This window comes from Erpetoichthys calabaricus, chromosome 2 (assembly GCF_900747795.2).
Source record: "Erpetoichthys calabaricus chromosome 2, fErpCal1.3, whole genome shotgun sequence".
Classification (NCBI taxonomy): Eukaryota; Metazoa; Chordata; class Cladistia; order Polypteriformes; family Polypteridae; genus Erpetoichthys; species Erpetoichthys calabaricus.
This window is the reverse complement of record NC_041395.2, coordinates 298,456,285-298,528,373: the sequence shown is the minus strand read 5'-3', so window position 1 is coordinate 298,528,373 and position 72,089 is coordinate 298,456,285.

The window sequence follows — 72,089 nt, the reverse complement described above, 5'->3', positions numbered from 1 at the left end:
GAGCATGTTGTCAGCTCATCTGATCAAAAATGTCAGCTCCTTTTGGGTTTCCAATGTTTTTATCCCTGTGGAATAGGCAGAGTTTGAGGAAATTTTGACATCATGCATTTTTTGGCCACAGTTCTTCCACTCTAAGAAGGAAAATGGAAATTGAGTACCCAAATGTTCCACCTGATTATCTCAAGCCTAGATTTTTGTGGCAGCTTGCCTTAAATGTTTGCATATGACTTGGTATAATCTATATATCTTTTGGTTGCTCCCTCTAGCAGCACTAATAGCACTCAGCAGGGCTGCCTGCAAGTATAATTTCCAGGCTTCCCCAAGGGTGTCCACATGGGCGCTCCAGTAAGGGGACACTGCCTTCTAGCACCTTGGGGAGTATGTAGCCTTGTCCTTTCCACTTCGATGTCCCACCCAGGGAAGGGAACGCCAACCATCTATTTGGACCTAAGGTTCCCATCAGTGGGCGCTGAAGAAATCTAAGGGGGCATTTCTGGTCCAAGACATATTAAGGAGGCGTTGAGGACCAGCTGCCTCCCACTTGAGCAATACTCGCAAGAACGTCCTGAAAAGTTTGATTAATATTAAAAATCATTGATTATGCTTCAACCAATTATTATAAATGTCCATTAAGAAAGACCCATCCGTATTAAATACAGTAATCCCTCGCTATATCGCGCTTCGACTTTCACGGCTTCACTCTATCGCCGATTTTATATGCAAGCATATTTAAATATATATCGCAGATTTTTTGCTGGTTCGCGGATTTCTGCGGACAATGGGTCTTTTAATTTCTGGTACATGCTTCCTCAGTTGGTTTGCCCAGTTGATTTCATACAAGGGACGCTATTGGCAGATGGCTGAGAAGCTACCCAATCAGAGCATGTATTACGTATTAAATAAAACTCCTCAAATATATTGTGAGCACGGGGGCTGTTCGCACCCCTAGAAGATACAGCCACTCCTCAAAAAACACTGAAAGATTACCTTCACATTGTTCTCTTCCTTGCTGGGCTTAAATGTGGCTGTTTTGTCAAGCGATATGCTTCCTGCATGGTGCTTCGCATACTTAAAAGCTCGAACGGCACGTATTGATTTTTAATTGTTTATTTTTCTCTGTCTCTCTCTCTCACTCTCTCTGACATTATGTGCTCCTGACGGAGGGGGTGTGAGCAGAGGGGGCTGTTCGCACCACTAGACAATACGGAGGCTCCTCAAAAAAAATGCTGAAAGGCTACCTTTACATTGCTCCTTTCCTAGCAGCTGCGTTGTCCGGCGGTGCTTCGCATACTTAAAAGCCAAACAGCCCTATTGATTTCTGATTGTTTGCTTTTTTCTCTCTGTCACTCTGACATTATCTCCTCCTGACGCGCACTCCTTTGAAGAGGAAGATATGTTTGCATTCTTTTAATTGTGAGACGGAACTGTCATCTCTGTCTTGTTATGGAGCACAGTTTAAACTTTTGAAAAAGAGACAAATGTTTGTTTGCAGTGTTTCAATAAAGTTCCTGTCTCTGTACAACCTCCTGTGTTTCTGTGCAAATCTGTGACCCAAGCATGACAATATAAAAATAACCATATAAACATATGGTTTCTACTTCGCGGATTTTCACCTTTCGCGGGGGGGGGGGGTCTGGAACGCAACCCCCGCGATAGAGGAGGGATTACTGTAGTAGGTATTGGTACATTATATTTACAATTTTGTACAAGTCATGCATTCTCAGATAAAGCAAATCCTTACAAGATTAACGCACGTTCAGAGGACCAAATCTATGCATGTTTTGACAGGTTTATTGAACATTACTATAAATACGTGAGAAGTTTTTTATCAATACCAGATTGTTTCAGAATTCCTTCAGAGCAAGTGTAAACCTAAAATTACAGTGTGGTACCTACAGATCACATTCAAAGGAAAACTTACGTGGACCTACTTATTCAAAATTTGGGGGCTTTGCCCCCTGCTCATTTCGCTTGCCAACCCCCTGGCCCAGCCACTTTGCGGCTCTGCCGCTTGCGTATGTGGATTTCACTTTCACCAAACAACAGATCTCGTGGATACGCCTCTTCATTGGAAAGAAACACTACTTTTCCCTGATGGCAACACAAATTAGACGATCTACAAGTCTCCCATCATCATATTTAGCCAAAAGAGGATTTAGCATGGTCAACAATCTGTTAACAAAGAAAAGAAACAGATTGGCAATAGTGGAATGTGGCAATTTAAGATTGCTGATGACAAAAAAGGCACCAAACATCGAAAAATTAGTGTCATCACACCAAGCTCAGCCCTCTCACTAATAATATTATATTAATTTTTATAATAGTATATATTTTTATAATCATACTTTGAGAAATACACCAATATTGTTAATATCTTCTAATACAAATCTGTCCTTGTTTTTCAAAATATAGTATAGTATAGTTCACCCAAGGGGGGGAGCTATCGAATCACTCTTTAAAAAAGTGAGCTCTGACCCAACAAAGATTGGGAACCTATGATTTAGAGCAGGGGTCTCCAATCACACTCCTGAAGGGCCGCAGTGGCTGCAGGTTTTTGTTCTAACCCGGTTGCTTAATTAGAAAGCAATTCTGCCAATAATTTAATTTCATGGCTAGTTAGTGCTTTAACTCTGCTATGTCAGGTCATTCTCATATCCTAGACTTTCTTCCCCTATCTAAGGATATCATCCAAATGATTTGAAGGCTAAAATGGACGAGCAATTCTCAATCATTCACTTGTTTCTCTTTACTTTCCTTCCAAGTATTTAATTAAACCAAATAATGCAAGATAAATACATACAGGTGTAAATGGTAACAAGCCAAATGGAGAAATGCTGGTCTCTTTTGTCATTCGCATGTTATTGCTAATTAGGATCCATTAAAAACTGAATGAATACAGCTGTTTAAGATGAAAATAAGCAATAAGCATTCAAAATCTTAATGAGCGAGACAACTAAAGTGAAGCAGAAGTGTTACTTGAGCAATTAGTGCTTCTTATTAAGCAATTGGGTTGGAGCAAAAACCTGCAGCCACTGCGGCCCTCCAGGACTGTAATTGGAGACCCCTGTTTTAGAGCCTCAATTACTATACGGGCCTTCCAGCCAAGCAAGGAACTTTTTATCTGATTCAGCAAGCCATAGTATGGGTCAGTATTAAAAGTGAGAGAAACTATTGTCAAAACCAAATTGTTGAATTGAGTAGCTAAAAGGTGAACAATCAGAAGTCGGTTACAAAAGACATACCATCACAAAACCTGAAAACAAAATAGACAACTAACTTGAAATGTGAACCAACATGAGTCAAAAAATAAATCAAAAAGCATTGGAAAAAAAACTAAATGCAAAACTGTTACTGAAGTCAAGAGTCAATAGTATACACTGAAGTTGTTCAAGGGTTGCATCCTAAAAACAGAGAAGCTACAGTCAAAACCAAACTGTGAAAGTGGGATTCATGTCAAAATGAAAATGGTCATTAGTGGACAGCCATAAAGTGCTGACACCAAAATAACAGACATGAAGCCATACAATAATCAGAAGGTGTACTGCCACCAAAATCTAGACTTGACACTGTACTAACCTTAATCCTTTGAACCAGACAAAAACGATTTTTGGGACAGCCGCATAGCATCCTAATAATGATGAAAACAGCCAGAATAAAAGTGATATTATGTCTTGTTCTATAGTATCTATCTGTTGTTATCATCACATTACAATCATATACTAAAATTCTCCTTTTATAAATCAAAATTTTTGGTTTCAAAAATTGTTGAAAATGGCCTGGGGGCTAGGATTGTAGTACCAAAAATCTGAGGGAAGGCAGGGTTAAAGGGTTAAATTCACATTGCAAATGCACTTTTTCTGCAAATAGTTTGTTGATGGCAACACAAGAAGTAGCTTTTTTGAGAAAATAACAGAACAAGATTTTAGGAGATCTTGCTGTTTGGGATCATGTTTTATTTTGTTTCAGTCTTTTTTGGTTTTAAAGCAAAGTCTCCTTTTATTTTAGTTTTGACATTAGTGCGAGGACATGGGGACTGAAATCAGTAGGAGCTTCAGTGTTTATTTTTCCTTTTAATTCCTTTACTAATCCTTTTAATCCGGCTGCGTCTTGCTAAGTGTTGCTGTTCTGTTTCTTTTAAGCCTTCCATGTCGCTCTGAATAGCAACTGACTTTTTCCTATTATGTTCGCAGTATAACACTGAGCAGCAGCAATGCTGATCCTTATAAGCTGATCATGTCACACTGAGAGTCACCTTTCCTGTTCCTGTTTTCCTGGTTATGTCACACGGAGTGACAACTTGTTGTGCAACAGTCAAAGTTTCCTCCCAAGCTAAAATTTCTTTTATTTTTTGTCTTTTAAATGCAGTTTTCTGAATTCTGCTTTTCATTTAGTTTTTTTTTTGTTTATACTGTCAGTGAATACTGTTTTGTTTATTAGTTATGTTTTATTGTATTATGCTGTTTCTAGATTTATTAATTCATTTTTAAAGCATTTTATTGAATTTATTAAAATCAAACAACATTCCATACAAGCAAGTCAAATTTTACAAGACAAATCAAGTCAACCCCCACCCATGAGAAAGAGAGCTATGCCAATATAGTGAGACTTTAATAGTTTCTAATTTGGAGGTAGTGAAAGAAATGTGTTGCTGGAAGGTTAAATTTGGAGTGTAACTGTTCATAGGATGCGAAGACGTTATCTATGTACAGACCTCTAAGTGATTTAATCCCAAATGTTTTCCAGACATTAAAAACTGCATATGTTTGAGAGGGTGGAAAAAGGTGGTTATTGTGCAGAGGTGCACCAATAAAAGATTCTCTGTCTTAAAGTACTTCCTGTATTGGTTTCATATTCTGAGTGAGTGAAGCACAATTAGTTTATTAGAATATTAGCGATAACTTGTATTTACTGGGATACAAAACAAGGAATATAAAGAAGTGCTGCAGGATTTTATTTCTATTGCGAACCAAGCCTGTGTATGTTCATCCATTTGTGTCCATGTCCAGGTTTTTATAACTTGTACAGTGCATCCGGAAAGTATTCACAGCGCATCGCTTTTTCCACATTTTGTTCTGTTACAGCCTTATTCCAAAATAGATTAAATTAATTTTTTTCCTCAGAATTCTACTGCTGCTATGTGCTTCTTTTTCTGTTTTGTCTGCAGAATCACTTTTAATGTGCCTAGGCAGTGGCTCCTTGTCTCTGTGTTATCTGCACAGTAAGGCAAAATATGAAGCTGCCACTGCATTATTTCTGTCTGGTATGTGCAACCAGACCAATTTCTTATTTATTTGCTTAAAGGACCTAAGGGCCAGCTAATTTGTCTGTCCTGTCTTCCATAATGAATTGTTCTTTTTTATTTTAGCATGTCCCCTATTTTAGAGGCTCTTATGCATTGTTTATATAGTGGACTGAGAAAGTATTCACAGTCCCTTAACTTTCTGAACAATTAATTGCATTGCAGCTTGGTGGTCTTGAAAACACCAGGGTCTCTGAGGGCTTATGATGTGATCTGTTGTGCCATTATAGTGTTCATGAGGTACAACAAAGTGGGACCCAAATACTGAACATTGTCTCCAGCTTGTTCTTCCAAGTACATTGAATTAGTGGTTCACATGCACCTAAGAGCTGTAGAGACTGTCCAATTTGAACCTATGCCCTCTGCTCCACAATGGGTGGAGCCCTTGATTTAAAACTCCTGCAGATTCTGAGCGGTTACAGAAACACTTCATAATAGCTGGCTCACTGACATGAATATAGCCTTGGATGCAATGAGCCAACTGCCCTCTTGGTACTACCATTCTTCCTAATCTATTTTTTTTCTAAAATCGCATTCTCTCAATGCCAGTCATTAAACAAAGCTGCCAGTTCTTACTTTGCTCAAATGGAGTTACTCTAATGGAAATCTGGGTATTTTAATTCTCACTAGATTAAAAAAAAATCATATTTTCAATGCCTATTGCACAAAAACATGCACTCAAGCCCAAGGGCCCAGTTACTATCATCCAGAACTTATTTGAAAACTTTCAGATAGAATGGAATCTCATCTGGCATAATAATGTACTTTCTTAAACTGAAAATTTGAAACCTGAATAAGAGTGAGCTGTGAACAAATGAGCAAGAAATATAACATTCAAGATGGGCTGAAAAGCTCTGCTGTGTCATCCTGACTGCAGCATTCAATACATGTACTTCATTTTAATAGGTTTACAAAGTTGAGATTTCATAAAACTTTTCTAGTTTGGAGATATATCAAAATACACTTTTCTAATTCAGAATGGCAACACTGTGAAATATATATCTTTAATTATTTCAGATTATCCCTAATGTTTTGATATGTCAGTGAGAGTGTTTAGTGCTACTTCCTCATGGATCTAGCATCCTGGGTTCAAATCCTACACCATGTCATTGTTATCGGGATTTTTTTTTCATCTGACCTTCCTCTGGGTATATCTGCCTCCTCCCACAGCCAAACAGTACTCTCTTAATATGTTCTGGTATAAGTGAGTGTAGTCAGGAATGATCTGAAGTCCTATCCAGGAATCCTCCTTAATCCAAAATAGGGTCATACTGTCAGCCTTCAGGAAAAGGCAGGAACCCACCTTAAATGAAGCTGTAGTACATTGGAAGGCCCTCTGAATTATATTTTTTTAGTAAACCTATTTAGTTTAGCTCAGGGTTCATAGGAGATGGGGTTGGGGCACTATCAGACCACCTGTGTCATGCACCTAACACTAAAGGTACCAGATAACTTCTTAGGTTCTTTTCTTAATAGGGGATAGGAAGAAATGCCAAAACAATCTATACAGTAATCCCTCCTCCATCGCGGGGGTTGCGTTCCAGAGCCACCCGCGAAATAAGAAAATCCACAAAGTAGAAACCATATGTTTATATGGTTATTTTTATATTGTCATGCTTGGGTCACAGATTTGCGCAGAAACACAGGAGGTTGTAGAGAGACAGGAACGTTATTCAAACACTGCAAACAAACATTTGTCTCTTTTTCAAAAGTTTAAACTGTGCTCCATGACAAGACAGAGATGACAGTTCCATCTCACAATTAAATGAATGCAAACATATCTTCCTCTTCAAAGGAGTGCACATCAGGAGCACAGAATGTCACATAGATAGAGAAAAGCAAACAAATCAATAGGGCTGTTTGCTTTTAAGTATGCGAAGCACCGCGGCACAAAGCTGTTGAAGGCGGCAGCTCACACCCCCTCCGTCAGGAGCAGACAAAGAGAGAGAGAGAGACAGAGTTTGTTTTTCAATCAAAAATCAATACGTGCCCTTCGAGCTTTTAAGTATGCGAAGCACCTTGCAGCATGTCGTTTCAGGAAGCAGCTGCACAAAAGATAGCAACGTGAAGATAATCTTTCAGCATTTTTAGACGAGCGTCCGTATCGTCTAGGTGTGCGAATAGCCCCCCTGCTCACACCCCCTACGTCAGGATCACAGATAGTCAGCGCAAGAGAGAGAGAAAAGTAAGTTGGGTAGCTTCTCAGCCATCTGCCAATAGCCTCCCTTGTATGAAATCAACTGGGCAAACCAACTGAGGAAGCATGTACCAGAAATTAAAAGACCCATTGTCCGCAGAAATCCGCGAACCAGCAAAAAATCCACGATATATATTTAAATATGCTTACATATAAAATCCGCGATGGAGTGAAGCCGCGAAAGGCGAAGCGCGATATAGCGAGGGATCACTGTATAGCCATTACCTCTGACCTTTTGCCTATTTCACTGTACTTATTGTACCCTGCCTATTCAACCCTAAGGACCGCTTGTATCCTGGGTATTCAAACCTAGGGACCTCTAATGGCAGGCTGCTTGCAGACTTTACTTTCAATTCAGTTTACCACCAATAGAAGACATCACAAGAGTGCCATCTCATACACCTAAAGGGACTGCAGCTAGACAAGGAATTAATAATCCAAATTTACAGTTACACTAAATGTGATTAGAGACGTTGATTTAAACTTTCACTTAAAAATTATATTATTTGCATCAAAATTAATAGCAAGAAATATAAGCAATACAAAAAAAAATTTAAACCTGGATATTCCTTAAGTCCCAGATAACAATTTCCAGATGGCTTCTTTTCTTTAGTTGCAATTATTTATCTTCAATGAAAAAATTAAAAGGAAATGATTTCTTGCCAGAGAAAGAGCTCCTTGGAAAGTGTCCAGCAGCTAAAACAAAGTTCCATTTAAGTGTTTCTTTCATTTTTTACCAAGCAGTAGAGATAGAGAAAGGCCCTGACAAGTGTCCATTTAGCAATTTAACCAAGCTTTTTACAAAAGTGTTAGAAAAGCAACAACTAAATTCAGAGAACTCTTCTTGAAAAAAGTCTAACAAATGCAGTCACTCTCCACCTACTTTCTCACACACACAAAACTCCTGGCTTAATTGTTTATATCTCAATTAGTACAACACCATTACATTTTTCAGTTTCTTAAAACAAACAGAAAATGTTACAGAATCATTATCACTAAGTTCAAGGTTATTTTCCCATGAATTAAAAGCCTATCACTTGATCGGTCAGCTGAAAGGTTAAAATATCCTGTATACAGGGGGTTGGAACTTATGTTGAAAAAATTTGACACAAAGTAAAAAACCACCGTGGGTACACATGTGCACTCAGAGGAAAATTTAAAGTCATCCATCATGGGTGTGTCACAATGTGGGTCCTGCTCCATGCTATCACCTTACTTCTGGGAGCCTCTCAACCCAACTCCGTCATTAATGTAACCAGATGAGCTGGTCTGATGAGGACAAATGAAACTGACCAAGGGGATGGTGGAAAAAAGTAAAAGTGCTTTTATTCAATAAAAAAATCAAATAAAACAGTGTCCAACTAAAGTGCAGTGCTCAAAAAACGTCCATAAATAATCCATAAAAAGGTAAAAATCCCAAAGGTTTAAAACAAGGCTAAAACACGAGAATTAAAACCTGCAGCAGTCATTGGGGCTACACCAGCCAAGCACAGCTCCTTCCAGTCTCTCTAGCTCACCCAAGGCTTGCTCAGCTGGAGAGACTTCAGCCTCCGCGGTCCTCACACTACTGACCCCCATCTTGGCTGACTCTGCCGGGCCGCTCAGGATTGGTTGTCCTCCTGTCTTCGCTCCACATAGGACCCCTGACCACACTGACCTCTCTCTTTAAGCTGGCTTACTTGTCCACTCTCACTGCCCCAATGCTGTGCACGGGCACACATGCATGGGCACACACACACACACTCTCTCACTCTCACTCTTACTTTCACTCTCTCTCTCTCTCTCTCTAAGCCTTTCATCCCTTATTTTTCCCTCTCAATCTCCTGTACTGGCCTGTACTGTACTTTTATGGCTCTGTGGGCGCAGTGGCTCAATCACGCACTGCAGGAAGTCAATTAAGCAACTGAGAATGATCGCACCCTCATGTGCAGGTGCGACTTGCCCCAATTATCTCATCAACTCCCCACAGCTGCACGACCATGTCCACGGAGACTAACACGGTCAAATGGATTATTTAAAAACTGGCCTTTCATTCAGCACATCACAGGGTACATTAAACAACAAAGAAACAGTGATACTCAGACTGATGGGTCTTCACTAATTACAACGCTTTGAAGTTTACAAACTTTTTAAGGCATAACCTGCATGTATTAGTAATGTTGCAGGAACATTAGAAAATGTGCAAACTCCACACAAAAAAATAGCTAGAAAAGAACTTGAACCCAGGACTGTCAAGTTTTGAGGCAAACCTCTGTATCACCATGCTGCTCCTATTATTAAGTCGCTCTCATAAGACATTGGAGCACCATTAAATATAATAGAATTACTGAGTAAAAAGCTATTGTTGATTAGGTGTACAGTGTAATAAATACATTAAGACTAGGTAATATATACATTTTTTGCATATAACATTCTCAAACCTGGTGAGTCCAATTCAGGGCTGCAGGGGCATGCAGCCAATCCAAGTAGCATGGCACACAAAGTAGCAAATGACACCCAGACAGGATGCCAGTGTGTTGCTACTTTATTTGTGCTTAACTTTATAGCCACCAAAGAAGATATATTTCTGCAGTTATTATTATTATTATTATAGACACTCTGATTGAGATGTACTGTGTATTGCTTCTGAAACAATGTTTATATAAAAGTAATACATTATTAATGTTGTAAAAAACATTTGAACACAGAATTATGGAATTGCTCCTTTTTTGGATACAGTTTTGGGAGGAGATGGTTTAAAGTTTTTAACTTTTGAGACTGGTTTTTGAATATTTACATAATTACTCCTTTCATTATCTTTTCTCTGAAAAATTAGAACATAAGAAATTTAACAAACAAGAGGAGACCATTCAGTTCATTACACTAGTTTATTTAGCTAATAACTAAGCTGTCCCAATATCTCATCCAAATACTTCTTAAAGGTTGTCAGAGTTTCTGCTTCAATTACATGTTCTGTCCTTGAAGCAGCAGCATGGCAGATGTGAAGTTGGGCTGCGCCGTAAGATGGCTGCACCGACGAGAGCTCCGAGTCATCTCAGCAAAAAGTTATTATTTATTTTCTTACTACTCACTCTTTTTGTGCATTCTACTTTATCACACTTTCAGTATGACCGGCAAACACTATTGGAATTACGTTCATCAGCCAGTTCGGATTTTTCAACAGTTTTTGATATCACGGACACTGTACTGCCTGGAGCCTTTTGCTTACTCGCGCGACGCCGAAGGAAAACAAAGAGGGGGAAACGCGCCGGAGTTCTGTGCCGAACCCGACAGAGAAACAACAAGCCTCCTCTGCCTAGCATCCTGCTCGCTAATGTTCAGTCTCTGGACAACAAATCAGATGAGCTGCGCGCACGGATAAAGCACCAGAAAGACATCACGAACTGCTGCGTTTTGGCGTTCACAGAGACGTGGTTGGAGCCCAGCGTACCTGACTGCGCAGTCACACCAGACGGGTTCACAGTTTATCGGGGAGACAGAACGAAGGACTCAGGCAAGTCAAGGGGAGGGGGTGTGTGCTTTATGGTTAACTCTTCGTGGGCTACGGATGTGTGTGTCTTAAAAACACACTGCTCACCGGTTCTTGAGCTGCTGACCATTAAAGTTAGACCCTTTTACCTCCCGAGGGAGTTCAGTTCAGTTCTCCTTTCAGTTGTTTACATCCCCCCACAAGCTGATAAAGCTTCAGCTATGGATGAACTGTATGATGTTATCAGTGGACTAGAGAACGCTAACTCAGAAGCAGCATTTATTGTGTTGGGAGACTTTAACAGAGCAAACATGAAGAAAGTTCTCCCTAGATACTATCAGCACATCTCTCCCCACACAAGAGGTGATCAAACACTGGATCATTGTTACACCTTATTCAAGGACTCCTACAAATCTCTCCCTCGACCAGCTTTTGGAAAATCAGACCATTGCTCAATATTGCTGCTGCCTGCATATAAACAAAGACTTAAACAGGAAAAACCGGTTTACAGGAACATCTACAAATGGGACAGTGAAGCTGAGGGGGTCTTACAGGACTGCTTTGAAACAACTGATTGGGAGATGTTTGAGGATGCAGCTGATGGCAACATCAATGAATTCACAGACTTGGTCACAGGATATATCAGCAAGTGCATTGACGATGTTGTCACTAAAACCACCGTTTGCATATATCCTAACCATAAACCCTGGGTAAATAGGGAGATCCGGGCTAAGCTCAAGGCGCGGACCTCTGCCTTTGGCTCAGGGGACTCTGATGCATACAAAGCAGCCAGATACGACCTCCGGAGGTCCATCAAGAAGGCCAAACGGGACTACAGGGACAAAGTGGAGTCAAGCTACCACAGCTCTGACACCAAGCGCCTGTGGAATGGACTGTGCTGCATCACTGACTATAAAAAGAAAAACACATTCAGTGTTTAGCCCACTGCATGTCTTGCAGACGAGCTCAACACTTTCTATGCTCGTTTTGATGCAGCCAACAAAGAACAGGTGCTATATCCTCAAGGGGGCAGTGAGTCTGTCACTCTGATCCTTGAAACGTCTGATGTGAGAAGGTCCTTCAAAAAGGTCAATCCTCGCAAAGCTCCGGGACCAGGTGGCATCCCAGGCCGTGCCCTCAGGGCGTGTGCTGACCAGCTAGCAGGTGTGTTCACCAAAATTTTCAATCTCTCCCTGAGGCAGTCAGTGGTCCCCACTTCCTTCAAGGCATCCACCATCATTCCTGTCCCAAAGAAACCGGTGGTCTCCTGTCTGAATGACTATCGCCCGGTTGCACTGACATCGGTCATTATGAAGTGCTTCGAGCAACTAGTCAAAGGTTACATCTGCTCCTCCCTCCCTGACACGCTGGATCCTCTCCAATTTGCTTACAGAGCAAACAGATCGACAGAGGATGCCGTTGCGCTAACAATAAACATTGCCCTCACCCACCTGGAAAGAGGAAATACATATGTAAGAATGCTGTTCATAGATTACAGCTCGGCATTCAACACCATCATCCCCTCAAAACTCGTCTTGAAGCTTGACGACCTTGGGTTGGGGACGACCATCTGCAGATGGATTTTCTCTTTCCTCACAAACAGGTCCCAGGTGGTGAGAGTCGGCAAACACACATCCTCATCACTCATTTTAAACACAGGAGCGCCGCAGGGCTGTGTGCTTAGCCCCCTCTTGTATTCCTTGTTCACCCATGACTGTGTTGCAAAACACGGCACAAACACCATCATCAAGTTTGCAGACGACACAACCATCATAGGCCTTATCACTGACAATGATGAGACGGCCTACAGAGAGGAGGTGCTGGCATTGAGTAATTGGTGCCTAGATAACAACTTGTCTCTTAACGTCAGCAAAACCAAGGAGATGATTGTGGACTATCGAAAACAACAAGGCAGAGAACACCAGGCCATCTACATCAGTGGCATAGAAGTTGAAAGGGTCAACAGCTTCAAGTTCCTCGGAGTAAACATCACCAAGGATCTCTCGTGGACCCTTCACATAGACACTGTGGTCAAGAAAGCTCGCCAGCGGCTCTACTTCCTGAGGAGGCTGAGGAAGTTTGGCATGAATGCCAACATCACCTCAAACTTTTACAGGAGTGTGGTCGAGAGTCTGCTAACGGGCTGCATTACCGTCTGGTATGGGAGCTGCTCTGCCAGCAGCCGGAAATCACTACAGAGAGTGGTGAAGGCAGCAGAGCACATCACGGGCAAGAGTCTTCCTGCCATTGAAGACATTTACCTCCATCGGTGCTTGCGTAAGACAAGCAGCATCATAAAGGACCACAGCCATCCAGCACGCCAGCTGTTCTCCTTGTTACCGTCCGGCAGACGATACAGGAGTCTGGCTGCTCGGACTACAAGACTTAAGAACAGCTTTTACCACCAGGCCATTCGACTCCTCAACAGCAACACCTGAACACTTACACACACTTACATTACATCTACATTGCACTACTCACACACAAACTGTACCTGCACACGCTCTGAATACTGACTGGAACATGCATCTGCACTTTATGGAATATGCATCTGCACTTATAAAACATTATCTGTGCAATAACTGTCATTTGTACTTGCTGCTCATTCAACTCATATTGCTCTATAACTTCTTTTAAAACATACACATTTTATTTTATATGACTTGTCTATTTTTAACTTGTAATCTTTTTTTAAGCTTTATTGGATCTAGGCTGAGTGACTTGTTTTTCTCGTCATACACATTTCATTGTATGTTGACCCTGTGTTAACCTATATATGACAAATAAACCTAAACCTAATTTGTTCCAGATTTCCACAACTCTGTGTAAAGAAGTGCTTCCTGGTTTCAGTCTTACATGAACTTCGCCTTAATTTGAACTGGTGTACTTGAGTGCAAGTTAAGCTGAAGGAATTCTTGCTGGATCTATTCTATCAATGACTTTTGAGAATTTTAAAGACCTGAATTAGGTCCCCTCACAGTCTCCTTTGCGCGAGACTCAAAACGTTTATTTCTCTGGGTCTTTCATAGTACGACATGTCCTTAAGTTCTGGGAATCACCTGCTTGTTCTCCTCCGCACAACTTCAAGTGATAATATGGTGACTAGAACTGCACACAATACTGCAGATGAGGTTTCACTAATGTATTATATTTGGATAGTTTTAGCAATTACATAGTGATGTTGCTATAAAGAGGTGATTTTCACATTAATTTAAATGAATGCAAATGTTTTAACTAGTAAATGTTTCAATAAAGCTTATTTATTTATTTAAAATTCATTACAATTACTCTGTGATACACTAGTGGTTCATCACCTGTCATGGGCCCAGTGCCATGAGATCCTACAATTGGGTTCAGAAGATTCAGTAAATGGATGGTGTACAGATGAGTGGTGCTGACTCAAAGCACCAGAGATCTTTGTTCAGATCCCAGGCCTAGTCACTGTCTGCGTTGAGACAGCATGCTTGTTCAATGTTAGTATATTCTGCAAAAAACTGACTTTCTGTTATTGAATGGAAACTCCCAACTCACTTTATACTACTGCCGATGCTTTTGAAGCACTCCATTGGTTGATCATTTTGTTTTTTAAAAGCAGCTTCCTTGAAGAAACAGATCATGAATTGCCATCTAACAATCCGAAACAAGCTGTTGAAAAATGACCCATGCATTTCCAGATTTAATTTTAAAATATCTGTCTTTCATTGCAAAATGTTAAAAAATAAATATTATATATTCATAAATATCATACAGTATATTGTGGGACTGTAAAGACATCAGGGGCCAGTCAGTGGAGCTCTGACCTCATGTCCCTGGATTTTAAAATAATCAAAAGTGACCCCAAAATGCTTATGGGCTTATTTTGTAAAGATTTTTTTGGCCACAAGGCTATTGAGATTAGAGAAGACATTGGTAAGAGGTCAGCTGGTGGGAGGAAAAGATTCCACCGGTGGTAAAGTTGGTAATAGGTAGATATTTGGAGGAGTCTTTGTTACAAGATATTGTGGGCCAGATACCCTGCTTTGATGATATAACTTATAAACATTTTGAATTCACTGCATGGTGAACAGACAATAGATTGTGAGATAAGGTACAAAAGTAGCAGACAAATATTATGGTCAGGAAAACAAGATCAGGTGCCAAATGTTCAAAACAAAATCTTTTGCCAATAACCAAAAGAAGAAACCAAAAACAAAGTCAGGAATTCAAAAAGAGAGTTTCAAAACCAGAAGATCCTATCTCTAACTTGGGTATCTTGCCCCAAACTACCATTACTAAAATTAGTATATTGAGGTTAACTTAGAACGTTGGCATCACGTATCACAACGCAAATGAGCACATGGCTCGAAACAGGCTTCGTAGTTGTGAACAACATGTCAGCAACAAGGATGAAAACAAAACTGCAAAATGGTGACACGACAGTCACACTAAAACTTACAGATAAACATTAATAATAGTAATAAGATAAGAACAAAATGAAAGCTGTGATCCAAAAACAAATATCACAACAATTACATTCTTAATCCCGCTTAATCCAATTGAGAGCTGCAGAGAGCTGGACAATAATTTGTCTTAGCTGCGGAATTCGGGAATGGGGGCCTGCTTCGGAAATTAAAATTTTATCAAAGCACCAAGAAGCAGGGGCTAGAACAGGCGATAGCTCGTCTCGTAGCAGACTGCCAGCTTGATCCAACTATGAGATTTTTAACTGCAGAAACTTTAGTTTACACTATTGAACCCTTATTTGGCAGGACAGTTCGCGTTCTGTATCTTCTGTTTATGCTTTTTTTTATGTATTTTCTCTTTAATTGAAAGTGCTACTATATGCTTCTAATAACTATTTTTATGTTTATATACTGTATTTCAGTTCTGTGTAATTAGTTTTCCATATTGAAGTGTTCTGTTATATTCCTTAGGTTTTGTGGGTGGTTCCCCAAGAGGCGTGGCTACCTGTCCATCACCATCTAGGAACTCCTCCCAGTCGTATAAAATGTGCAGACAGGCAGTTCAATGGGATACATTGTTAAAGAGAGGTGTTGGTGGTGGATGCTCTCTGTGTTCCTAACCTATTTTTTATTTTGAGGTAATGGATTTTGACCTTTCAATCAGATTACATATTGGCACATAGTTTGCTTCTAGATTGTCTGTCTTTAGTCAAGTCCATTTGTGCTTTAAGTACTTTTTTGAGGTCTTGTTTGGTAAGAGCATTTTTGAACAATAACTTTGCTTATTTATATAGATTCTTTGCTTGCTTTTAATAACAAGCCAAAGGTGTACGGTCATCCTTCCACTTGTTCGGAATTATTATGGCTGTTTTGTCAAATCCGCATTGTCTTGCGGCTTGGCTGAAGTTAACGTTGTCTCTGCTGGGCAGACCAGGTAGGTTTCTGAGCTGCATGGAAGCTTCTTTTGATGACCTCTCAATATTTTGCTCTGGAGGAAACTCTAGATCTTCATAAAACAAACCAATAAAGAGCTCACCAATGCATACACCCATTTACAAACTGCCAGTTCACCTAACCATTGCATCTTTTGGGATTTGAGAAGTAAATGGTTTAGGGTGCAGAAAACCATTTTTTAAATGGTATCGGGTTTATTTAAATTGATATACTGTATTATTGCACTGATACTTTACACCAGCGTTTCTCAACCTTTAAGTATTTGCGACCCGAGTTTTCATAACAGTTTTAATCACGCCCCCCTAACGTTTTTTTAAAAGGAGCTTATTAATACCAATTTATTCTTTTTTAATTAATGATATATCATAGATGCATATTTTATCATACCTACTTAACTTTTATCAACATTTATCTAACTCTACATTTATTTTTCTAGTATCAGAATGTAGTTTAAGTTAATTTGTTTTGGTTTCAATAGATGCATTTTTCATATTTTCGATTCTTTTCTTTTTTTCACATCTTCGCGCCCCCCTAGGGGGCCCGCCCCACAGTTTGAGAACCACTGCTTTACACAGCATATTTATTTAATCTTAGTGCTGCCAAAAGAGACTGGCATTTGTGCATGTTTGGAATCCAGGCTGTCGAGGTTTTGGTGTAGAGATTATATTTTGCCCCTGCATTCTTATGGGTTTCCTCACAAAAAGACTTGCATTCAGGTTGGTTAGTGACTTTAAACTGGCTTAGCAGTGTAAAAGGATGGCAGGTTCTGCCATGGCTTGTGTTTTAATTTATGATGGGTTAAGGCAGATTAAGGACACCCTGGAGGTAGCAGCAAAAAAGAGAAAATTAAAACAAAACTGAGTGCCATTATGAACAATGCTGCACATCCTATCTTTGACATACAAACATGGAGGACTTTCAGTTAGTTAGCAGAAGTGTGTCAAGAAACACTACGCAGGCTCCTTTAAAGCAACAGCAATATGCCTGCATAATGCCTCACTGGGACTGGGACTGATAAATCAGAGGTTTTCTTCCTTTGAATTAATTCTAATGTGTGTTCAGATCACATTGAGTGTGTAAAGTATATTTATTTATTTATTTATTTATTTATTTATTTATTTATATATATATGTATTTATGTATTTTTAAAGAGCTTCTCTAAAAAGTCAAGTAACTCAGAGAACAAATAAAGTTCTATCTATCTGTCTGTCTTTTCCTGTTCTTGAAAGGATAATCTGTTGTTCCTTATTACTTTATAACAAAAAAGCAAGATTAAAATATGAATAGATGGAATAAAGGACAAATTAATAGATGAATGTGTGGTTGGCTGGACAGACAGATGAATGAATGGATGGATGGATGGATAATAACCAAAGGCTTATTTTACAAGAATCTTGAAAATAATGGCCTTTTTTCCTATTGTAATATTGCAGGGGTCCTGACTTCAGTTATATAGATCTGGAAAAGTATGGATGGATGGGCATTTTAACAACAGTTTTAGTAAAAATTTCAGGTGCGCTAGTGATGATATTTTTAACACAGAATCAATTGAAAAGGATCATGAAATGGCACTCACTTCACTTCTAGTGAACTTTCATGGTGCATTTATTGTAAAAGTGCTGCCAGATGTGGTCTAAAGCAGACAATGTTCCTTTCTGCTGTGAAAATTAATCAAATTCCTGGAACAATAGCAAGCAGTCTGTTTCCAGTGACTTGTGTATTGTTCAGTCTTTGTACTGAAGCTACAGTTTACATTTTCATCGATTGTTTCCTTTTGACGCAGTATGTTTGCCTCCCTGGATAACTGCAAGACAGTAAAATATAAAGTTAAATACATACAGTCACTAGAATAATTTATTCTCTTCTTACTGGAAAAATTTAATTTTTTAAAACATTCTTTGTACTAAAATATTTGTCAATGTGATCTTATTTCAATTAACCTAATACAATTAAAGGAAAATACAGTACTGTGTATGCATTATATATAATTACAGTATACACATTATATGACAAATAAGACTGAATGTAAGGAAGTAGTGAATAGAGTTTATAGTGTTGGATAATTCTTTCATTTTCAATTTATAGTTAATATATAGTTTTGTAAAAGCGGCACAGTGGCACAATGGGTATGCTTCCCAGGTCCTCTCTGTGTGGAGTTTACATGCTCTCCCCGTGTCTGCGTGGGTTTCCTCCCACAGTCCAAAGACATGCAGGTTAGGTGCATTGCCAATTCTACGTTGTCCCTAGTGTGTCCTGCGGTGAGCTGGTGCCCTGCCTGGGGTTTGTTTCCTGCCTTGTGCCCTGTGTTGGCTGGGAATGGCCCCCAGACCCCCATGACACTGTAGTTAGGATATAGTGGGTTGGATAATGGATGGATGGATAGTTTTGTAAAGCTTTTGGAGATTATCAGAATTGTGTTTAGTATTTTGTAATCCATTAGCCATTACAGTCAGTCCTATATACTAATCCATCCATCCTTTATCCAATCCTCTATATCCTAACTAGTAAAACTGAAAATTTATGAGGGAAAATCAAATACAGAAAACATTCTTCTTCCAGTTAGGGCCTGTGGAGTGCCAGGGCCTATTCATGACAGCTCTATATTATATTATAAAAAGAACCTAAATTCTCAGATATGTTCAATTTAATTTGAGGTGGTATGAAAGCACAGCCCAGCTCTGCAGCACTGGGTGCAAGGTAAGCACCAACCCTCTTCTGGCAGTCAGTCCATTACAAGACCCATTTATCCACACATTCACCCACACATTCGCATATGGCGATTGTAAAGCTGCCAAAAACACTTCAACGTCAGGAAAACCTGCAGAAAAGCACACAGAGACATGAGTAGAGCAAGAAAATTTCAGACGGCAGGTAGGTGTCATATTCAAACCTAGGACCCTGGCCCAGTGAGGCAGAAGAAGTAACCACTGATGTGGGCAGTAGTATGAAGATGGGAGTTGTGATGCAATAACAGAATTTGTATTAAAGTCAGCTTGTCACAAACCATTTCTGTGGAATTCTCTTTTAATCATCTTGATGCTTCCAAGATAATACCAAAATCTGAATGACTTCCACATAACTATGAGAATTGCTGTGTGATGCTCTTCTCTTGTGCATGTGGTATGCAGAGCAGCCAAGATGACCCCACCACTGGTGACAACGTTCTGAACAATCAAGGCACATTATGTTGCTACAGCATTATTGGCAGAGGTTGTGTCTAAAAATCCATTTATATATGAAAACTTTACAGATTCTTTTTGAGTTTGTTCAGTGCACTCATGTACCCAATCAAGTCTCAGATTCTTTTCTAACTGCTGTGTATTTGTTCAGGGGGGCATTGTACTGGCTTGCAGGAGACAATAAAAGAAATTATAATGGCTGCGAGATACATGTTTTTCAAAAGCTGATCTTTTGTTAGTACCAAAGACATTAGAACAGAGGGACGTTAATGCTTAGACTATGTAATGCACTAGTTAGACCGTATGTGTGCAGTACTAGCCACCACGTTACAAGATATAACAGCAATTGAATCTGTGCAGAGTCGATTGACCAAGTGCATCCCAGGACTTAACGACATGCCATACTGTGACAGGCTCAGAGAATTAAACCTGTTTATTTCCTAGCAGGGAAGAATGCATGGGGACCTAATCTAGATCATCAGAATCCTTAAAGGCAACAATAAAGTAGATCCATCAGAATTCTTACAGCTTAACCGTGAATCACATACTCAAGGACACCAGTGGAAATTAAGGGGAAGTGCATTTAGGACTAGAGCCAAGGAGCGCTTCTTTACGCAAAGAGTTGTGGGAATTTGTTGGAATTTGTAGTTGTAGCAGAAACCCTGACAACTTTTAAGAAGTGTCTGGATAGATACTGAGACAGCTTGTCTATTTAGCTAAACAGATGGGCCTGATGGACTCCTCTCATTTGTCAAATTTATTATGCTCTAACACTAGTCAAAATCAAACAACAGAGGTTGCAAAAGTTTTAGGGTTTTTCCGCAAAATTGGATAACCATTCCTATTGCTATGGGAACTGGTGATGGTAGAGGTCCAAAAACAGGAGTGCTCAAATGAAAACAAAGATGGTGTTGTGCAAACATGTTAATAAGTTGCAACTTTGTCAGCTTACCACCAATTTAAATACTAATGCTAAAATCAAATTCATTGGGTCGAAATATAAACTAAATTGATGAATAAATTAAATAAAGTATATTCATACAAGACTCACCACAAAAAATATAAAACCTAGCTGTAGATAACAGGCATAGCATACAGCCTGTAAGTGAGAAATCATGAAAATACTTTCATAATTAGATTTATGTGAAATTGTTGGTCCAGCTGCCCCATAGGCCTAGAACCTAGAATAAGGTCATCCTTCAAATAAGATGCACAAATGAACAGGAATGCTCATGTTTAGAAAAAACCCTGCAACTATGTATTATTTGCTTCACAATGCTTGGAATTACACTTACGAAAGTTAATCTCATATCTCTAAAATATTCATCCAAGATGGATGGCACAGTGTTGCAGTGAGTAGAGATGAAATGGCATGGATTCAGTGTCTAGAATGCCATACCAGGGTTCTCTTTGTATGGATTCAAGTGTGAAAAGAAGCATACAACAAAATACAGGAAAATCTATACGCCCCCCAAAAAAATCTGTTTTATAAAACCTAGCATGTACACATTTCTATGCAATTTACCTTTATAAATTACAATCACAAATGTGCCTTGAACACCCTAAAACATTCACATATGGAGCATGCTAATCAACATCATAGATATGAAATCAGTATGCTGCAGATCTTCATGGGCAAGTAGAGCAGTCTCCCACATGATGCCTCAAAACACCACCACCGACATCTATGGTGTGCCCAGACCTGCACATGTACTGACACCATTGCTGTTCCAATGAACAGTACATACCATATTAAAAACTGTGGGTTCAACAAGTTACCTTACCAACAAGTGAGCCATCATGTAGAACGCCATCACAGCTGCCAAAGCTAATTTTTCTCCAAATAAACGAATTGCAGATTGACCCAGGCCACCAAGCTATGATGTTTGTCAGTCTCTTCTTGGGATCACAGATGACTTGTGCATTAATGGAAAGTTGCTGCTTAACGTTAACAAAAGCAGAGTCCTTCTCACTAGATGCCCTTATTGCAATAGGAGTTCAGTAAAGTGTTCTGATTACATTAGAAAAGCATGGATACAGTAGATTCATGGTTAATTGATAACATTAAATTGATTAAATAAAACAGGGGTTGTACAAAGTTTTTTTGGCATACCCATGCTGCTGGGATGGATTTCAGCTTTCTGAGACTTGTTTCAAATTTCAATGACTTTAACAACAATTACATAGTCAGATGTTTTACTGTATGTTATTAAATAAGAATACAGTCCATTCACATTCCTGAACCCACTTAAGCCAATTCAGAGATACAAGGAGAAGCTGTAACCCATACCAAGTGGATTAAATGATAAACAAATACTAGTTTTGGGTCGGGTGCAAATCTATTGGAGGACATTTAGATATATGATTAAAAAATGAACATTGTGATTTATTATATAATATGAAAAAATATCACCGTTTACTATAATGGCCCTTTTCAGCGGTGGTTACTCTTCTGGCATTTTATCAGGCAATTTACACATTGAAGCCTTACACTATTGTGTTCCTGAAAGCAAATAAAATCAGGTCCAAACAGCACTTTAGCAGGACTGCATAAATGAACATAAAGTTCCAACACACTAATTATTGCAATTTTTGAGTTTCACATGAGTGGAATGCTTTTTGGTCTGTTTACTCTTGCTTATTCTAGCCTATCTTAATTTAGCAGATATGTCTGCCAAATATTTTCATAATTATTTGCTAACAAAATTAATTAAAATGTTAAAATGGACTTAAATGGTAGAATATTTTGCCAGCAAGTACATGTTCTACATATAAGAGATTTCTGTACTTATTTTTGCTTTAGTCATTAAAAACTGAAAAAATATGCATGTGCTGCTTGTATTCATTTTTAAGCAGACTATACAGTTAACGCCTTGTTGGTAATTAAAATTGTTCATGTTATCTTATTTTTTTACATTATGTCACTGGACAGTGGTGATGTGTTCTCTTTTTTTCTTGCTGACTTGAATATTTTTGTATATCTTACTGTTTTCATTGTTTCTGTAGTCTTTTCCATGGTCATTACTTATGATTACCAAATTAATTTAAGCTTCAGAACAAGTATTCATCATTTGACATGTTTTACCCTGTTAAATACAGAGCTACAATCATCAGTTATCTACAGTCAACATAACCAGCATGACTCAGCTGATATTAATCCGACAAAGAGAGAAAATAGGCGAAAGTGAGGCATGCAGGTTAGGACAAAACGCCACGGCAATAAAACAACCTTGAACATTTTCTGGCCAGTGCTCAACGACTGGATAACAAACTTGATGATATTACAGCAAGGGTGGCTGAAAAACAACAGAAACAACTGGAGATCCCGTGTCTTTTGTTACATGGAAAGCATGGGGAACTACAGAGACCCCAGATGCTACTCTATGGACCGGACTGATTGATCTGGTAAAAGCAATAGAGGTGACGTATGTATTATGGCAAACAGCACCCATTTCAAAAATATACTCTGATCTGCTGCATTTAATGATAAACTGTAGACCATTTTCTCTCCCAAGAGAGTGTTCTAGTGTTTTTCTCATTGATCATCTAGCACACTAGCACTTCACTGAGCAATCTATACAAAATTATTATAGAATTCAAAGGCTTACATCCCAAGGGTTTAGTTAGTGTTACTGGGGACTTCAACAAAGCAAGTATAAGGAATTGATGCTCTATAAATCTTCAAGTTGTCACTTGTCTCACCAGGGATTATAACTCTCTGGATTATTGCTACAACCCAATAAAAGATGCTTACCGTCTGCTAACCCTGCCCCTACCTCAGACATTCAGATTACCTCTCCTGTTTAAAACTTCCAATGCGAACATTTTCAACTTCAAGCACATACAGAAGGGAGACGAGTCAGTAAGAAAAGTGACTTAGTTGTGGCTTAAACAGGCAGAGGAAAAAACTGCAGTATTGCACAGATCGAGTAAATCTTTTAGAGATGCTTCATCAGATTAGGATGAGTATGCAGCCATGGAAACTGAAGTAATCAAAAATGTGTGGGTGATTGTGTGCAGACAAAAACAATCTACATGCTTCCTAATAAGAAACTTTGGATCACCTGTGGCATTTAAAATTTACCAAAAAGCTCAAAGCAATTTATTTATGTACTAGCTGTCCCCCGCAGCTTCAACCGTGTAGAAGTGAAACAGCACAGGGAGTAGGGCCCTGCCTGGCTCCCTACTCCTGACTTCACGCTTCCCCCTCCCCTCGGCCAGTAGCCTCTGTCTCAGATTAGTGCGAAAATATCTTTCCTGCAAGCGAACTATGATTCTTAGGTCGAAGAGAGAAGTCACAAATCAACAGGAATGTTCAAGCAAATTCTACAAAAGTCATTTACTAGCTAAATGGATGTAAGATACACCCTGAGGCTGGCGCATGAGTGAGGAGGGCCCCACCCCCCCCTCTGCTCGGCCCGCTGGCACAGTCTACAGATATGTATTAATTAGAACCTAAAGCTAATCCAGTCTCCTCCACATTTTCTTTCCTGGATGAACTCAATGCTTTCTGCACCTGACTTGACAGTAATCACATACTGCCTACCATGTAATTACCTGCAGCAACGCATGAGTAATCCTGTGTTTCTGTGAATGAATTATGGTGGATTTCTAGATAGATTTAAATTCAGAAGACATCTGGGATGATTGTAGGGCATGTTTTTAAATACCTGTTGCAACCAGTTAGCTGGCATTTTCAATGGTATTTTTAATAACACAGTAAGAAAATTGTTGGTCCCCACCTGTTTTAAAAAGACAACAATTGTCTCTGTGCCAAAGAATACAAAGTGAAATGTCTTAATGGCTACAGAGCAGTGGCACCAACTCTCATTGAGATGTTCTGAACAATATCATTTTAGGTATTGTAGCATGGAACCTGTTAGTGGATTTAAGAAGATTACAAAATTTACATAATTCTATATTGTGCAAAGCACATATCCAAAACTGCTGGCTGACCAAAACAGGCTCAATCCATTGCATTGATGATATAAGCAGTCAAAGTTCAAACAGAGGTAATGTTGTAAAAGTAAAATGACTGCCTAGGTCATATTTCCAAAATGTGTTTACCTAAGGTGCACCTCTTTGGTGTTGTTGTAAAGGATGTAGCATCACATACTATGAATTTGAAATGGTATGTGGGCACTTCCGCACCACAGGCACAATGATGCTCATTTTGAGAGAACTGCCATGGCGGATATAGCTGAGAAAAAGCCAGAGTAGAACAAGGGTTCAAGTTTTGTGCTTTTTCGGGGGAATTATCACTACTTGTTTAGTAGTTTGTTATGCTTTATTGCCCCATTTTGTACTGTAAAACATTGCAGGGCACCCCGATAATCCAGACAAGGGTTGCAGGGGGGCTGGAGCCCATCCCAGCTAGCACAGGCCGCTAGACAGGAACCCCAGTCAGGGCCCCAGCTCTTTAATAGTCATGTCATTTTCTAACCCAATTAATCCTAACCAGGATCTTGAGGGGGTGTTTTGGGGGCTACCAAAGCTAGCAGAGGGTGCAAAACAGGAACAAACCCTGGACAGGGTGCCAGTCCCTCTCAGGGCAAACACATCTAACCTGCATATCTTTGGACAATGAGAGGAAACTGGAACATCCGGAGGAAACCAACATAGACACAGGGAGAACATACAAACTCCACAAAGGGAGGACTTGGGGCACAACCCCCATGCCTCCATGCCACCCATATCCTAAATAATGGAAAACTAATCTCTAATACCTTTTACTATTGTAATCACCCACATTCCTTCAGGCTATCACACATTTCATCCATTGAAATGCAAGAAGAAATTCTAGCAGATACAACTGAAATACATGGATTGTTTAATTAAATTATTTTTAAAAGACGTTTTTTTCCTTATCTTGTCAAAAATCCTTATATTATATTGTGCCTTTTTATAGTGAACACCTCTAAGACACTTTACTAGTACAGATCAATGGCTCAATTGTTAATGTGCATTCATTTTTTTCAAACTTTTGGAGCTCAGGCAGGTTAATCAAGGGTCACAAAACAAGTCAGATGAGAGGACAGAACTGGCAACATCAAGGCTTAGAGTTGTGTGAATTAGCCACTAAACCACAGTGCTTTACTTTCATTTGTAATTAACTACAAAAGGTTTTTTTTTGCCCTTCATGACTATGAAATCCACTTGATGAACTAAGTGCCTTTAAGGCAATAAAAGAACTAAAATGTCTGAAATCACTAATCACTTTAGGGAGCGTTCACTGTTTGCTTACCCATCACACACATTCTGTACAAAAAGTATGACACATCTGCCTTAGGAAGAATAATTGAGAAGAGGATCAGGTTTTGTTCTACCTTTCATCTCGGGCTGGTATAGCTTTCTGTTACACAGCTTAAATTGAATTAATCAACTGCGGGACTATTATATGTCACTCTAAATGCATTGTCTGGTTGTCACTGGTCACTGTGTAATCTTTAGAATAAAGAGTTGACATATTTTTCATGTTCACTAATCGCAGGACATTTTTCCATATTCAGTACCCGATGAGCCTTGTGGAAATCTCCAGGCAGGCTGAATCTCACCGGCTGTGCTTTCTTCTATTGTAATGAAGCATCTCCTGTACAAACCCAAGACCCTTAACCCACAACAATGCACTTGGCAACATCTGCTCCTTTGGCCCACAGACAGACTGTACAAGGTTATGTTTTGTCAGAAATGTCAAAATTCTCTCCAAAGTAAAGTTTGGGAACTGCTGCAAGCTACTGTGAATTAAACATCGTACATTAGTTCCCAACAAAAACGATCTCTGTTGGCAGAGTTTCAGTCATTAAGACTGAAATAAAAAACTATTTGTCTTCATTCTGTGCACTTAAAAATGATCTATTAAAAACACTGCCGTTGGTTTTAGTTCTTTCTTAAAAAATAAAGTAAAAAAATGATCCTTGTAAATTTGAGGTTTCCAAGTCTCCAGTTGTTCTGTATGAGAAATGTGAGCAATGTAGCAAAATTGTTTGAAAAATAAAAGGAAAAAAGAAAGCAGTATGAGAAAATCTACTTTAGGAATATGGTAGACATAGATCACAGAAATATCAGAGTGAGACCTGATATGAAATTGTGCAAAATATAAGCGCAATAATAAAAAATAATCTGATTGTATACAGTGTTTTTGTCACTACCTCATTATATTCCAATATATTAATAAAACCAAATCTGCTCTTTCTAAATCCATACTGCTGACAACTCTGTCATGCCTTAGTGGATGGAATGCTAAGAGATTTAACTGAAGTCCATGGCAAATGTTTCTTTAAAGCTCAGCATGGACAACCTGAAGGAAGTTCACAACCTATCACTGGACTTTGAAGGCTACAAAGATAAGATATCTCTACATTTGCCATGTATTCCCTCAGTCTCAGTAGCAAAAAAGTTAAAGCCTTTTCCACTAAAATAACCTGCGCAGTGTCCTTTGGTGTTGCCTTTTCTGTACAGGTCTTCAGTGACCAAAGGGTTAACTTCCACAGTCTTCCTCATCTCTATTTGGTAAAGGTAATTTCAGCACAATACAACAATACACCCAGTTCTACCCTCTGATGTGATTTGGTGGATGTTGTCAGTATAGTTTGGATTTTTAACCCTTTGGATGTTTTCTTTCTATGTTATAAAATGTTAATGTTGAATTTACTTATATTTAGACTTGTGCATTTTTTAACTTCTTTTTTTTAATGTTTTTGGGATTTAGTTATTTGGTACCTTCTGATTTCTTGGTTTGTTCTTTGCAAAACGTTAGCTTTTGACTACAGTTTTTCTCCATGTCAATTAACATTTTCTTCTCTTGTTTTTCTTTACTGGCAGAACACCATTATCTTAGTCATGAAGATGGTCAGTTGTGCAGAAGGAAAAATTCTAAATTTGATGGTAATCTTTAAAAGATGCTAAAATCTGCCCTTAAATATTAAAACAGTGTTGGATTTATTTACTGTAATAGGAGAACTGGAGCTTGTTGGACCTAATTATAATCACTGGTGAGAAATGAACTCTCTAGCTCTCTGATCTTTATCCCTATTATCATAAATATTACCATTTAGCAGGGAATTATCAACTTTCACATTACTTAATATTCGGCAGTAGGCCACACCACAGAATCATCATGAGTGTTTCATGGCTCTCTGCTACTACACTTAAACTTATTTCTTAAACAACAATTATTCATACACTACAGCTGCAAATAGCAGTGAAAAATATACACTACTGTATATATCACCTACTTTAAAATCATGAAAGGACTCAAACAACAATGAACTCATACATACTTGGCTAACTATGAAGAGAAAATCCTGTACCACTTTACCATATATACACACTAGTCTGCTCACCAATTGTTTTTAACTTCTATCTGTAAACACGACTTCAGGTAGTTTAGCTGTTACTTAGGATATGATACCATTGCAGGAGCTGAAGCCAAATTGTTATTGTTTACTGAGCCTTTACAAGATAAGCATATAAATATATATGTGATATATGAGGGCATATCACACACACACACACATCATGTGTGTATATATATATATATATATATATATATATATATATATATATATATATATATAAACATCTACACATGGAATTGTGTCTGTCTGTCTGTCTGTCTGTCTGGCCTGGAAGTGAGAGGTGGAGTCGGGATAAGGGCTCCACCTCCGAGGAAACAGAAAACTTGCTTTGCTGCAAATATTCTAGCGAGGTCAGCACATCAGGAAAACAAAACCTCACAAGAAAGACAAAGTCGCTTAGCCGCTAACATCAGCAAAACGGTATCCCTTTTATTTTTCTTCCCACCACTAATGCACAAGCGATGCAAGCACATTGGCAAAACGAAACCTCCTAGGAGAGAGATGCCCAGAGTAGTTCCTTTCAATTACTTGACATCTCTACATTTCAATTTTTTTTCTGACGATTGGAATAGTTTCTAGGACCCTGGGCTTTTTACAGCACGGGCTTACACAGCTATTGTATATATATATATATATATATATATATATATATATATATATATATATATATATGATACTGTATATGCTTTTATATATATATATATATATATATATATATATATATATATATATATATATACTGCTCAAAAAATTAAAGGAACACTTTTTAATGAGAGTATAGCATCAAGTCAATGAAACTTCTGGACTATTGATCTGGTCAATTAAGTAGCAGAGGTAGTTGTTAATCAGTTTCAACTGCTTTGGTGTTAATGAAATTAACAACAGGTGCACTAGAGGGGCAACAATGAGACAACCCCCAAAACAGGAATGGTTTAACAGCTGGAGGCCACTGACATTTTTCCTTCCTCATCTGTTTTGTCACTAGTTTTGCATTTGGCTACGGTCAGTGTCACTACTGGTAACATGAGGTGATATCTGGACCCTACAGAGGTTGCACAGGTAGTCCAGCTTCTCCAGGATGGCACATCAATATGTGCCATTGCCAGAAGGTTTGCTGTGTCTCCCAGCACAGCCTCAAGGGCATGGAGGAGATTCCAGGAGACAGGCAGTTACTCTGGGAGAGCTGAAGGTCCTTAACCCATCAGCAGGAGCGGTATCTGCTCGTCTGGGCAAGGAGGAACAGGATGAGCACTGCCAGAGCCCTAAAAAATGACCACCAGCAGGCCACTGGTGTGGATATCTCTGACCAAACAATCAGAAAGAGAGTTCATGAGGGTGGCCTGAGGGCCCGACGTCCTCTACTCAGCCCTGTGCTCACTGCCTGGCACCGTGGACCTTGAGTGGCATTTGCCATAGAATACCAGCATTGGCAGGTCCAACACTGGCGCCCTGTGCTTTTCACAGATGAGAGCAAGTTCACCCTGAGTACATGTGACAGATATGAAAGGGTTTGGAGAAGCCGTGGAGCACGTTATGCTGCCTGTAGCATTTTGGTGGTGGGTCAGTAAAGGTCTGGGGAGGCATATCCATGGAGGGACAAACAGACCTCTACAGGCTAGACAATGGCACCTTGACTGCCATTAGGTATCAGAATGAAATCCTTGAACCCATTGTCAAACCCTATGCTAGTGCAGTGGGTCCTGGGCTCCTCCTGGTGCACGACAATGCCGGCCTCATATGGCGAGAGCATGCAGGCAGTTTCTGGAGGATGAAGGAATTGATACCATTGACTGGCTCCCACGCTCACCTGACCTAAATCCAATAGAACTCCTCTGTGACATTATGTTTCAGTCCATCCGATGCCCCCAGGTTGATATTCAGACTGTCCAGGAGCTCAATGATGCCCTGGTACAGATCTGGGAGGAGATCCCCAGAAACACCATCAATCATCTCATTAGCAGCATGCTCCCCCGACGTTATCAGGCATGCATACAAGCACGTGGAGGCCATACAAACTACTGAGTACAATTCTGAGTTGCTGCAATGAAATTTCTGCAAAATGGACTAGCCTGACTCATCATTTTTTCAATTTTCGGGGTGTCTTTGAATTCAGCCCTCTGTAAGGTTGAAAATGTTTATTTCCATCAAACAATGTGGCATCCTTTCGTTCCTAACACATTACCCAGTCCATATCAGTATGGATTTTTTCCCCATTGAGATCTTATGTGTTTTCAAAGTGTTCCTTTAATTTTTTTGAGAAATTTATATATATAGTTAATATGCAAATAAGGCCATCTTCAGGGCTCATGCATGGTAAGCAATACCACCCCAAGTAGAGAGAGGGTGCTGTTGTTAACTTTTTACCCCTTCTCCACATCAGTTCAACAGGATGCCAGCTGCAAAGAGGGCTAACATTAATCAGTCCACAAAGCCCTTCCCCTACTGGAAATCACTATATAAACCTGGAAACAATCATAAGGAGGTGTTTGTTCTGGTAGGGACAGAATTCCTGACCAGAGGCATTCTCTAAACAAACAGGGCAACGACTCCTATTTGGCACCTTACTGTCTTTTGACCTTTTTGCAGTTTTTTTCTGTTTGTGTCTGCTGTGTCTTCTTCTTCCATAGCTATTCCTATTTTTATATGAGGTTGCTATGTTTTTACTAGACTTATCCAAAACTGACAGTATAGATATTAAAAAGTGCATGAAATAGTAGTTGACTACTTTTATCACGAGATGCCTGGAAATAATTCTAGCTCTCTCTCTGATATTGTAGCAAAGAATCCACATTGATGGAAACAGAATACAGACATAAGAGCAAGGATTGCACTAGTGTTAGCTATAATGAAAGCACCATGTAGAGTCAAACTAAATTACATGTGCTAAGTTTATTCACTAAGGATGACTTGGGCATGGATAATCCTAAACAGGTTATATTGATTAAACACCCACCACCCTATACTGAGGGAGCTCACACAGAGGGAGTTGTCATTTTTGTATCCCTCTACTTTGCTCTATGTGTGCGCCTGTCCTGAACCCACTGTGGTGTTTGAATTACTTATACTTTACATACATATTTTTTTTGCATTTTTGATGCTCTAATCTGGTACTGAGTTGGTAATTAATTAAGTTTGCAGACTTTGATCAATATGACTGATTAATATGATAGCATTCTGCAGACATAAGCACATATTACTCAGGTGCAGTGTTTTCTACAAGACACTGAAGCACATACAGACAGAGCAGAGCCAGCTACTTGGTTGACAGTGATTTAACTGTTCTCTTTTGCAAAGTAAAACAATAAATATGCCTGTTTGTTATAGGAGTGAAATAGTGCATTCCGTCTCCTGCTCTGCTGTATTATAATGTGTAACATATTATTGTATTATGCCTACAGCACCTACAGTGGTTTTCAAAACATTTTTTATGTTTTATCATCTGGTTGTTTATTTGTGCTGTTCTTTGGTTAACTCTCGTTTTGGGTTCCCAGTAAAATGTCTGTTTTGCCCATAGTGTCACTGCCTTTTCTTATACCCCGCGTCCACTTTTTAACACAAGGTTTTAGAAAAATCACTGTGTATACATCCTATTCCAACAACAGGCAAATGAGTGTAAATGGATAATTACTTAAAAAGCCTATAATAAAGACTTCAAGGCATATTATTTTTTCTCAAAACTATACATTTGTCATAAAAAATAACTAATCTGCCTTTTGGCAAATGGGCTCCAAGCATTAAATTGGTAGCACAATTATGTAGCCCATGAAGGAGTAATACTATTGGTTATAATTTACTACATTATTCAAGACGCCTGCAGGTTATGTTTGTTCTGATTAATGCAAGCTACATTGATCTTAATGCTTTCATGTAACACAATTCATTCCATGCAGTCATCTCCTCCTTATTACAAAATTTTACATTGGGGTTTGACAACATCATGTATATTATATTGCATTTTGGATTTTTTTTCTTCCACAGTTTATGGTCCTCAAAAAGGAATGCAGCTTCTTGTAATGAGTGTGCCACAAAGGTATTTATTTGATCTATTCACTGTTTTGAAGTGCTGGGTGTGCATGTGATGGCATCGCTACCAACCAGTCTAATAGAATTAGAAGCTGGGGTAGAGCATTTACAAAGGTTTTTTTTTGTCTTAGGGTAGATCTCTGCATTCTCAGTGAAGTTCAGGTGGTTAATAACACGTTATCTCTTGGCTGTTTGAAGTAAAAAATAAAGAGGGGGCCAAGTCTGTATTTGTGGGGCTCTACAAATCTTGTTAAAGTGCAAATCAAAATTATTCTGTGTTGCATTGAATTTTTAAGAGTGGAACTGTGGAATAATATATGGAATTTGTAAAGGAAAATTTTATATTTTTTTTCTGTTTATAAATTTTAAGACACTTTGTATCACAATTTTTTAATCTCTAAAACCGAGTGCACTGAATTCTTTTTATTTATTTATTTTTGTTGGCACAGTAAAAATTTTCTTTTTGCACATGCACTTCTGTGTGGTTACTGTTGAACTGGTTCTCAGTCCCATTACTGGATGGCTGTGTCCCTGCTCCCAGGTTTAAAAAGACGTGTCAACACATAAAGTGTCTCTATAATGATGCCAAGAACCTGTGCTGGCTAATGATGCGGACCTTTTTGTAACAATCTTATATATATAGCTTGTCATTTACAAATGTTTGCATTTCCACAGAAATATGAAACTAACATAAACTATTACTAAATATGTTTAAATATAAACTAATTCTACATAATTTATTGGTTTATGTACCCAGCTGATTTAAAAATGTTGTTTTGCTTTACATCAATAAATAGTGTGCTGCTACAACAGCCTGTGTTAATATTGTTATTTGCAAATTTTGATATATCCCCCCCCCCTTTTAATTTGATACATATTGGTATGTCCCTAGCCACCTCTTTGCTACTGGCGATGCTTTACTCTTAGCTTTGTCTCCCTCCATATTGTATTTTAGGTTAAAGAAATTATCATCTTTTTTACCTTCAAGTTGTCAATAATTATCACGTCCTAATACTTTGTATGACTTCTTGCCAGAAACCTACATTAAAGTATACAGATTCTTGGCCTTGAATTTCTTGGTGAGTAAAGCTATTTGTCCACGTTCACTGCAACCAGCGGGGCAACGCACACTCCGTACATACTGGTTCTTTAGGATAGAAGCCTCACTATCGCGGCGTTCAGGGACAGAATAAATGCTATTTAATGCTAAAGCTTTTTTTAACTAAAAACATATCCTATTTAAAGTGGAAATATATGCAAACAAGAAACTATGCGCAAAAAAAATATTTATTTTTGTTCACTCATTTTATTTATTTTTATTCACACAAGCTGTAGTAGGATATCTACAGTTTTTTGGATTGAGTTATAGAGATTCACTATCAGGATGCCAAGCTGATGCGCCATAAGTAAAAAAAAAGTTTTCAGACACCACTTGCCTGGTGGTTCTATTGATAAGTTGTGTGTTGTTAGCATATATTAAATTATTTATTTTTGTTCTCCGTTCAGACACCTACCATTCCATCCATCATACACGTTCTGCATGATTTGCTCCCATACATTGCACAATTTCGGTGATAGAATACTGTATGTTCATCCCAGATGTACCCTCTTTCTTTAGATTGTGTTTAGTTTAAATTTTGCAGTGTTATTCTTACATAAGGCTCTTATCAGTGTACTGAGATGACTTGAAGTGGCCATTTCATGCAATATTTCTCAAAGCAAGTTCCACCTTACAGAATCAAAAGCCTTAGAATAATCAATTAAACAAAGATACAATACTAAGCCAAATTCTCTAGGCCATTTTGAATGGTCTGTCTAACATAAAGCCTTTGGCTGGTACTGAAGCAGTTTGCACCTCTGAAATAAAGTGAAGCAAAAACACTTTAATAAAATCTTTGATGGTCTCGAAGACTATCTTGATATTGTGAGGTGTAAGTCCAAATGATCTGTAATTGTTGCTGCAGGAATTACATATTACCAATTTTAAATAGAATAATCATGGCTTCATTCTGTGTAATGTGGTCAATTTGTATTTTATATTTCTTCACATATAGCCCTGATCTCTTTATGCATGGTATCTGATACTGAAATATATATCAGTAATATACGAACATTCATTTTTGTGGCATTCAAGATTGGTTTAATGAGTTGTTCATAAATAGGTGAGTAGCTGTGTTGGCGTTTGGATAAACTGTTTTATTTAACACTTAAGTGCAGCATTTGATACCACTGACCATTCTATTTTACTGCACAGGCTAGAAAATGATGTTGGGCTTATAGGCACTGTGCTCGCTTGGTTAAGTTCTTATTTATCAAATTGATTCCAATATGTACAGAAATGTGCTGATAGTACTCCATCATTATACACAGAAGTTCAATATGGTGTCCCGCAGGGCTCAGTACTGGGACCTATACTATTCTCAATTTACATGCTTCCATTGGGATCTATTATTAGGAAACATAATGTTAATTTTCGGGCTGCATGGTGGCGCAGTGGTTGTGCTGCTGCCTCGCACTTAGGATTCACTTCCCAGGTCCTCCCTGCGTGGAGTTTGCATGTTCTCCCCGTGTCTGCGTGGGTTTCCTCCGGGCGCTCCAGTTTCCTCCCACAGTCCAAAGACATGCAGGTTAGGTGGATTGACGATTCTAAATTGGCCCTAGTGTGTGCATGGTGTGTGGCTGTGTTTGTGCGTGTCCTGCGGTGGGTTGGCACTGTGCCCGGGATTGGTTCCTGCCTTGTACCCTGTGTTGGCTGGGACTGGCTCCAGCAGACCCCCATGACCCTGTGTTCAGATTCAGCGGGTTGGAAAATGGATGGATGGATGGATGGATGTTAATTTTCACTCATATGCAGATGACACCCAGTTATACCTTTCATTTAGATCAAATGAAGTTTCTCCGATGTTGTCTTTAATTAGTTGTGTTAGTGAATTAAAGGAGTGGATGGATGAGAACTACTTGTCTTTAAACACCGATAAAACATAGACATTAACTGTTGGAGGGAATGACGCTCATCACAACAATATTTTGTCATCGTTTAACTCAGTTAGAATCAACATTAATTTTACTGAAGCAGCCCGCAATCTAGGAGTTATCATTTAAAGCGCATATTACAAAGTTGTCCAGATCATGTTTCTTCCATCTTAAAAATGTTGTGAAGTTAAGGTACTTTTTTAATAAACAGGATTCTGAGAAATTAATTCATGCATTTATTTCTAGTAGGATTGACTACTGCAATGCTGTGTTCACTGGATGTTCAAACTGTTCTTTATACAGCCTCCAGTTAATCCAAAATACTATTGCAAGAATTATTACAAGAACAAGAAAATATGAACACATAATTCCGGTTCTTAAATCCTTACACTGGCTCCCAGTTAAGTTTAGGGCAGATTTCAAAATCCTCCTTTTAACATATAAAGCATTATCACATATCATGACTTACAAACCAGAGCGTACATTAAGATCTCCAGATGCAGGTCTGCTTATGATTCCAAGGATTAATAAAATAACAGTGGGAGGTCGAGGTTTTAGTTACAGGGCCCCTAAACTGTGGAATGGTCTGCCTGCCACTATAAGAGATAACCAATCGGCCTCAGCTTTTAAATCCTGGCTGAAGACTCACTACTTCAGTTTAGCATATCCTGACTAGAGCTGCTGATTAACTGTGCAGACTGCATCTCTGTTGTTAGTCATTAGCACTAAAACATAAGTAACAAGATAGTTATAATTTGTTACTTAGCCTCACCGATTCTGTTTCTCTTCTTGGTACTCAAATGTGGCACTTGGTGCCACGGCCCACCTGCCAGGTTGTTTTGCCTGCCTAAGGTAAAGTCATCCCAGATGGAGGATCACAGGAATCGTGGGGTAGAGGGGTCCTTTCATCAGATTGGCTGGCCTAGAGCTGTTTCAACTGTGGAATGGCCAAATGGGGGAGGCAGCTTGATGGCTGAGGTCTCCAGGACTCTAAACAAACCCAAATTATATTATGTGATATCATCTACTGTTAAATTCTGGTCCGTACTTGTAAAATTTTTATTTTTATACTGTATTAAGGATTTGTTCTGTTCTGTGTATTGTATTGACACCAACTGCACACCCAACCTACCTGGAAAGGGGTCTCTTTTTGAATGCCTTTCCCAAGGTTTCTTCCAAAAAAGCTTTTTCTTTTTTCTTTCCTGTCAGTAAGCACTATTGCCTGGTTCACGTGGCTAACCATTACTGTTGATGCAAAAAACATTGGGGTAAAAAAAAAAAATTGTGTGGTTTCCCCTCATCTTCCTGATTTTATTCTATTGCCCTTAGTATGGCTCATCCACCTTTCTTTTCCAGGAAGAAGGAATGACCTAATGGAAAAATAAGCCATCCATTCTGTGTCAGACACCGTTTTCTGCCACCCACTCCGGGACAGATGCTAGTGGATTGCCCGTTGGTCCTGAATATTTACTGAGCTTTTCTCTATTTATCACCAACTGACACATCTTCCAGGAGTTACAGGCTAAGGACAAGGGCTATTTCTCTAGTGGAATAAACAAATCATAGACAATTGGATCAGTTCTAAATCAATTAACTGGGTGTAATATTTAAACAGGTATTGCCAATTCAATAATTACACAATTGTACTCTGAATGTAATATTTAAACAGGAGTCATTTATTTAAAAATTACATCATTGTATTGATGCCTTAAGTCTACCTTTTTATACGTGTATTACAGGTCTAAATCTGTAACTTCAATTGCTTTCCAAAACTATAATCCATATAACTTCATCTACCTCCTAAATTATTAAATTAACTGAAGAGTTTTAGTGGAAAGCTTAAAATAAATTGGCAGTTTTACACAAACAGGAGGTACTTTATTAAATGTATAAAAACCAAAAAGATTGCATACCTGGTTTTAAAATAATTATAATTGTCTTACAACATCAATAGGCTCTCAGCTGTGACAGCCTGAAAGCCTTTTAATCATACAAGGTGTTACAAAGCAGTTGCTCTAAGCTTTCTCTGTCATTAAAGAAATTATTAAAGTCATTTTTAATGAGTTAGTAGGTTAGGCTACAATTCAAAACCTAAAGTTCAGTGTCTTAGAAAGCCCTGAAAATTGTGGATTTCTAGAATGTTTTCTAAGGGAGGAATTTAAGACTCCAAAAAGTAATAACATCAGCAGCCCATGTATTTTCATTTTCAAATTGTCTAGAGGTTTCTTTTTGAATTCCACTGCTCTGCATATCCCCAGGATGGACTGTTAATTGCTGAATGACTTGTTCACTGTAGTGAATGCAGTGGTGTCAGCTGTGGAATGTATTTTCTCTGGCTTGATTTTATTTAATCATCTCTTGAAATCATGATTTTTCAGAGAAAGTCTGTTCTGTTTTTGAACTGTTGGAGTTGTAGATAGAGATACTACATGGGATATGTTACAAAAGGTCTTACATGGACCAAGAAATATCAATAATACAAAGAAAAGGAAAAATAAATCTTAATTAGCAACAGCAGTATTCTCTCTTCCTGCATGTAAGGAGTGATTTTTTTTTTCTTAATGTGTGGGTAAGTGCAGAGGAGTAAGCTGCATGGCCTGCTACAATGAAAGCAAAATGTCACATCAGCTCAGAAGCCCTGATTTAAACATGCATCACTCTGTAGAGACACACTAAAATGGCCTTTACCAGGCAACAAAGAAAACAAAGCAATAGGATCTGGCAAGCAATGTGAGAAACTGATTAATAATTACAGTAAACATTTGGATGCAGTTAAAGGTTTTGTACCTATTTATTGAATCTGATTGGGAGACTGCTATTTTATGCAGAAACCTGAATGTTTGGATGATTTTCTTTATTAAACAATCAAAAATTACTTTTTTTTTTTTTTAAATCTGTTTGTTTAGGTTTTAATTTACTAGAGTGTTAAAATAATGTAACCAATAATGCTCAGATTCAAAAGACTCAAAATAGTAAAATATAAAATGTATTATCTGGCTGGCCTTAGGTATACAGTAAGAAATGCTGTTTGCATTGGCACACATCAGGATGGATCGATAGGGAAGAAAGAACTAAAGGGCACAGATTCAGCATGTTCTCTGTTAGCATGATATTTTGAAAGCTCTAGGAGGGTTTGGAAAACATGGCCTACTTTGCCCTATAAATAGCACAGTCATAAAATAATGTAGGATAAGGCCACCAAAAGGTAACAGCAGGATATGATCTTAATCATTATTGGGCCAGTCCTGATTGTGATTCATTTGAAGCAATTGCTTATGGTGGGGGACCTTAGGCACATGGACTACATGAAGTAAAATAAAATAACATTCTTAACCCTGAAACATATGTCATGATAAGCAGAGCACAAAATAGCAAAAAGTGTGTGAGACCATTAAAAAGACACATAAATTAGATCAGGACTTTCTCTGATCTTCCAAAATATAGGCTTCGCTCTAGGCAGTCTGGCCCCAAACAACACTTTGAGGAGCAGGCTTTAAAAGTTCAAAATACCTTAAATGTCCAAACATATACAAAAATTATCCTCAAGTGAGGGGAACCATCATACCTCTGGCTTCAGAGACAAGAATTTTTGTAAATAAAAAATTTATATATTAATGAACCCAAAAAAGAAAACAACAGCAAAAAGACAGAAGGGTTTGCTAAAAAGATAACCAAATGCAAACAAGTCCTAAACCATAATTCAATAATTGAAATCCACAAAAACATAAGCAAAATAATTCATAAATCAGAAAAAAATTCAAACAATATTTACATTAGAAACCATCAGAACTCTGGTCTGAGAGACAAGTCCAAATGGGAAATCTTTATAAATAAAGAATTTTTTGATATTAAACAAAAGAAACAAAAAATAGCAAAAATGGTAAAAGGTTTGCCTCAAAAGGAAACCCACGGCAAACTATTCCTAAACCATAATCCAATAATCAAAATCCAGAAACCAAAAGAAATCCGAAGAATACTCACATAAGAAAAGAACTGCACTGTCCGACTTCAATGAACCACTGAAGGAGCTACACACCATGTCTCAACTACAAAGGCTGAGGGCTGCCCTTCAGCAGTGACATCAGGGTGGCGCCATCTCCTGGGGTTCCACCCACAAAACAAACAGAAAGCAATTGCACATAATATTTAACTAATGAATAACTAATAAACTCAGTATATTCAAAAACTTTAAAATGACATGAATTAATAAAATACAAATCAAAGCCTCAAAACATAATCAACTATATAAAAGGCAAATAATATTCTGAAAACAACAGAATATTTAAACAAACAAAGAATAAGCCTGAGCCAGGTTTACAGTCCCGGCTGACTCATAGCAATGTCCAGTTCAGGGTCATGGGGAGCCCACCTGCAGTGAAATGTAGGAACTAGCCCTGGATGTGGTGCAAGATAATCACAGGGTCCTCTCATGAACACATCCCATTTAGAGCCACCATTTAACCAAACACACTTCTCTTGGTACGTGGGATGACTAGAATGTGTAAATTGTACACAGACAGCCAGTGAGTGCAGAATTTAAACCCGAGACACTGGATCTGTGTGGTAGCTGTGCTAACATCTGCACCACTGTGTTGGCATACAGTATATGAATTCGGAAATATATAGAACAAGCTCTGTGATACAATTATAAAACTTTTCTCATTCCTTTGGATTGTGGAGAATTCTAGTTAATCTATTATCAAAATAATAATGTAAACACTGACAGTATTGTTCTGTACATCCTATTTAGTAAATACAGAATGATTAAATTATTGGCTTAGCTATTTATTCTATGAAAGATAATAAACACTGGGATTTATGTCCTTTCTTAAACTACTGGAATGGCCCACGGTATTTGAAAAAAAAAAAGAATTCTGTCAGACAAAGTCTTTTAGGTAATTTAGTTCTACGCTTCTATCTGTAATGAACACTTTTAATCACAGATTCATTTAAATATGCCTTTAGCATGCTACAGCTTTAGGAAACATATTCCAACCTACACCTCCAAAACCTGGCATAATTTCAAGCTTTAGATTTAATCCTCCTGATGCAGATTTCTCTAATTTAACACAATACATGTTGTTTGAGATAAAACCCAAACTGCCGCTGTGTATCCATTAGCACACGCATTAGCTTTTTACAACGCCTATTTTGCTATTGCTTTTTTAATGAGATAAATGGAAAGGATAATAACTGCTGATTTATTTTTATTTTTGATTTACTTTTTTGTTCAGTTGACCAAAAATTACAGATGTTAGAGAGCAGACCGAAAATTGAGATAATTCTCTGCTGAAAAGGTAACCCTCAAAAGGCTTAGGTGTTTAATTTATTCATCTATGTTTTTGAACCCACTCATTCAGCTTAGCTTGCATTTGTTGCAGGGCAGAGCCAGCTGAGATTGAGGACCAGCTCTTCACTGTTATTATTGATACAACTGCTCTTCTATAGTGAAGAAGGTGTGAGGCCTCCTAAACGCTTCAGAAGTCAAGCTAGACCTTCCCACTCTGCATAGAATTGGCCTCACCGCAAGCAGCCTGATCTCCTGACTCCACAGGGAGGATTCAGCCTACTAAGCCCAAAATAAGAAAATTACTTTTAAATTTCCAAACTCTTAACGATGTTCAAAAATCTAAAATACACAAAAATACCCATATAAGGAAAGGAACTGTAAAATCTTTGGCTAGCAAGGACAAGTCCCGGAACAGTATCATTATTAAAAAAGAATATAAAAAAAAAACAAAAATGACAAATAAAAGTAGTCACGTATAATGCACATCTAGGTGAACAAATCCCAGTGCAAAATCCAGATATCAGCAACTAAGAACAGAAGCAAAAATTACAATAAACCAGAAAATCCAATGGACCACTGAAGGATTTGGAAGATAAAGACTGACAGTGGTCTTTCAAAGGTGACATCAGGGCGGCCCTGCCTGTTGAGGTTCACCACACAAAGCACAAGGGAAAGAAAAAGTACAAACGTACAGAAATCATTGCAACCATGATCTTGAGGCAGCCAGAAGAAGAAGTATACTGTACATACAAGCCTTTGTTGATCACACAGTTTGACTTGATCAAGGGACACTTAAAGCCTAAGAATACCCTATGTCTTCATTTTGATCTTATGATAATTTTGCTCTTGCTCACCTTGCGCACCTACCAGCGACCGGAGCAGTCTGATTTATGCCTAAGAGTTCTAGAAAAAATTTAAGTTAAGGTTTAGGTTACAGATCTTGACTTTGCCAATGATACTGTGATCTTTGAGGAGACAATGGAGGCTCTGATCAGGGCTCTCAAGAGACTGAGTGAGGAGTCTGAGTGTCTGGGCTTGCAGATAAAAACCAAAATCCAGGCCTTTAATGACCTCTTGGGCACAGCCATCAGCATTGTGTCTATCTGCAGATAGAGCATCAACCTTGTTGAGAGGTTTAATTACCTCGGCAGTAACATTCATGCCTCTGGTGACACTTCCTATGAAGTAAGTAGATGGACTGAGATAGCATGGGTGTCATGAGGTTGCTAGAAAGGGGCGTGTGGCCCTCCTGATATCTATGCAAAAAGATGAAAGTCCAAGTCTTTAGAGTCCTGGTACTTCCTGTTTTGCTATATGGCTGTGAGACATGGATGCTATGCAGTGACCTGAAACTGTGTCTCCTTGGAGAATCCCTGGGCACCGCTGATTTGACTTTGTGTTGAACAAGCAGTTGCTCATGTAGTCCCGAATGAGGCACATTACCTGCATTGTAAGGAAACGTCAGTTACGGCACTTCAGCCATGTGGTGCAACTCCCCGAGGGTGATCCGGCTCCCAGGATTCTCATTGTTGAGGACCCAAGCAGCTGGACCAAGACAAGAGAACATCCACATAATACATGGCTGCGACCGATACATGTCATTTCCGGAGGGAGGGACTGGACCATGTGCCTGCCTCGGGGGGTTGCCAACTGGGATCCCAAGCTGTTTGGTTGTGTGGTGGGTGTGGCAATGCAATGCATCAGTGCATGCTCCCCAACCTGACCTGAACTGATAATTATGCAGTCATCAAAATACTGCAATAAATGTACATGTTAGTATGAGCAACAATTTTCTAGAATAAAATAATATTTAAATGTGCTGTCCTAAAGATGATATTTGTTGCCATTACAAATATTATTGTACTGCACCAGTGCTCACATTGCTCTTTATATCATTCTCTTAGGTAGCTTACTATCCTTGGAAGGACTATGGCAGACATTCCATCTATATCAGTTCTCCTGTGGCTGGCACTAAAGCTGCCCATTTGTACAGTGGAATACCAAGAAATAATGTTGGTTACTCTTCCCTAGGCACATAACACTTGACAGCACAGTTACATAGTGCAGTAAACAACAAGAATCCATCAGCATTCAGAGTGAGCACCAGTGCAATGCTACAATACATTATAAGATACCATTGATTTATAATTATGTGACAACATTTTCACGTCAGGAGATTATTGCTTTGGGGCAATGTGAAATATTTTTTCGTCAGTGTTTGGTGAATAATTGTACCAAAGGGTTTAGAGCATGTGTTTGTGGAACTGAGCACAGATAAAAAATTTTAGAGAACGTGCCTATAATAGTTTACATTATTATTGAAACGTTAGAAGTTCCAGTGTAGTAGAATAGTATAGCATGGTATTTACTTTATTGTCAGATAACAAACTCCACACTTCTGGATTCCATATTTACTTCCACATCGTCTCTGTCTAAAATACAACCAGTAGTTTCACATCTCCTTAATAGCATGGGGAGCAGCACAAAGTTTTGAAGCAGTTAGACAGCTCCTAGTGCTTTAGTGACGTTCAAAGCTTCAGCAGTCATCAAGCATATGGTAATGAAGCTACTATGCAGTTCTTCTAAACAGTGTGCTTCATTAAAGTCATAAGAAGCTTCAAAGCATTGGTATCAAACGTCCCTCCCATAGGGTCAGTAGTCAGGGTATACAAAATTCCCAGAGTTACTCTGTGAGTAGAATAGCAGAGACAAGAATTGAAGGAATAGCCAGCTAGAAAAAAAAGCTACAGCATGGTGTCAAAAACATCATCAGACCTAGCTTGGTGGATCCAGATAAAGTGCTGCTACGATTAAGCCTAGGTTTAATAAAGCAGTTTGTGAAAGCTCTATCAAAAGATGAAGCCTCTTTTGTGTATTACTGCCAAAGGTTTCTGGGATTGTCTGGAGATAAACTGAAAAAAGGGCATTTTTGCCAGACAATACAAGACCCCCTCTAATGATGTGCTAATCATTTGCACCTAAACTAGTGCACGTTATTCTCATTTGAGCTAACAATAAAAGTTAGGGCTGTGCTTACTTTTTCCACATGCAAAATCAGCATTTATGTTTACTGTGAACTACAACATTCAAATGTATTCATTCAACCAGCACCTTTATCTATGGATACTGTTTAACTGAAGAACAAATCTTGATATGTCAACATATGTTAAAAACATTTCATGGAATGTACTTACTTTTTCAAATGAAGGAAGGTGTTGCATGAGTCCTGCACAAGGTGCCAGCCCATTACAAGGCCTATTCATGCACAGACCAACGGGACTAATGTACTGCAGAGTCCCCAATTAATCTTAGACAGACATACATGTTGTTTTTTTTTTTTTTTTTGTGCCTTATACAATTTCTTGTATTAGGAATTTGTTAGTTTTCGCATACCCCTTGGGGTCAGAGCGCAGGGTCAGCCATTGTACAGCGCCCCTGGAGCAATTACAGGTTAAGGGCCTTGCTCAAGGGCCCAGCAGAGTAGGATCTCTTTTGGCAGTGATGGGGATTTGAACCGGCAACGTTCGGGATACCAGTGCAGATCCTTAGCCTCAGAGCCACCACTCCGCCCCTTAAATGTGAGAGGAAAATCAGAATGCCAGTAATGACTGGATGTGGGATTTAAACCCAGGACTTGGGAAGCATCAGTCCTGACCACCGTCCATCATGCTGGTATTTATATATCCATTAGATATATTCTATTGTGTTTCAACATTCTCTTTTGCGTTGTTGCATTTTGGGTTGTATTTTAACTATACCATATTTGAAATTAGCGTATTTGTGCACTTGGTCTAAAAGTGGAAATGCACTTAATAAAATTAAGTTCAGTTTATAACAGAAATATTCATAAATCCATTCAAGGTAGCAAGACACAAATAAATACATGCATTTCTGCCCATTCACACTAAGTGCAATATTCTTGCAACCTGACCCAAGAATCACACCATCTGGCAGATATGGACACCCTTGCATGCTAAATTAATAATGCACATTTTCCTGCCATTATCTGAAAAATAATTTTGATGTACACAGAGAAATGCTACAAAGCATACAGTAAATCTGTTTTACAACAAGCATGGATTTTTGCTTATTTTCACAGAGGTACTGTGGCAAACACTTTGTTTAAAATAGTAAGGTTAACTGCGCCTGAATATTCAGAAAAGAGTCGGTATCACACCTAACCGTAACCCTAATCTTACATCTAATCATTTATTATGTGTACAGTTTATTATACCAATTCGTCAATATGACAAACTCCCAGTTTTTGGTTGAGTTAGCTCTTTTCATTTTTCCTTTTTTTGCTTTTTAGCTTCTAGGCCTTTCAGGAAGTCATTCATCTGCTTCTTCTACTTAGATTTGTGTTATTAACTCAAGAACCAGAGATGGAGTGTACGGATGAAGTGTAAAGTTAAGATGCCATCTACTATATACATTATGAGACACAGTTGTCATATACCTTCTACAGCTGTTAGAAGGAATTTGTGCAATCTATTGATCTGGCAGTGAACAAACTAAGCATATTGAGGTGCAGGCAGCAAGGCCAGCTCTTGGTTTAGTTTGGCCTTTCTTTCTCTTTTAATTTACTTGTCATCCACTTATGGCTTTGTTTTTCCCTAATTATTCAGTCTTGTTTTTCCACACAGGTAAGAAAGACAGAGGTTTCGAGGTAAAGTAATTATATTCTCTAATCATGGCATCAGAGAATGGTGATGTCACACATGTTGATTAGCACAAGCAAGTAAGAATTTCAGTGTACTCTGTACACCAAACAATAATGTCAATATAAACCCATAAAACCTCCACCCGATGCTAAATTCAAAATACTTTGATATTGCATAGATGGCACACTGGTAAAAACTGCTCTCATAGTGTGCTGGGTTGCTGTCATTTTGGAGATTGCATGTTCTTCCTCTGTTTGAGTTTCAGTACTCCATTTCCCCTCCTACTACTCAAAGATGTGTATGTTAGGTGAAGTGGCACTTTTAATTTCACAATTATTCATGGTTTGTGTACACTGACCACTGTCTAAAAGTGGTCCCTGTCTTGAATGGTGGATTGATATTGAGTCTGATTATGGGATCTGCTTGTTTTCTAGTTATTTGGCCTTGTCATCATGTAACTCTGCTTTTTAGAGTCAAACCTGGCACTCGTAATACTCATTTCTCTATTATAAAAAACAATCTTTGGGAGGGAGTTAGACTAGGGAGATGAGACGGGATCTTGTCAGAAGACAATTTGAAGTCCCGCGAGAGACACATTAACTTGCTCCCAGCTCTTAAAACAACGACAAGCAACAAGCAAAAGACTCAGTTCGCCAGCAGCAGAAACCCAGCAGATGATCCGACCGCTACTCCTTGCGTGCTTTCAGCCACCCTAACCCCACACTCCCCCCTTCACAACGTGAGCAGCAGAGACACGAAGTGGCAAAAGGACAACTGCTGTGCAGGCTTTAAAATGATTGACAGGAAGCGCGACAGCAGCAACAGCAGAAAGACAGCAGATGATCCGACGGCATCTCCTTACCATGCGTTCAGCCGCCCCCCCTTCACAATGCGAGCAGTGTTATACGTCCTGTGAGAAAACGCGGAAATAGAGGACAAGTATTATTTTTACAACGATATGCGAGACAAGGCAGTGAGACATCATTTAAAACAAGTCCACGGACATCTAACTTAAGCAGTTGTTGGATTGCTTTTGGCAGACACACTTCATGTGCTCCCAGCTCTTAAAACTACGACAAGCAAAACACGCAGCTCGCCAGCAGCAGAAAAACAGCAGATGACCGCTTCTACTTAGCGTGTGTTCATCCACCTTAACCCCCCCAAACCCCCCCCCCCCCCCTTCACAACGCGAGCAACAGAGACACGAATTGGCAAAAGGACAGCTGCTGTACAGGCTTTGAAATGATCGGGCAGCTAGACAAGCAGAACACGCAGCTCACCAGCAGCAGAAAGACAGCAGATGATCCGATGGCATCTCCTTAGCGTGTGTTCAGGCACACCCCCTTCACAACGCGAGCAACGTTATACGTCCTTGGAACAGGGCCAAAAATAAAGGACAAGTATTGTTTTTACAAAAGTTTTAAAGTGAAAGTGAAAATAATGCATATGTAACAATTCCCATGAAAATAACAATCTCTTTAAATTGTATATCCGGTAAAACAAACCTGGGGGTGGGCGAGCAAAGCGAACAGGGGGCAGAGCCCCCTAGTTACAAAGAAAGAAGCATGAGTTATATGGATGTGAGCTGGGATAAAGCTGAAAAAATACATTTTTAAAACCCAAGATACTGAAATAATTGCTTCATTTTACAATGAGTTTTCTGGTATTTCTTTTAGAGGATGTAATAATAATGAGTAGAGTGAGCTGGTATGGGATTTCCAGTGGCAACTATGCCAGTAGGGTGCCACACATTAGAGGACATGGAGAAGGAAAAAAAGAAGAAAGAGTGTTACCAAACTGATATCTGATATACAATATCTCTTTATGCCAGTGTGAACAGCAAGGAGCCACCTGAGATTGGTTATGTTCTCTAGGCATTGTGATAACCCCATAAGTAAATTCTTTGAGAGTGCCAACTTCTGGAGGACCTGTAGATGAAAAAAAGCCAGCAGTTTCATTCATCACTTGGAATTTTTCTGTAGCCTCTACTGTTTTGAACAGATTTTCACTTGAAAACCAGTACACATTGTAATAACAAAATAAAGACAGTGAAAAGTTTGCAAGCAAACCCTGTATAATTGATATCTCAAAGGGTTATGTTGCATCTTCTTAGACAAGACTCGATACAACTACCAAAGATGGAGATTCTTCCGGTTAAGACTGTTACTGGCAGGAAGAGGTTGTACCAAGTGGTCGGACACTGGAAGTGACATTAGTGGTAGGAAAGCCATCAATCTTCCATTGTGCAGAAAGAGAAAGAGAACATGTTATTGTAGAGTGCCAATCCCTGGAATGGCAGAAAATTACCATCACCAGAGTGTTTAAACTGTCCCCTATGTGCACGCAAGTGACAATGTACTCATTGATGTAGATTTTACTGGGTGCCATTTATTTTACTAAGTTTCAAGCTACTTTATTATCCAAGCCAGTTGTTTGTGGACTGTAAAGGTAGAGCAGAAGAGACGCCAGTTTTTACAGGAAGCACAAAAGCTCATTTTGGTTTTAAAGAGAAGATCCTGACTGTATTTAAACCGAGATTTTAACTATGTTATAGTATTTATTTATTATGGCTTTTAATCTTCACTTTTATCACAGTTTTTAATGGATTATTTATAGTGGAATGTATTTATTGATCGCATTGCACATTGGAAACTTATTGTATTAATAAAAAAGCACAAAAGCCTTTTGTACCTACCTCTGCTGCATTACGTGTCCTCCTCATTGCCTGACTCATCCTCGTACATGACTATCAACAGACGTGGGTTAAAGGAGGTAATAGCAGCTGCAGCCAAACTTGGCTGTCACAATTCTGTTTAAAATACAAATGAGGAAATAAATTGGGACATCAAAATTGTGCAAAAAATTTGTGACTGCCTACAAATGTGAGTGTCTGAGGATTACTGTGAGCCCTTTAAATTACTGGAAAATGATAACTAATACAAACATGAAGTTAAAGATAGATACCAAACCAGCAAATGAGGAATCAAAAAAATAATCAAATGACATTTAAAGGTCAGGGGAAAAGGCAATGTTAAAACCAAAATTCACAATCCTAGTCCTAGGTCCTACTTGGAAAAAAAAAAGTTAACTAACACTAATGACTTTTGAGAAGTACTGTATATCTGCTGAGGGATAAGATGTAGCATGATTGTCTTCATAGTTATAGTGTCACTTTCATAGCATTATCAGTACAATCAGTCAATACCTTCCAGACATCTCTCTTAGGGGGTAAACTCAGAGATATGCTGGTAGATGAGCCTGTGGCTTCCTGGATAATGGACTATCTGTCAGTCAGACTGCAGTTTGTGTGGCTCAATGACTATGTTTCTGTTATGGATGTGAGCAACACTGGAGCACCACAAGGAACAGTCCTGTCTTGTTTTCTCTTTACTCTATACACCTCAAACTATAAATATAAGACCAGGGGCCTCTTGTGTAAATGGTGCGTACACACAAAAATATTGCGTACTCCCACGCTCAAATCGCGATGTATAAAACTTAAACTTGGTTTAAAGCCATGCACATTTTCACGGCAGCTCAAATCCTGGCGTAAAAAAGTTCTCCGCTCAGTTTTGCAAACTGGCGGCACCCAGCGTCAAAGCAGTGCTTTCGTTCCAGTGTGGTTTCCCTTTCTTTTTTAGATCCACATGCCTGACGCGGCTTTATCATATACACTGAAATTAACCGCATATTGTTTATTAGTATAAGGCATCTGATTGTAATTAACCTGTAACAATATAATGGTCCACGGAATAGCCAAACTATTCCAAATACAATAGCTGCTTTAGCGTTGTTACTCTCACTGCACCTTCTTCTTTCAGCTGCTCCCGTTAGGAGTTGCCACAGCGGATCATCTTTTGCCATATTACTCTCACTGCACCACTCTGAGTATTTATATCACTATATCTGAGTGTGGAATCACAGCTCTGCAGCAGCTGATTGGAAAGAGAATTATTGGTATAGCATCAAGCACACACTGCCTCAGCCATGCTGCCTATTGCCCCCATACAGCAAACGCTTCAGAGCCTTTCCTGTACGGACCTCGCGGTTCAGAAACAGTTTCATCCCGAGAACTGTAAACACAATCAATCAGTCCATCAAGTGCTACTTGTGGAACTGTTTGTACTTATAAGTACAATTACCTCACTGTAAACTTGCAACACATTTATAATATTGCACAACCTGAGCCACTTTAGCACATATTTACATATGATGATGATATCATTTTTAAGATGAAATTCAGCAAAATATGTTTATTACATTATACAGATAAAACTTTAACTTCATTTAAATAATCTATATTGTTAATAATTAACATGTGAGGACACGGTGTCACAGCACTAGCAAGGAGCTACGCCCCATTCACGGATTGTTCCTGCCTCACGCTGGGGCTGGCACAACACTGGAAAGATAGATGGATAGAATAATTAAACATGTACTATGAAGATATTTCAAAGTTTTGAAGAATTGGTGTTCTCAGCTTACAGATGGCTTTACATCTATTGCAAAGGTGAATGTGTGGCGATTGGGTATTTGGAGAAATAAAAGGAAAGACAGGAATTGGGGGTTAGTACGTTTGAAAGAGACAGTACTGCTACAATAAATTATTTCATCAAAGGTCATGCACGGTGCAGCAAACATCTTGCGTGAGGCGCCAGCTTGTCACTATCACTGCGCCACAGTGTTCCCATGTTTAATACATGCTTTAATTCCTGTCATCATGAAAATGATATCAAGTATACATCTCAGTACAGTGAACCCTCGTTTATCACGGTTAATCCATTCCAGACTACCGCGATAAATGAATTTTCGCGAAGTGGGATTCTTTATTTATAAATCGAATATTTTCGCAGTTAGAGTATAGAAAACCTGTTTACGACCTTCTAAATACGTTTTTTTAACATTATTACAGCCCTCTAGACATGAAATAACACCCTTTAGTCACCATTACACTCGTATTACCCAATATATTAGACAAAATAAGAGAAAATAAGACATATTAGACGTTACAAATATCATATTATTATTATTGTACTGTACATTTAATTACACACACACACACACAGTTCTTACACACAACCACTAACCTATGAAGGCATGAGCTCAGTAGGAGAGTCTTCAGGTTGTAAGCTGGAGCACTGATCGCACCCTCAGAGGACACAGATGCCCCTGGGAAAACCCCTGAAACAGCTGACAGTCTACCTTCACATTGCTCCTTACCCTTCTTACTTGCGCTATAACGTGAAATAAACCTCTCACGCGGTACTCTGCTTACTTAAAAGTATTGTGCAGCACCTTTCAGCTTTGGAATTTGTTGTTTTGTTTCTCTCTCTCTCAGACATTCTCTGCTCCTGGCGGAACTGTCATTTCTGACTTGTCATGGAGCACGTTTAAACTTTTGAAAAGAGACAAATGTTTGTTTGCAGTGCCTTAAATAAAGTTCTTTTTTTTCTACAACCTCATGTGTCTCTGTGCAAATCTGTGACCCAAGCGTGACAAGGTGGTGCAGTATCTTCAGCAGGTGCGTCGTTGTCTTCTTCCGCTGAAGGAGTACTAGGAGTAGGCAGTGGGTGTCTGGGTGCGCGGCTGAAGAACATCATTGGCGCTGTCTTTTCATATGCGTGAGGAGGCTTTTGTAGGGTATTGCCATCTGTGATCATATCCAAGACTTTCACCTTCTCTTGGATGGTAAGCATCTTCCTCCGGCGCTTAGTTTCATTGTCAGAAGGCTTAGAAAAAGCAGGGGCCATTGTGGGGATTAGATAAAAGTTCTCAGAAAGCGCATGCATAGTGACATAAGCGTGTATGAGAAAAAAATCGCGATAGAGTGAAGCCGTGAAAGTCGAAGTGTGATATAGCGAGGGATCACTGTATTTAAATTATTCAGACAGCTGTAATATCACGAATGTAACGGATTCTGTGTCCTGTCGGAGGAATAGAAAGCCTGTTTAAGAAGCACGTAGTGATTCACACACATAGAGAACATAGAAGAACACATACAAAACAAAGCATTTAACGTGCTACTGTAGTTACGATGGGATTTGAGAAACTAGTAAATTAAATGATTTTAAGATGAAGTTTATGATGTTCTACTTTAATGACAAAATAAACTACATGATTAAAGTGGAAATTTTGAGATTAAAGTTGATATTTAGAGCTTTTTTCCCACTGTGTCCCTATTTTTTTTTTCTTTTCTCTGTACCCTAATAAGCTTTCATATGACAGACAGTAAGCTAAGACTCGCCTTTTCACAGCGACTTTGATATCTGACAACTTCTTTTTTATTTCGGGCACTGTGCGACTTTGTGAACTTGAGCTTTTGAGTTTCCCCGGCACTCTATCAACTTCCTTTTGTTGTTTATATCACTGTTTAAACCAACAAATAGTACGTTTTTCCTTGCCTCTACTTGGTATTCGCTGAAATTCTTCTATTTTCCCCCTGTGCTTTTGCCATTGCCTTTTCACAGAACGCTGAGCTTAAGGGCTATTTATATTGATCTGCATATTCAAAGAGGCGTAATTCTGGGAGGTGTTTAGGTAGTGGCAGTAGGCGCGTGCACGTGCATTACTTTTCACGCTGACCAGGATTTATGGAGCGGAAGAACGTGGAAGTTGGCGAACACACAGATTTATGCATCTGGATTTTTTTATGTGTACAAACATTTCCACTTTTGTCCATACGCCATGTTTTAGTGTGAATTCTATGCACGGCGTTTTGCATGAGGCCCCAAGTCATGTCACTTGCCGAAATTCTCAGATGATTCTGCACTTATGGGGTGTATTGATAAGGGGGGTGAGGCAGAGTATAAGAGTCAGGTAGAAAAGTTTATTTCTTGGTGCAAAGAGAATTGTCTGCATCTTAGCATCAACTTAATGTGACTTTCACCGCATCAAAGAGCCCTGGTGTCCAGTCATGATTCAAGAAGTGGATGTAGAGGTGGTGCACTCCTACAAGTACCTGGGGGTCCACATCAATGACAAGTTGGACTGGTCTCGTAACACAGAAAAGGCAGAAGAAATGGCAGAGCAGGCTCTCTTTTCTTAGGAAACTATGTTCTTTAATGTGAGTAGTGACATCCTTCAAATTTTCTACAACTCTGTGATGGCCAGTGCATTTTTCTACACTGTGGTGTGCTGGGCTGATCACATCACTTCAAGGGAGGCCCACTGAATGAACAAGCTAGTTAAAAAGGCAGGCTCAGTTATAGGACATACTCTAAACCCCTCGAAGGTAGTAGCAAAGGAGAGAATTAAAACAAAACTGAGTGCCAATATGAACAATGTTGCATATCCTCTCTCTGTGACACACTAACACTGAAGATTTCAGCCTACAAATCATTCGGCAAAAGTGTGTCAGGAAACGCTACGAGGGCTCCTTTATACCAACAGCAATACGCCTGCCTCACTATGACTGCCAAATCAGTTTTCTTTCTTTTAAAACGTTCTCTTTTTAGTTATTCTGATGTGTGTTTGAACCATATTGTGTGTGTTTGTGGGTATTTATTTATTTATCTATTTATGTATGTGTTTATTTAAAGAGCTTCTGTGAAAAGCTACATTTCCCCCTCAAGGACAAATAAAGTTATATCTGTCTAAATCATAATCTAATGTGCCATCACCTATATAAATAAAATTAAGATGTTAATAAAGTTAAACTTTGTAATCTTTATAATCTTAACTCCAAATGTAAAACAAACATCGGAATCTGAAATCCCATGAGTCAAAACCTCAAAATACAAAAGAACATATGTATAAAAATCTTTACTATCGGCAAAAAAAATGTAAATTTTGTGAAACGAAACCAGATTATGTGAATGAATCCTACTTCAATTTGGATAATTTAGCTTTGCTCCTCTAATCTCACCCACAAAATTAGTGAGGTCAAAGACATTTAAATGGACATGTGAATGCATTGATTTTTTTCTGTAATAAGAAGTTTTCTGTGCATTCATCTGGTTATCTTAGGAGCTGCCTACAGATCCTAATGGTTTGAATATACTTTTTATCAGTAGTATATGTTTTTAAGCTTACAAGTTAAATGATGCGCACTGAGGTGGAAAGAGGAAGAAAACAATAAAACCTCATTCTGGTTATGCATTCGATAAAAGAGGCAGACAAGACATGAATTTTTAAAACCTTTTCTTCTTCCCATACAGTAAATATATTAAAGTGCTGCCAGCCCACAGGGCTCATACAGACACTGAAAAATGTACGTAGCGGCAATAATATGTCAAATCCTATTTACTACAAGAATTTTCGGCAGTAACCTTAAGGGTCGTCATTATTCACTATTCAGATCTGTAATATCTCATTTCCCACTATCACTACTGTAATGTTATGATTTTTTACATTATTACAGAGCACAGTAACCGTCTAGAGAAGTGAGGAGATGAGGCACCATCAACTTTAGTATTGTATTTTTGGGTCACACCTTTACCCAAGGTGTCTTGCAAGATCAAGAAGCAGTCAAAGAATGACATACATTTTTAACAGTTGCAGCATAGTGTAAGTGACTTGCTCAGAATCACACAAGAGGTCAGAAGCGTGAATTAAATGACCAGCCTCATCAACTGAAATCCACAATCTTAGCAACTGCACCACTAAGAAGCAAGACATTTTTATCATCAAAAGTGTAGGCAGCACAGGCTTTGGACAACATGAGTTTTAGAGGGTTATACTGTACATAAAGTGCATGTCTCATATTGTTCACCTCGGTCTCAGCCTTAAAATCCAGGCTGAAGACTCAGTGCTTTAGTCTAATCAAATTCAGACTGGAGCTGCTGATTAGCTGTGCATAACACACCCCTGCTTGGTTGTCATTTGTCAAACAAATATAAAAGTAATACAATAATTATGAACGGTTACTAACCCTCTTCTATTCTGTTTCTTTTCTCAGTGTCTGGTTGTGGCACTTGCTGCCACTACTATACTGCCAAGCTATTTTCCCACCCATGGAAAAGACAGTCATTAATTTGGACAGCCCAGCACAGACTACTATAGAATGGCCTACCTGAGTCATGAGCAGCATGTTGGCCAAGGACTCCAGTACTTTGACTGCCTGACTCTGTCTTTCTCTGTTATAACTGACTGTAGAGCCCCCCTGAACTTTATTTTCTCCAGGGATGCTTCTGATGGGAGTTTTCATTCTCCTCTCCTCTGATGTCAACTAGCAATGAATTCAGCAATGAATTCTTGGACAGATACTGCTGGTCACCATTTACGTTTAAACCACTAAGTTTCTTGCCAGTTTAAATAATTCTGTGTCTTCATGCGTTCTCTTTATATAATAAGTAATTTGTAAAGTTTGTATCCACTTGTGAACTTGCCACAGCTCTCAGCACTATACAAAAATAAACTTGTTGAGCTGCATTTGAATTTTGCAAGGGTTTTACTTTTTTTCTAATATTTGCTTTAAAAAAGTGCTCAAATCAATCTCTTTTGAGGCATTATTTAACATTTTAGACCAAGAAATCCAAGGCTAAATCAAAAAGTAAAGGCAAATTGAAAATAACTGCAATGGATATAAGCTGACCCAATACACTGTGTTTGTGATGGCTTATGGGTAGTTCGAACACACTCGGTGCAGTGCTCTGCCATTGGTCTAGTTGAAAACAAGGTCAAATGAATATTAATGCTCCACTGTAGGATTACACCATTGTTGAACAACGTGCCGTAGTGATAGATAGATAGATAGATAGATAGATAGATAGATAGATAGATAGATAGATAGATAGATAGATAGATAGATAGATAGATAGATAGATAGATAGATAGATAGATAGATAGATAGATAGATAGATAGATAGATAGATAGATAGATAGATAGATAGATACTTTATTAATCCCAAGGGGAAATTCACATACTCCAGCAACAGCAAACTGAGAAAAAACAATATTAAAGAGTGATAAAAATGCAGGTATAACAGACAATAACTTTGTATAATGTTAACGTTTACCCCCCCACCCCCCAGGTGGAATTGAAGAGTCGCATAGTGTTGGGGAGGAACGATCTCCTCAGTGGAGCAGGACAGTGACAGCAGTCTGTTGCTGAAGCTGCTCCTCTGTCTGGAGATGATACTGTTTAGTGGATGCAGTGGATTCTCCATTATTGACAGGAGCCTGCTCAGCGCCCGTCGCTCTGCCACAGATGTCAAACTGTCCAGCTCCGTGCCTACAATAGAGCCTGCCTTCCTCACCAGTTTGTCCAGGCGTGAGGCGTCCCTCTTCTTTATGCTGCCTCCACAGCACACCACTGTGGAGAAGAGGGCGCTCGCCACAGCCGTCTGATAGAATATCTGCAGCATCTTATTGCAGATGTTGAAGTACGCCAGCCTTCTAAGGAAGTATAGTCAGCTCTGTCCTATCTTCCACAGAGCATCAGTATTGGCAGTCCAGTCCAATTTATCATCCAGCTGAACTCCCAGGTATTTATAAGCCTGCACCCTCTGCACAGTCACCTCTGATGATCAGAGTCTGTCTGTAAGATAGTCCACTATCCATGCCACCAGGTATGAATCTACTTCCATCTCTGTCAGCTTGTCCCTAAGGAGCAGAGGTTGGATAGTGTTGAAGGCACCAGAGAAGTCCAGAAACATAATTCTTACAGCACCACTGCTTCTGTCCAAGTGGGAGAGGGATCGGTGTAGCATATAGATGATGGCATCCTCCGCTCCCACCTTCTCCTGGTATTGCGAACTGCAGAGGGTAGAGGGCATGGCGGACCTGTGGTCTCAGATGGTGAAGCAGCAGCTGCTCCATGGTCTTCATCACATGTGACGTCAGGGTGACAGGCCGAAAGTCATTCAGCTCACTAGGACTGGGGTGATGCAAGATGTTTTCCAAAGCCTTTGGACTCTCCCCTGTTCCAGGCTCAGGTTGAAGATACGATAGTGAGATTTCTTTGGGCAAAACTTCACTGAATACTGTGATTGAGACTGTAGTTCAGAAATCCTAGAGAATGCAACAAACCTGAAGCCTGTATAGGACTTTGCGAAACAAGGTCCAAAGTTGTGGATGGCTGGTTCACTTACATACTCAAACAGTACATTCATTTCTCTTCTCTGAATCTCTTTGCTGTGACATTCTCCCTTTCTTCATTGCACATACTATGCCTCTCACCTCCAACCTTAGTGACCTTATTGGTGGAAAGGGCCTCTAAATCCTAGTCAGGAACACTTCTAGAGTAGTCATATTGATCATTCCAGAGTCAGGAATAGCCTTGAGAATTCCTGGTGTCATACTTCTTGAACTTTCCTGAGCAATCCCAGGTGTCTTCGCAATTCAGAACCCCTCATCTCCCTTAAATGTTTAAGTCATCTTAGGACACTCTGATTTTTCACTCTCCTCCACTTATGTTTATCTAACAAGAGCAATCAGTTTCTGGGAATCTTCAGGAACTGAGGCATAGTATTGGTTGGTTGCCAGTGCACTTATCACCTGGACATTGTACTACTATTACGCAGGATGTCATTTTTTCTTGAGCTACTTATTCATACAGATAGGCAATGCATGGATGAAGTTTTGGGGTTTGTTGGGGAACCCCGTTTAATGGTGAAGTAGTGGTCTTAATCAGAAAAAGTACAAATGATCATTCAGTCCATATTAGGGCTTCTTTTGAGGGTGTGCTTCAGTTTCTGTTTTGTGAATAAATGCTGAATTCAGAAGGTGTGAGAGGAAATGACACCCGAGATTCTCCGACTCCACTCTTGGGTTAAAAAGAGAAAAGGAATTAACAACTGTGTCCCAACACTCTCAGTTCCACCAATGCCTTTCTGCACAGAGCCAGCAAATAGACTCCCTGGGCACGCACCTCTGACAACAGACATACAGAACCAGCTAGTCTGACGTAGCATCATTCAAGCTGTTGTAGTAGGAGTACAGTACTCATCTATCCATTATTAAATCCATATAATCCTGTAAAAAATCAGAGAGGCTGGAGATTATTCTTGTAGCCCTAGACAGAAAGCGTGTTGTAGAAGCAGGTTATGCCAAAATAATTAGACTTCAGCCTTACTTTATATCCTATTACATCTGCTATTTAATGGTTGTGAAGTTTATCCTTTGTAGCCATCAGTTTATTACTAGATAATTCCAATTCTGGATTGATTTAAATCTAATTAAAATCTTAAAAGAACAGCTGTATTCCCAGAGTAGATATTGCTACTTGGAGTTTACAAATTAAACTAAAACATATTGTTGTACAGAAACTAGACTAGGAATGTGAAGTATCCTAACTTTGCTCTAAATTTATTGTTTCATTCTAATGTTAAAACAATAAAATGGAACTCAAAAAATATTACTCCATTCACTTTCAGAAAATATCCATCCATCTATTACCAAATCCATTTACTCCCATTGAAGGTCATTGGCACCTGAGCCTGTTCCAGCAGCACTGGACATAAAGCAGAGACCAACCCTGGATGTCATGTGCATTCACTTCAGCCTTGCTTTACATGCTACGACTAATGGGGCCTCCTTTACATCTGCCAGCATATGATTGCAAAGTTTACAATTTGTAACCATGCATCCCTCCATACATTTTCACATTTGGCAATTCCAATATCAGGTTCAAGTTTGAATTTGTTTACATTTGGTAAAACTAGCTGAATTCCCAGAATTGTTTCTTCAAAGATTAAAGAATTTTAGTTAAGTAAAAGGAAAAGCAGGTGCCCAGACCTTCTCAAAGGCTGATGTTCCGTGAGTTTCTGACCTCTTCATTTGGAACAGGTGGAAGACAACAGTTTTAGATCAGTCAATTAACAAAATATGCATGATATGTGAATGCATCTTTATTGTTAATAAGTCCTGATGCTGTATCATCCTTTAAAAAAACAACCTCTCACCCGAAGGTGGTCTAAGCCCCCAAAGCCATAGTCAACACTATAATTCTTAAACAGATTCTGAAATGTTAGAATAAATTACTGTGCATATATGTCAACAACAGTACAATTCTTAAAATAAGATCCCAGTACATTTAAAGAAGCATGACTACAGCAAGAACAGGATGTTCAGCTTTATCAGACGCTAACCAAGTTCTGCAGCTTATTGTCCTTATTCTGTCTCTTAAAGAGAAAATGAGTTAATTCTATACCAATTACTCATTTATCTGAAAATTAAGGTCAATTGGGCATTGTCCACTTTAATATGAAAAAAGTAGCCTAATTAGAAATTAATTGCAGTCTCCTTAAAGTTCAATTGCGAATGACTGCTAATTTAAAATCAATCTCAATAAAAATGTCCCTGTGGATGAGTCTCGGAGCGGCGGGAGGGATGGATGTGTTTATCTCAGATTACATCAGCCCCCCCACCTCCCCTCTCGCTGTTCACAAGCAGTGACAGAATCACATTTATTCTTGTACTTTATGTTTATGTTTCTCAGAGGGTGAACTACAATGGAAAGTACAGGGAGTAAAAACAGAAAATATTCATGTGTTCATCTTTGATTTAATCTTATTCTCATTATGGGCTATTCTAATTAAATAACAGATTAATTTAATACCAAGGAAGACTTTGTAACAGTATGCTGAAGCACATTTTATATAACCAGGCCTCCTTTTAGATATAAATTTTAGTTTGCTAATAAAAGGCAAAAAACAGATAATTGAGGCAGTTTTTTTACAATTTGACCACTGTAAGGCAAATAAATAAAACTGTGATAACAGATCTTTAAGATATTAAAGCAAACCAGAACGCTAGCAGTTACAATTGCATTATAAAACACTTTCATTTGAATCTCTATTTCTAATTCCTCTTAATCTACTGTATATTTTGCCTCATGGTCAGGTGGTACAAAATGTACAGCATAAAACATTTCTAAACTCCAGTTTAGGATCAAGGGAGAACAAGGCCTATCCTGACAGTGCAAGCTGATTGGACAGTAGTCATGTTTATTATGCTGTATAACATGTGTGAGACGTAATCAAAATGGATAATTAAACCTTACCTGTAATGTGCACTTGGTTTTTGCTATGCCAATGTGAACCAATGTTATGTTACAGCCAGGGTCTGTTCATCTGACTTATGATTATGTTCAATTTTTGTACATTCTTTGTTTATCTTTAATTATTATTTTTCATGTTTATTATAATTGTGACATTCCACGTCCCAACAGCCAGCTTCTGTAGCCGAGGATCGGACCGCCAAGGTCCCCGCCTTCGGCCACCACCCAACTCACACTGCACCCGACCTCCTTGGCCCCTCCCATAGGTGGTGAGCCCATGGGAAGGGGGACCCACGTTGCCTCTTCGGGCTCGGCCCGCCCGAGCCCCTTGGGTGCAAGCCCGGCCACCAGGCGCTCGCCATCGAGCCCCACCTCCAGGCCTGGCTCCAGAGGGGGGTCCCGGTGACCCGCATCCGGGCAAGGGAAAACGCCGTCCAAAGTTTTTATTCGTCATAGGAGGTATAACCGCTCTTTGTCTCATCCCTCACCTAGGACCAGTTTGCCTTGGATGGCAAAAAACTAGCTGAATTGGTGCCGCAGGGTGTCTGGGCTCTCCCTTAAAGATAGGGTGAGAAGCTCAGTCATCCGGGAGGGGCTCAGAGTAGAGCCGCTGCTCCTCCGCATTGAGAGGAGTCAGATGAGGTGGCTTGGGCATCTGATCAGGATGCCTCCTGGACGCCTCCCTGGTGAGGTGTTCCGGGCACGTCCAACCGGGAGGAGGCCCCGGGGAAGATCCAGGACACGCTGGAGGGACTATGTCTCCCGGCTGGCCTGGGAACGCCTCGAGATTCTCCCGGAAGAGCTAGAAGAAGTGGCCGGGTTAGAGGGAAGTCTGGGCATCTCTGCTCAAGCTGCTGCCCCCGCGACCCGACCTCGGATAAGTGGAAGAGGATGGATGGATGGATGGATTATAATTGTGTATTTTTGCTGAGAATGTTCTGTTATTTCCTATTTAGTATCTATGCATTGTGCTGTGTTCTCCTGTGTTGTTTATTGTTTAGTAGGTGGAACCCCAGGAGGCGGGGCCACCCTGATGTCACATCTGAAGGACCACCCTCCGTTTTTATATTCTGAAACTGAAAGTAGGTTCTTCAGTGGTTCATTGACATTTACAATGTGCTTTGTTAACTCTGAGTATTGCCTTTTCTGACCTGGGGACCCGGGTTCCCTTCCTGGATCCTCCCTGCGTGGAGTTTGCATGTTCTCCCCGTGTCTGCGTGGGTTTCCTCCGGGTGCTCCGGTTTCCTCCCACAGTCCAAAGACTTGCTGGTTAGGTGGATTGGCGATTCTAAATTGTCCCTAGTGTGTGCTTGGTGTGTGGGTGTGTTTGTGTGTGTCCTGTGGTGGGTTCGCACCCTGCCCGGGATTGTTTCCTGTCTTGTGCCCTGTGTTGGCTGGGATTGGCTCCAGCAGACCCCCGTGACCCTGTGTTCGGATTCAGCGGGTTGGAAAATGGATGGATGGATGGATGGATGGATTGCCTTTTCTGGTTTCTTGGATTATTGCTTTTATGCTTGGATTTTGCTTTTGCTTATGGACTTTTGACTTATTTTACCTTTACTGACATATTTTGTTCTTTTTTGATTTATATAAATAAATTCTTCTTTGAAGATCTTTTTTTTTTTTTGACTTGATTGTTCTGAGTTTCTCCTTGGAATTAATAAAGTTTATGTAATCTAATCTAATCTAATCTAATCTAATCTAATCTAATCTAACCTAAAGACAAGGTTTTATAGTTTTCCTTTCCCTTAGAAGCATTTTGATATATTCCTGTTCCCTATTTTTGGGGCCTGGACAGGCCCAAAGCCAACCTGTGGAGATAGGAGATCAGGCTGACTAAGGCGAGATCTATTCTAGACCAGTTAGGTAACTCCCTAACCTGGTTTTGTGGATCTTTTAAAGGCTTCACCCCGTTTTGTTGTTTTGAGTACACTGAATCACTAAAAGCTAGTTGCTAAATGGTTGATTGTTCATCCATTTTAGCGTCTATCCATTCATTGCCAGCCATTTAAGAGTTTTTTTTTTTTTAACAGTACAGAAATGTATTTATGAACACTCAAACGCACTACAACTGTCTAGATCCCATTAATCCTATAATATTGTTTTAAATTACTTTTGTATATATAATGCTTGCACTAATCATCTGACAACATACACAGGCCCTTTATGGGTGTCTCTTTATGCTGAATATCCAGTCAGTCAGTCATTCTCCAACCCACTATATCCTAACAAAGGGTCACAGGGGTCTGCTGGAGCCAATCCCAGCCAGCACAGGGCGCAAGGCAGGAACAAATCCTTGGGCAGGGCACCAGCCCACCACAGGGCACATGCACACACACCAAGCACACGCTGAACATCCATGTTTATTTCAGGTGTAGATTTGTAATTTGCTTTTTTTTTTTTTACTGCTGCTTCCCTTTCAACAAGTTCATTCTTTATTTTATTTTCCATCCTTATTTCAATATTGGGTTGATGCAGATGTTTCATTTTATTCCTTCATCTTTTGATAGCACACTGTACAACATTTCCAAGCAGTTTTTTTATGCCTCTTACGAAACCAGACAATATTTAACACAGCATATAACTAAAATAATAATTCACGGCTGAATTTCTGCCTAATTACTGAATATGGTAAGGATACACCTTACAAGTTTGGATTGTAATACTATGTATGTTTTGAATGGGTTTATTATTCATTTTTTATGCACTTTTGTATGATGATTTACAAGACTGAGCACTTGGTTTACAGGTTTCCAGAACCCAAGGTTCTGAATCATCCATTCATTTTTTTTTTATTTAAAGTTTATTATAGTTGTTAAGAATTATTTTGTAACATTTTAACCACCTATTTATGATCACTGCTATTTTGTCTTCCCACCATTAGGGCAGCTCCTATGTTGATAAGTGGCAGGGTGTGATCCGCATTAACAGTGCAACAAATTTAAAATGTCACCTATTCAATCATTTCCCTATCCACCTTTACGGATAGCAAAAAAAATTTTGACTCTCATTTTTGTGATTAGTTAATTACAGAAATCTGCTAAGTTTTAGAATGACTTCGACTCTTGCCTGTCATTGTTTTGACTTCAGTCTTTGCTCCTCATTTTGACACTATACAGTAGATCTTAAGATTTTGACCCTTTTCTGATCCTGGCATATTAATAATTGCAAAGAGCTTATATTAAACATCAATATTATTATTAACTGTTTAAAAATGATGCTCTGTTTATAAAATGAAACTACCATCAAGCAATTAACCTATTTATTATTATGTTATCTTCTTATATAATACACTACCGTGGCTGTCCATTTGTATGTCCAGGATTTTAAATCACCTGTAGCTCGCAAACTGTTTGAACTATTGACCTGAAATTTATAACACATATACCTACGTGACGTCTACTATCTGCTTTCACTGTGATGACTGGCCTCAAAGGTTATTCCTCTTTTTATTTTTATTTTATTGTAGAATCAACTCTTGGCAGCGGTCAGCTGGATGGCTGTGTGGTGCATGCGTATGGACGCCGTTCTCATCCCTACCACCTTCGCCGTCACTTCCCTTACCTCTTCATATCTTAAATCATTCTTGAGGCAGATTGAAGACTTAAGTGCCAGCTTAAGTGAAAAATTAAGAAAAGCATACTACATAATTACATCACAAACCCTAACTTAATCAGTTTTAACGTGAAAAGATGCCGACAGTAGAAAAGAAGGAGCGGGCCACTAGAGTGGAGAAAAGAACAGCTGCTCAGGAAGCTGCAGTCTGCCATTACTGGTGTTTCCATATTTTGTATACACATTTTTAATAAATATATACTAATTTCTAAATGCATAAAATTCAAATTCTCATTCATTTACCTAATATTTGTAGTAAACTGCTAGTTTTCTTTGGCATTATTATCCAAAAATTGTGAAATAATTTAGTCCGCATAAATAATAAATTGTGAAATAATAGTCAACATAAAATGCATGCATGAATGGGAATATACTGTATAAATCATATCATAATCTATTTAAACTACCATATTTCATAGTAAATGTTATATCAGTTATATATTATTAAAAATAGTAATAATCCTACACTCATGATATTCTTATGCCAAAGAAAGAGTGTTGTAGGTGCTACTTGCAAACAACAATAACTGCCATGTAATGAGATTAGGCCCACCATAATCCTTTGTAACTGGCTCAAGACGGGCATGTAGGACATGACTGGGATGCTCAGCCATATGACCCCAAGTTGAACAAGAGGGTTAGAAAATAGATGGAGTGAGTACACAGAGAGAAGCCAGTCAAACACTAGGACAGTGGTGCAACATCCAGGGCCAGTAATGAAACCTAGGTCTCTTGACTTACCACCACTTTGTCAAATAAATAAGTAAATTCAAACCCTAACCATCAAGAATATTGAGCATTGGCCTAATTTTAAAAGCAAAGTGACTGAGTTACTGAGTTGAACCTCAGAAAATGATATTCTAATAATATATAGATATGGTTTAGCTTCAGAGGCTTATCCAATTTGCTGATGAGCTGAACATGTTTCTTCTTTCATAGGCTGCTGGGTAAAGAAGGTAATGAAATATGAATGCCTGTGTTACAGTGTTATGTATCGAAGGGAAAACATAATTGTAAAGCATTTCTCTTCTCAGAAAGGCGAGTCATTTTGGTTCAAGCAAAGCAGAGGAGAGATGTTTAATTTAAAACTGGCAGAGAAAAAGTGAAGGCAGAAACAGGGCTCCACATATGGTTGGCGTGTCAGTAGTTGATGAAACCACTTTACAAATTTTTCAATGTCTATTAATCTCCCTTCCTCTCACATTAATATGGAAAATATGTTCAAACTGTGAACACAGCAATGCATAATTGCTGACAAGGGAGGATGCTGAGCTTTTTCATATCCTAGTTTTACATTTGCACAGAGGTTGCCTTTCGAAGGAAATTATAAAACTACTCTGCAGCAGATAAGACTATTTACTCTTAAAAATGACTGCATTTCTTAAAAATATGGTGGTCCCAAGCCATTCCTCTGAGGACTTTCAGTTAATATCAATGCTGTATGATTTTCTATCCATTTCTACTGTATATTTGGTCAATTCACGCTATCTGAATGAATGTTTCATCAGTAAATATGTATACAGTACCTTCAAAAAGTATTCAGACCCCTTCACTTTGTACACATTCTTTTACATTGCAGCCTTATGCTAAAATTGTTTAAATTGATTTTTCCTTCTTTAAACATCACCCTATACCCCCAGAATGACAAAGTGAAAACAGGAATTTTAGGAATTTTTTCAAATTTATTAAAGGCAAAAAACTGAAAGATCCCACTGACACAACCACAATAACAATATTTATTTATACGGCACATTTTCATACAAATGATGTAGCTCAAAGTGTTTTACAGGATGAAGAAAGAGAAAAAAGATAAAATATAAAAAATAAAATTAGGCAATACTAATAAACAGAATAAAAGTAAGGTCTGATGGCCAGGGAGGATAGAAAAAAACAAAAAAAATCTGCAGGGGTTCCAACGCCACGGGGCCTGCCCAGGCCCCTTTAGGCATTCTACCTAACATAAATGATCTCAATCAGTACTCATGGTATTCAGGCTTCACGTGGAAGAACTTGATGATGATGGTCATGTGGACCTCTGGCCTTCAATCTATCAATGTAGTGGTGCTTTGATCAGGTGGTGGTGGCGCAGATCACCACCACAGAAAACCAGAAAAAGCGCAGCAGAGAAAGTAGGGGTTAGTATGGATTGTGGAGCCATAATAAAAATGATCATTCACATACAGAATAGCAGAGTTACACTAAAATGAAACTATGAGAAAGTCATGTTAAAATAATGTGTTTTGAGCAGTTTTTTAAAGTTCTCCACTGTATTAGCCTGGTGAATTCATATCGGTAAGCTATTCCACATTTTAGGTGCATAACAGTAGAATGCCGCCTCACCACATCTTTTAAGTTTAGCTCTTGGAATTATAAGCAGGCACTCATTTGAAGATCTAAGGTTACGAGTGTAAGGTGAAAGACATTCTGAAATATAGGATTGAGTGAGATTATTTAAGGCTTTATAAACCATAAAGAGTATTTTAAAGTCAATTCTAAATGACACAGGTAACCAATATAGTGACATCAAAACTGGAGAGATGTGTTTGGATTTTCTTTTCCTAGTTAAGATTCTAGCAGCTGCATTCTGCACGAGTTGTAATCGATTGATGTCTTTTTTGGGTAGTCCTGAGAGGAGTACGTTACGAAAATCTACTAATTTCTCAGCATCTTGTAGTGTTATAAGAGGTCTATCCATCCATCCATCCATTTTCCAACCCGCTGAATCCAAACACAGGGTCACGGGGGTCTGCTGGAGCCAATCCCAGCCAACACAGGGCACAAGGCAGGAAACAATCCTGGGCAGGGTGCCAACCCACCGCAGTATAAGAGGTCTAACTTTTGCTATATTTCTTAAGTGAAAAAATGCTGTCCTAGTAATCTGATTAATATGTGATTTAAAATTTAGGTCAGAGTCAATAGTTACCCCTAAATTCTTTACCTCCATCTTGACTTTTAATCCTAATGGATCAAGTTTATTTCTCATATCCTCCTAATTTAGTTTGAGAAAATTACTACTCATCCATTCAGAAACAAAAGTAAGACATTGTGTCAGTGAATCAAGATAGTCGGGGTTGTCAGGCGCTATTGATAAATATAGCTATGTGTTGTCAGAATAGCTGTGGTAGCTCACATTATGCCTTGAGATAATCTGGCCTAATGGAAGCTTGGAGATCGAAAAGAGCAGTGGACCCAGAATAGATCCTTGTGGAACACCATATAGAATATCAAGTGTCTTTGAAGTATAATTACCCACAACTTACAAAGAATTTTCTACCTGCCAGGTAGGACTCAGATCAATTTAAGACACTGCCAGAGAGGCCCACCCATTGACTAAGGCTATTTCTAAGAATATTGTGATCGATTGTATCAAATGCGGCACTCAGATCTAAGAGGATGAGAACAGATAAACGGCCTCTGTCTGCATTTACCTGCAAGTCATTTACTACTTTAACGAGTGCAGTTTCTGTACTGTGATTTGTTCTAAAACCCGACTGAAACTTATCAAGAATAGCATGTTTATTGAGGTGGTCATTTAGCTGCATAATGACTGCCTTCTCTGGGATTTTACATAAGAAAGACAGGTTAGAAATTGGTCTAAAATTTTCAAAAGCAGAGGAGTCGAGGTTATTTTTCTTCAGCAGGGGTTTAATTACAGCAGTCTTAAAACGGTCTGCGAAGACCCTTCGTATCTATTGACAAGTTTATTATGTCAAGATTATCATTAATTAGCACGCCAGATACTTCTTTGAAAAAACCTGTTGGTATTACGTCAAGGATGCAGGTGGAGGGTCTCAGTTGAGAAATTATTTTATTTAAATCAGGTAAGTCTGTCCTGTTGAAAGAATTTACTTTGTTTAAAATGGAGTACCGAAGTTTAAGAGGATCAGTATTGGGGAGAAGTACTATATTATTTCTAATATCATTAATTTTGTGATTAAAAAATGCAGTTAAAGCCTCACAAGTTTCACTGGCAGTTTTTTGGAGGCATTCCATTGAGTGACCTGGGTATAGCAGACAATCAATAGTAGAGAATAAAACTCTGGGATTACCAGCATTGTTATTTATAATTTTAGAGAAATAGCAGCGCCTCTCAATACGGACTATGTTGTTGTATCTGTTATTTTAGCCTTCAGTATCTCATAGTGGATAATCATTTTAGTTTTTCTCCATTTATGCTCGGCTCTCCTTCATGTACTCTTTAGATCAGACACTCTTTGAGTCTTCCATGGTGCAATAGTACTAGAGGATTTTTTAATTGTCTTTTCAGGTGCGACTATGTCAGCAGCAGCTCTCACCTTAGTATTAACATTTTGTACCTTACTATTTACATTATTCTCGCTATTGTAGTAAGCACTACAAATGGACTGGTTGCTTAGAATGTTTGTAAACTTTAAAGCTGCTGATGAATAAAAGAAGTGTTTTTTAACAATATGCTTCTCGTGAATTTTTTCTATCATTATTTCTATATTAAATAATAAGAGAAAATGGACTGTATAAACCAGTATCAATGATCTGATTCATATCAACTTTTAGTTCTTTAGTAATTAGTATGTCCAACATATGGCCTGCTTTGTGTGTTGGGTGACTAACGTGCTGGCTCAAATCATAAGAGTCCAAGAGGTTCATGACTTCTTTTACTTTCGGGTCACACTGATTATTGATATGAAAATTAAAGTCACCAACTATTAGGAATGTATCATAGTTCGTAATTACAACTGACACCAAGTCTGAGAATTCCTCAAAGAAAGACGCATTGTAGGAGGAGAATCTAGGCGGTCTATACACTGACAATACTAGAGACTGAGATGCTCCATAAATTACAATGGCAAGATACTCAAAGGACTTGATTTTACCAAAGCCAACATCTTTACACTTTAACCGGCTCGACTAAATGTTTTCTAAACCGCCGCCTTTCTTACCTTGGTGATCCACATGAGCAAAGCTGTAATTCGGAGGCGCAGATTCGATTAAAACAGCCACACCATCAGAGCTAAGCCACATTTCACTTAATGCAATAAAATTGATTTTCCTATCACTAATAAGATCATTGATGGTAAACGTCTTGTTGGTTAATGCTCTAACATTTAATAAAGCCATATTTAATGTCTCGGGAGAGCAGAACTGACTTGTGGGAGCATTATGGGTATTCGAGATAGACATTAAGTTATTTGTATTCGCGCTGCTCTGTACCTATTTTTTATTTAATCTATAGTCTGTTTTTATAGTTTTAATACATTGTTTATCTAGAGGTGTAATTGTAATTAAGTTATTTGTATTTATGCCGCACTGTCTAGATTTTTTACATGCATTGAGGTTAGTTATTAGAGTATTAATGCAGTGCACTTTTGTGGAAGATTTTGCTACAGAATTATCATGTCCTAGCAAAGCATTATGGAAGGGGTTAGGAGCAATAATAGAGAATCAAGAGAGAAAAATTACCTTAGAGATGTTTTCGGGAGGGAACCGAATCTATTAGGATGCAGACCATCCCACCTGAAAAAATGCAGCCTCTCCCTGAAGAGGTCCCAGTTGTCTACGAACCCAATGTTTTGTCCCTTGCAGAAGCCTTTCAGCCAAATGTTTAATGCCATTCGATCTTCTAACCAGAGGTAAGGAACCCAAGATGAAGATTCTTGCAGCCGGAGTCCTCTCCTTCGTGGCTTTAAAAAGTGCTGTGAAGTCCGCCTTGAGAATCTCCGACTGTCGTTATCTCACGTTGTTTTCCCTGGCGTGTATTAACAATGGCTCCCACTGCCCTGTTCTTGAAGACAGTTGGCACCCTTCTCATAACATCTCAAACACGTGCACCAGGAAAACAAGAGACAAAAGATTTCTGATTAGGGCATGAGATGTTTAGGTATGACTGAATCTCCAATCACAAATATATCACCCAGGGTTGAAGGCAAACTGGGGGAGCAGAGAGGGTTGAACTGGTTCTGAGTAGAGATGCTTGCCTGTGCCGAAGGAGGTGATCTAGCCTTAAACCCCCGCCTGCATGGCTGTAAGAGGCTGAGTTCCTCATCGCTCCGACAACGAGGCGCGGAGGTAAAACTCACTTGGCCTTGAAAGTGAGTGGCGCGGCGTGCAGTCAATGTTACTGAACCGCGATTTGCTGTAACGATTTCTGATGTCGGGGAGGATTTTTCCATTAGACAAGCCTTCAAATCCCTCAGGAGCCTCCATCTGGACAGGAGTTTCTGGATCTGGATATCGAGGGTCTGGAGTTCTTCGACAACACGGTCTATGTCACCATCAGCCATTGTCTGCTTCCACTTCATGCCCTAGGAAAGAATGAGAGAGAGAAGGTTAGAGCAAAAAACAGTGAAGCACAAGTATTGCTATGACACTTGAAACATGGCTCAGATGCTTACCATTTTATTGATCATCACTGAGATGCTTCTGCGTCTTTTTTGGAGTCAGCCTGTGGTTAATTCAATTAAATAAACATGAGTAGGAATGTCCCACAGTTAACAATGTGTATCAAAGTAAAAATCAAGGCATGAGTTTGAAGGAACTGACTGCAAAGCTTAGAGACAGGATTGGGGAAGGCTACAAAAATCTTTCTGCAACAGTGAAAGTTCCCAATAGCAAAGTTAAGAACAACCAACTCTTACTAGAGGTTGCCAAATGGCCAAACTAAGCAATCAGAGAAGAAGAGTCACTGTAAGTGAGGCGACCAATAACCCAATGGGAGATGGGAGAAACTTCTGGAAAGGTATTCAACACTCAGCTAATCTGGGCTTTATTCCCTAGTCTAAAATTCTGTAGTCTAATGAAACCAAGATGGAAATGTTTGGCCTCAATTCTAAGCATCAAGTATGAAAGAACTGAAGCACCACTCATCATCTGTACAATACCATTCAAGTGGTGAAGTGGGATCGTTACAGCACCATGCTGTGAGTTTGTTTTTTAGAGGCAGGGACTGGAAGAGTAGACATATTTAAGGGAAATCTGAATGGAGAAAAACACAGAGGTATCCATAATGAAAACCTGCTCTAGAGCACTCTGGACCTCACACTGGGCTGAAGGTTCACCTTCCAGTGTGAAATGACCCAAAGCAAACAAAGCATAAACAACATAGGAGTAGCTTGGGACAACTCTTGAAATGTCCTTGAGTGACCCAGCCAGAGCCCATGCATAAATCCAATCAAACATCTCTGGAGAGACCTGAAAACAGCTGTCCACCAAAAGTCTCTGTCCAACCTGTCAGAGCTTGAGAGGATCTGCAGAGAAGAATGGCAGAAAACCCCAAGTCCAGGTGTGTGAGGCTTGTCACGTCATACCAAAGAAGATTCCAGGTTGTTTTCTCTGGCAAAGATGCTTTAGTCAAGTACTGAGTAGAATCTGAATACTTGTGTCATTGAGATATTTCAGTTCTTTTATTTTTAATAAGTTTGCAAAACAATTCTAAAATCTAGTTTCTGCATTGTCATTCTGAGGTATTGAGTATGGTTTGATGAGGGGAAAAAAATAATTGTAAAAGATTTTAGAACAAGGCTTCATCATAACAAAATATGTAAAAAGTGAAGGGGTGTATATAGTGAAAGCTAGGGGGTGCCCCAACCCCCAAACACAAACACACAGAACATCAAAGGGTTTTTATTGTGAAAATAACATGGGCACACAGTTATATATACTGTATCTTTTCCTTATATACTCTGTAGACAAGGCAGTGCAGTCTCTTTTATTGGAGACACGGAAGCATTTTCGATGCCAGGGCTTTGCCCGTTAGAAGCACTTCCGGGCCAAACAGAAATCTCAAAGAATAGGGAATAACTTCCTTCAGCACCCTCTAGCGGCACCGATAGATCCCAGCAGGGTTGTGCTTTGGGACTACAATTCCCAGCATTCCCTGCTGATGTCCAAATGAGTTCAGAGGCCCAATGATGCTGCCACCAGGCATAAGGGGGAAGATAATATTCTGTATACATTGCTCTCCTCTGTCCATCCATGTTATTGGCATTCTGGCCAGGTAATGATCTCCACTCAAATCCAGCTGAGCTGCTGGTCTTCGAGTATAGCCTCTCACTATATATATATATATATATATATATATATATATATATAGTGTCCTGCAGTGGGCTGGCGACCTGCCCGGGGTTTGTTTCCTGCCTTGTGCCCGGTGTTGGCTGGGATTGGCTCCAGCAGACCCCCGTGACCCTGTAGTTAGGATATAACGGGTTGGATAATGGATGGATGGATATATAGTGTCATGCATCTGCATCTAGGGATCTCCTTCCTAGTTTGATAGAAGTAAGCAATATCACTAACTTTTTCATCTCTTCCACCAGCAGCTTTGAAACAATGCCTAGTGAGGGCACCTGATCTTGCACATGGTGTGCAGAGAAGGCTCTGACCCTTCTGGACTGGGCTCTATAAAAAGGTAGGTCCCCAGAAAGAGGCATCTCATTTGTACAAAAAGCCTACACAGGACGGAACTCTGGTTGACTTAAAGGAAGATTTCCAGGCATTGGCTGACTTGCAGCTGTTATAGCCAGGTACTTTCAGTTGAACCCTCGTGCACTAGTTTTTCTTTTATTTTGAAATTAAACAGGGTCACTTAGTAGTACCCCTGTTTTTCAGTTAATTACAATATAATATAATTTGGATATGGTGAAGGCAGGAGAAGTAGTAATTGGGCATTAAAAAATTGGTACGACGCTGGGAAAATTGCATCGCAAATGAAGGTGACTATGTAGAAAAGTGATGTAGTTTGTTTTTGAAATTCTTAATAAAAGTGCGGAAACTTTTTGGGCATCCCTCGTATAATATTGTTAATCTTGACTAACTCAGGCTATTTATTTTTTTGAGGTTTTCAAAATTAACCTGACATAGCAGAACAGCCTTGTAAAGGTGAGATTTTTAAGGAAAACCCACATCAAAGAATGTATGACCAACCCAGACTGACTTATTCAAATAACCTAATGAGAATTTATCTTTTAAAGGGCCTGCACCTTCTCCCAGAAACCCTGAAATGGAATAAGTGAGCTAAAGAACCTCATGTTATGTTATAGTATCATTAGAAGTACCCATGTGCAAGTCTGGTTCCTAAGAATTGTGCAGGACAACTGACAGCAGTGTTCACCAACCTGTTTAATATCTCTTTTATAGCAGACCACCATCTCCACTTGCTTCAAGTCCTCTACAATTGTCATTATTCCAAAACAGGTAGTCGTGAGGTCCCTGAATGATTATTGCCAGGTAGCCCCAACCCCTATTGTTATGAAGTACTTTGTTCTCTGACACATTAACAGCAACATTCCCACCTCCCTGGACCACTACCAGTTCACTTACACACAGTAAGTAGCCTTACAGTAGCCCTTCACACTGCCCTATCACATCTGGAGCAGAGGGCCAGCTACTGTATGTGCAGGTGCTGTTCATTGGCCACACCTCTGTCTTCAACACCATCCCCCCAACAAACTGGCATCAAACTAATTTGACAAATTGGGTGTCAACTCACACCTGTGTAACTGGATTTTAGATTTTCTCCCTAACAGACTACAAACTATGTTCTTGGATTAGCACTTCTCTTCATCCATAATACTGAATACTGGGGTACCACAGAGCTATATGCTGAGCCCTCTCCTTTACTCCCCCTTCACAAACAACAGCAAATCTACCCATGATACTAACATCATGATAAACTTTGCAGACAACACCACTGTGATAGGCCCAATCTCCAATAATG